The sequence below is a fragment of the Carassius carassius genome, chromosome 9 (assembly GCF_963082965.1).
Source record: "Carassius carassius chromosome 9, fCarCar2.1, whole genome shotgun sequence".
NCBI classification, from domain to species: domain Eukaryota; kingdom Metazoa; phylum Chordata; class Actinopteri; order Cypriniformes; family Cyprinidae; genus Carassius; species Carassius carassius.
In genome coordinates this window covers 13,393,562-13,465,650 of record NC_081763.1, presented here as the reverse complement: position 1 = coordinate 13,465,650, position 72,089 = coordinate 13,393,562, and the positions used below count along the sequence as shown (strand labels likewise).

Below are 72,089 nucleotides of genomic sequence, written 5' to 3'. Positions count from 1 at the left end.
CCACTAACTACAAATTCTGAACCTAAGCCTATATAAAAAAAATAGCTGTAAAGTATACATAAATTATAGAATCAAATTTACATTTGATTCTATCTTGATGTTGATTGTTTTCTTAACATCAGGCATTTTATTTAATGATTTTTGTGAGAGATAAAGTATTGTTCTTTTATGTATATTTTGCAAGTATTTTTTTTTTTTTAATATGTTGAGGTTCAGCATTTGTAGTTAATGGTTGTTTTCACTTTTATGTTTATTGCCTTTATCTGATTGCCATTCGGTTTGGGGGGCGGGGGGTCATGTGGGTGATCATGTCACTCTAGTTTGATGTATGTGATCATTGTCTGATGAAGAGCTTGTAGGCTTGAAATGTCACTTTTGGTGAGAATATAAATATTTTTCTACTCTTAGAGCAGTGGTGTGCCAATTTAGCTCTTCATGTTTCATAATAAAACTTTAAAACATGAAAATATTTAAAACTATTACATCAGTAACAGCCAACACAATTTTTCTACATCACTCCAAAAGTGGGGGATTGCAAAATACCACTTTCCATGTTTTCTCTGAAGAGTTCATAGCTGGGATGGATTGGTAGCCTCAAGACAATGCTGCAGGTATTTGCCTCTGGAAAAATTTTAGGGGCCTCATTCTCTTGAGGGTGTAAGAACTCCAATTTGGGTTCCACTGGGAACCCTAGCCTCGGAATAGCAGTAGATCCTGACACAAATCCAAGAATCTTGTCTAAGGTGAGGGGATATGCAGTTCCTTCTAGTAAAAATGAACAGGAAAAAAAAAAGTTAATGACCATTTTGCAGATACAGAATACCAGTAAAGTAGTTGTCACAGTTTATTGTACTTCATGTTCTTCCAAACCCATATAAGTATCCTCATCCCAGATAACAATAAAGTATAGTTGAATGTACTAAAAATACTTAAAAACAAGCAAGTACTTTTGTAGTAAATTCATTTTTTTGTGCTAAATAAGATTATATTTTATATAGACACTAATTAAAGGTGTATTTCTACTTGCACTTGAAAAAGTATATTAAGTAGCACTAATACTCAAATTCATTTTTAGTGCATTGAAATAAAGTATCCTATCACAAAAATATACAGAGGACTTTTATTTGTGTACTTCTAAAGTTTGATTTCATTACATTAAAAATTAGTTCAATCTTAGTAGATTTTTATATAGTAATCCTAAATTAAACTTTTAATAAATATAAGTACATTTTCCCAACTGTACCACATAAGTACACTTAATATAAATTGATTTTAAGTGTAGTCAGATAAAGTAAACCAAATATACAAGTGTTTTATAAGTGTATTAGTTAAAGGTGTGCTATGGTTCAGTATATATTTAAAAGTGTATGAAAGATTTGTTCAAGTGGCAACTAAATACATTTTAATACAGGGATAATATGTTAAAAGCACACATGAGCTATGGGATTTCATCAAACATATATACATTTTTATTTAATTTATCTTAAAAAAATATGATAGATAGATAGATAGACAGACAGACAGACAGACAGACAGACAGACAGACAGATAGATAGATAGATAGATAGATAGATAGATAGATAGATAGACAGACAGACAGAGAGAGAGAGAGAGAGAGAGAGAGATCCAACATAGCTTCAGTTTGATCTCATACCTTCCACTTCTATGAGCCAGTCCCTCCAGAAACAGATTGTTCTACTCTCCACTACTCTCCTGTTGCTGCCAACTGGAGAAAGTTCTGCTTTAAACAAAGCAGATATGTCTTCGGCCAAAAGTGGCTTCTCCTCATACATAAATACTTCTTTAAAGAGCTGAGGATGCTTTTGCATCAAATGTAAAAGCCCAAGACACTCCAGGCCCTCTTTAAATCTAGATAAGCAAAACATGTACCAAATGTGAAACAATGACAAAATAGTACTGGTAATTTGTCAGGTGAAAATATCTGTACATTCTTATACTCACTGTTCCAAGGAATCCCTCAACCTGTTCTCGATGAAAAACTTGGTAGCTGATTCCACTAAGTTGTCTCTGTCTTCTAGCGTCTGGATGTGCCATAGAGACCCCAGCATACTTAATTGGTCAGACGCCTCCATTATAGCACACTGTGCTTCATTTACATTCTGTGCCAACTGGATCTAAATTGACAATGAATTTAACACAAAATTAGCCATTAAATACAAGAAACAAAATACTTATATAAAACATTTAAATATTTAATGCACACACAAACCCTTAAGTAAGAGCTTTTTAAGGTTAAGGTTAACAATTTAAACATTCTAAGATATTACCACTATCGCCAAATTACAGTTACTAACAAAGCAACAGCTGGCATAAATGAAAATGTGCAATATATAAACTAACCTTGGTCATCTTTGCTCTGAAGTCATAGTCAGCAATCTCTTGAAGGTCTGGTACTGGGGGCTGAAGGTTGCACACCTGACAGAACAGTCTTTCTGAAAAAAAATTTGGCTCCACACCACCATGTATCAGGCACACAGCTATCATCCGTCCAACTATTTTGTACATTCCATTGTACAGTGCTGTAACACATGGGAAAAGCATTATTATGTCTATAAACAATGCTTAGAAAATGTGTGGTGCTTCTTAAAAAATTAATCACTTTTTTCATAGGGGACTATGTTTTAATTTTAATAATTAAAGATGATTTTTATAAAGACCTAATGACATTCAATGTGAAAGTGTGCAGAATTACAGAAAATTATAAAGGAGGCAAACTATTTTTCCAAAATGCTTAATGTAAACACACACACACACAAATTAGGCAGGAGGTTACCTTTGGAATTGCAGGCAAGTGTTTTTTTCCAGTCCTCTCCATCAAATATTTCGCATGAGTGGATTTCCCTCATCAGCAAAGTTAAAAATTCTCTCGTTGGTCCACCCTCATCAGCGGCTCCCTCACCAATCCCATCAGCATCTCTGAACACAACATCTAGTTTTGCCTCAGGGTTAAAACGTTGGCGTCGGAAGGCTCTGATGCCACTGTCTAGGATGTTGCATCGTGTTACATTGATTTGGTTGGAAATGGGTGCAGCTGTAAAATCCACTTTGTTTGACATTGTATTTAACAATGATTTCAGGTCAACACTGAAAAAAATAAATAAAAGAGAATGTTACTCCGTCTTTTGATCCAACTACAGTATAAATACATGTCTAACAACATCAATTGACTTACTCATACTCATCTTCATCTGAGATATAAATATCTGTGTCTGGACTGAGTAAAGAAAATGCCACTGAAACTTCTGGAGAGGAGGCCACGGCTGGAGCTGGAGCAGCAGAGGAGGCCACGGCTGGAGCTGAGAAGGAGGCCACGGCTGGAGATGAGAAGGAGGCCACGGCTGGAGCTGGAGCTGGAGAGGAGGCCACGGCTGGAGCTGGAGCTGGAGAGGAGGCCACGGCTGGAGCTGGAGCTGGAGAGGAGGCCACGGCTGGAGCTGGAGCTGGAGAGGAGGCCACGGCTGGAGCTGGAGCTGGAGAGGAGGCCACGGCTGGAGCTGGAGCTGAGAAGGAGGCCACGGCTGGAGCTGGAGCTGGAGAGGAGGCCACGGCTGGAGCTGGAGCTGAGAAGGAGGCCACGGCTGGAGCTGGAGCTGGAGAGGAGGCCACGGCTGGAGCTGGAGCTGAGAAGGAGGCCACGGCTGGAGCTGAGAAGGAGGCCACGGCTGGAGATGAGAAGGAGGCCACGGCTGGAGCTGGAGAGGAGTTCACTTGTGCAAGTGCATAAGTACTCTGTAAAATTGAACAACTGTGATCTTTCATTTGAATGTACTATTGCACTATTTGTAGCACTTTTGTTTATACATAATATAAAGGAAGCAATAAAATATTAGGCTGTCCAAAAAACGAAGACTGATATGAAATAGATCAAACAATAGGAACACAGTTTCTACATAATACTGCAGACACAAAGAGGCCTTTTGAATATTAGATTAGATTACCTTCTCTTGTACATAAAGTGCCGATCTTCCTAGCTGCCCACTAGCAATTATGGCTGCTGGGGTTTTTGACTCCAGACTCAAACGTGAAACCTGCCTCTGTGCATCAACCCTGCATAATTCAAACTCTCTCCCTTGAAGCTGTGGAAACGTGCTTCTGAGAATTTCTGCAAACTGTGTCTCACTCTGCTCTCTCTGTACAACAAGTCTCTGACTGGCAATGGCATCTATTGGTCAACAATGTGAAATGCTGTTAGTTTAATTTGTTTACAATCAACATGACAATTTCATGAATAGCATTATAAGCAAAGGACTTACCTCTCAAAGAAGATAACCGATCAATACCAGTGCGGAGAAGAGTTACTTTAAATGTACATGTCACATTTCTCCTCCGCGTCCTTCTGGGACGAGCAGGACCATGCAACGGCTGTTCGTTGCGGAACATCTCAAACCTTTCAGAGAACATTTAAACATAACTCTACTACGAAATTTAAACATATTTGCTATAACCTAATTAATGATCTGAGATAAAGTAAGTTTGATACTTATTGTTTGTTATTATAATGTCATGATTTAAGTTGTCGAATTAAATCATCCAATTAATTTATAGGGCTAATAAATAGATTTTATTTAAAGATTTTACAGATAGATAGATAGATAGATAGATAGATAGATAGATAGATAGATAGATAGATAGATAGGCAGACAGACATTCCCTACCTGTCCACAAGACTTTGTTCTCCAAGCTCTGCTGGTGATGCTTCAAGTAAACTGTCAAGTTGGGCATTTATGCGATCCCTAATCCCACTGAGACGTCTTCTAAAATTATTAGGTACACCAGACATCTTTGTTGTTCTCTGATAAAGAGATTAATAATGACCTAACAATCTAAAAAACGCGCCAGACACTACATCCGGTGCTGTCTTAAAATCATAAATGAATCAGACGTTTGAACGAATCGATTTAATAAATGATTCAGTGACATGCTGCCACCTACTGGCGGTTTCAGTTTCATTTTATAAATTGAGTCATTTAAATTGTTTAATATTTCTATATTCAAAACTTCATATTTTAAACATTAATCTCATAACATCGTTATTATGCATGAAGTCTGTAAATATTCCTTAATGCAACAAAAAAAGTTAAGTGCATGGCAAAGATGAAATGTTGATGCTAAGTTAAAATCTAAATGTTTTGGCTTTAAAATATGGAATACATTTAATAAAGTTTGAAAAAGGGGATTATAAAGGTTAAAAAACTAATCTTTAAGGAGTCAAATATCGCCCTATAATGTATATATATATATATATATATATATATATATATATATATATATATATATATATATATATATATATATATATATATATATATATATATATATATATATAGTACAGACCAAAGGTTTGGACACACCTTCTCATTCAAAGAGTTTTCTTTATTTTCATGACTATGAAAATTGTAGATTCACACTGAAGGCATCAAAACTATGAATTAACACATGTGGAATTATATATAGAATTATATACATAACAAAAAAGTGTGAAACAACTGAAAATATGTCATGTTCTAGGTTCTTCAAAGTAGCCCCCTTTTGCTTTGATTACTGCTTTGCACACTCTTGGCATTCTCTTGATGAGCTTCAAGAGGTAGTCACCTGAAATGGTCTTCCACAGTCTTGAAGGAGTTCCCAGAGAGATGCTTAGCACTTGTTGGTGCTTTTGCCTTCTGTCTGCGGTCCAGCTCACCCCTAAACCATCTCGATTGGGTTCAGGTCCGGTGACTGTGGAGGACAGGTCATCTGGAGCAGCACCCCATCACTCTCCTTCTTGCTCAAATAGCCCTTGATGCCTTCAGTCTGACTCTACAGTTTACATAGTCATGAAAATAAAGAAAACTCTTTGAATATATATATATATATATATATATATATATATATATATATATATATAAAGGAATGTAAGCATAGACGCCTTAAGACCTTAATGTTACCTTTTAAAAACTAATTGCAAACGTTTACGCAAAGTGTATTAAATATAATCTACAAATCATGCAATACTGTACAACTAATTAAGAAAGGTTTTGAGAGATAGGCTAATCAGTCCAATGAGAGACAAGTACTAATCATTCTAATTGTTTATTAAATAATTCTTTCTTTTCACTAATTAATGTTTATGTTTTTATTAAACACATTAATAATGCTTATATTTTAGCATGTGCAATTTCACAAAGTATTTATAATGTGGCCAAAATTGCTTAATATTCAAGAAGGACATATAGAAATATGAAATAAATGTAATGTTATTATAGATTACAAAGAGATTTATAATGAAATACATCCAAAAGGTCATTATATATATATATATATATATATATATATATATATATATATATATATATATATATATATATATATATATATTCCAACACAGATTATAAATATATTTTGGAATATATTACAAGAAATTTATTATTTAACTGTTGTAATAATTTCCAAATTTACACTCATTTGTGTCATGTAATAACAATATTCATTATATGTATATATGTATATATATATATATATATGTGTGTGTGTGTGTGTGTGTGTATTTGTTTTTCTATTCTGGTGGGGACTTAAACCTGAATACACACAGACTCATGGGGACTCGTGTCACGGAGGGGACCTAAATTGACCTAAAAATGCAGAAAGTTTCCTGTGAGGGTTAGGTTTAGGGGTAGGGTTGGTGTAGGGCGATAGAAAATACGGTCTGTACAGTATAAAAACCATTACACCTATGGAGAGTCCCCACAAGGATAGCTGACCAGACGTGTGTGTGTGTGTGTAAGTGCTTTATTGTAAAAATTCAGGTATCTACTTTTGAGTATGATTTCAGTTTATCATATGTTATTATGTTTTAAAAAGGAAGAAAAAGTACCCTCAAAAGATATTTTATCATATAGCCAAATTGTGTTAAATGAGAAAAGCAAAGAATGAGAAAACAGAATCAAAATGTAGCTTTAAAAATGTATATTTAATTTAGGTTTACACATGCTATGCTTTGTTTCAGAAGTTGCATCTGAATCAACATATATTTACAGACTAAAACAGTTTGGTTATCAGCATTCTTCAAAATATCTTCCTATGTTCCTCAAACGCAATAAAGACATAAGGTTTGAAACAACATTGGGTTGAGTAAATGTAAATAAACAGAATTTCTATTTTTGTAAAACTATGGCCAACTATTTATTAAATTGAAATGATATCCTACTCAAAATATAATATAATAATAAAATAATAATATTACTTCCTTATTAATTTAACTGTTGAATAAAATCATTTCCACATTTTCACTTCATGAGACTTCATGAGACAAAAGCTTATTCAGGGGCATTTATCCCCTATATGTACAATTGTAAGGGCTCTTCTTGCCATCTTCGCGCTCTTGCAAACTGGATGCTCTGACTTGCCGTAGAGTCCTCGTAGCCATGAGAGGTGTGTCCATGTAGATGAGCGAATAAATTTGCATCTTAAGTGGCGTGTCGCGTTAACTTAACGTCGGTCGGCGTGTGGCGTTATTTTAACGCCTGGTGGCGTCTGGCGTTAACTTATCACGTAACGGCGCTTATTTAACGCCTGGCGGCGTTATGAAAACGGCGTTTTAAAATGAATACGGCGTTGAAAAGCACGCGTATTCTGACCCATTTGGCTTTCCATATTCGAGGCAAGTCACGCCAAACTTCCTGAGCGCAAGCAATTGTAGCTAGATTATTAATTTTATTGCAATGTTATATTGTCCTAAAATCGTTTTTTCAACGTGCACCACTTGCGTAAACACTGCATCCATAGGCAAAATTATCCGTAGAGGCTGCCATTGTTGTTTCGCAGGCTATGTGACGTCAGAGTTCGTAACTCGGAGTACATCTATCTAGTACGAGTTCACGGGTGGGAAGTCACGGGTTTGACCGCTGTTCCAGTGCACTTTCACGGGTAGAAGGTTGGAAAAACACGGGTTACGGGTTGCCTGGAATGCGGCATAAAACTGACATGATTGTACAAAATCACAGTCTGGGGACTCAGAACTCAGAACAACTGCTAACATTAAGTTTAAGGTAAAAATAACTGCCATGAAATTATAGTATCTTACTCCTATGCAATAAATTGTTCATTCACTACATCTCTTTACCTCTGTCTTTATCCTATTCTCTTCTTTTTGGCACTGTATCTATCGCAGACTATGCTCATTTATAATATGTCATGTAAATTCGGCCTTCCGTTACAATCAGGAAACTTTCACCGTGCCTAGAACTGGCGCGAGCTGCCAGGCCCGTTTCTACGAGCGGTGTGTTAACAAAAGCAGTGCTGTCTACATTGGATGCGGCGTTGGGCACGCTACACAACAAATTACCAACAACTGATCGTGCGCGCGCTCTGTTTCTGACGCACTTCAAGCACTCGATGGGCGGGGGAAGATTGAAGAGCCAGACTTTTTTTTTTTTTTTGCTTTATTTGGTAGTATTTCGAATTAATGGTTTTTAAATAGTAGCCTATTATAAAAAAAAAATATATATAAAAAAAAAAAAAAAAATCACTCGTTCACTCATTCTGGCGCCCCTATGGATGAGTGGCGCCCTTAGCATTTGCCTATACCGCCTATGCCGCGGGCCGGCCCTGCATTTCACCGTAGGGTTGCCATTCGTTCCGTATAATACAGAATCGTATTGAAAGCTAACGTTATACGGAACGCAGTTTGTCCCGTATTTAATACATATGCCATATGACCACCTAGACCATACCATTGTAGACCATTGCAAATTGACAATTAATGATTGTTTTTTGACAAGTATTTGATTTGTAAATATATCCGTTCGATGGAGGCTTTACCTGAGGAAAGACTTGATCAAAGTCGTCTTTCTTTAATTACCTAGATAAAACAATTTACATTTAAGTAACTTTCAGCGTCAGTGATATTACATTCTAGTCATTTTTAAATGTCAGTGAGTATAGGCAGTTTGAATTTAATCGTCAAATTACTTGTCTTATTAATTTAATTCTGACAAGTCAATTCATCTTAAAAATATAGCAAACTGAAGCACACTCTACAACATACTTATTTAAACAATGGCCCTGCTTATAACACATACAAAATAATGCAGGAAATCCAAAACAATACATGATGGGGCAAAGACATCAAGAGAATATAGCTATGATATGAAACTTGGACCAAACATTTGCTCCATCACTGCCTGTGTAAAAGAAAGAAAGAAAGAAAGAAAGAAAGAAAGAAAAGAAAAGAAAAGAAAAGAAAAGAAAAACAAGCTAAAGCTTGATTGTTGTTAAGATTGAACATGGCTCGCTTCTACCTATGACTCAGTCCATTTTCAGGTCAAGTCATTTTCACAGAATAGTGCACTGATTCACTGTGTCATTTGTCATTAAGAGCCAGGTGGGCTTCAAATGAGACACAGTGATTTGGAGCCGCATTAGACCATTATGATGATATCATACAGGACTCACGACTGACACCACCCCATAATGGTTTTGACAGACCAAGTGAAACGTTTGAGAGAGAGAAGAAGCACAGATGTGTCATATTTTGAGCTTTGTTTTTTATTCTAGCTTTCAACTATTCTCCTGCATTTATCTTATGGTAAAACATAAATGATCAGGTATGTCTAAATAATAAGAGATGATATTGCAAATATGATAAAGATGGAAGAACAAAATCTACACTCTCAGAAAAAAAAGTGCAAAAATTGAACCTTTGGGGTTGAACAGCTTGTCATTGGGCCATTAAAGGGACATCTTACTTGATTTACCCCTAAAAGGGTCATTATAGCACCATAAGCGGACATATTTGTACTGTAAAGCAGGGGTCCCAAACCTTTTTGTCAGCTGAACCCCTTAGACATAAACCATTTACTTGACCCCGTGATATTGACTGCATGTATTACACATTACTGTTTAGACTTTTATTATAAAAGTGAAGATATTACAGGTGTAAAATGCAACTGTCCAGTAAAATAAAAAATAAAAATATTTATTTATTATTATTGGTCTGATAATTATTTTTAAATTCATAAATGTAAAACATTCATTCTTTATTTTAGCCGAATACTGGTGAATTACTGTAAACTTCTATCTACAGGAATGCTGGAAATTGTGTGAATGTGTAAACAAAGTGAACCGAAAGTAAAATTGCAGCCTTTGATAGATTAGATAATCGCAATAAGCTATATCTCAGTTTTTGTTTGATTAATTGTCCAGCAACATTCATTTATTTTAATTTTACATTCAATTTAATTATTACCTTTTTATCAGTTCACGAACCCCCTGCAGATCCCTTACAAATAAATAAAAAAATAAATAAAAAAACCTTGGGAAACATTGCTCTAAGATAGTAATATGCACCTTTCAGGGTAAATGAGGTGCATACTTTTGCCTTTAAGGGTACTGCCACAGTGACTACTTGTTTAATTTTGCACATTTTTTTCCAGACAGTGTAATGTCACAAATTCAGGAACCAAAGTTGTCATTACAAGATAAACACTTTTCATCCTATATTCCATAAAATATAATATACCATAAATACTTTTAAGGAGAAGCCAGGAACAGATAATATTTCCCATTCTTCATTTATTTCCCATTGCAAAATCAGTTTTTCATCTCTAGTGGCTTATTACTTGGTTTCTCTCACCTTGAGGTACGTGGAAGTCAGATTGTCTATTGGCCTGAGCCATAATCTTTTCCTGCGTGAATGTGTGAAGATTTATGAAGGTGTGTGAGATGGGAGAAGGCAATTAGTCATCAACTCTCAGCAGTTTCCCTTCTCTCCCTTCTTCTCTCACATCCATACACTAGTCCTCATGGCTCAACAGAGCAGATAGTCTCTCATTCTCTTTCAATCTCTCCATCCAGCAGAGAAGAAGGGAAGATGATTCCAGCCAGCATCTATCTCCATTAGTGTAATGGTGTAGCCAGCAGCTTAGACAACTACACTCCTCTGCAGCCTAGCCTTCTGACAGGATCACATTTCTCTCACCACTGTTTTTCCAGGTGGAGCGAGAGAAGTAGGGAGGGAGGGATGGAGAGAACGAGAGATGATTTAGACCCTGGCAAAAAAGAGTCATCCATCCACAGCTTCCTGTCTGTGTGCCACAACCCACAGGAGAGGCCCGTCTCAAAGGCCAGCTTCACTTCGAACTGCTGAAAAAGCGTGTTTGCGTCTCCTGTCCCATTTATGTACCTCTAAACCTGCCGGTTCGTCCTCTAGAGGGGCTTCACAAATGTAGACCCGTAGGTTTCCCACCACCAGGAACCCCTTTAGTATCAGAGGTGGGTAGAGTACCCAAAAACTGTACTCAAGTAAAAGTAAAAATTACTTCTAGAAATATTTACTCAAGTAAAAGTAAAAGTACTAGTCTTGAATAGTTACTTGAGTAAGAGTAAAAGAGTATCGGATAAAAAATCTACTCAAGTAGTTAGTTACTAGTTACTTTGGGTCATATATACTGTACTGAGCCTATTTTTATTTAGATATATAGATAAAATGTATGTAATGTATGTGTGCGTGTATAAATGTATATATTTCATCAGCCTTTACTCCAATTTATGTAATTTATTATAAAACCCTGTCTGTTTACTTGAGTAACAGATACAGGTGTCATGCCATAACATATTTTTAATACGACTGACTTTATATTAAATGTGAATTTAACATTGAAAGTTAATGTGATATAAATATTGCTACTAATCTTTCATTGTTCAGAAAGAGAGCAAATAACATTTACATTATTAAAGATAATTTTCACTGACAGTCTAGATTTCAATCACTCTCAGAGACTCCCATTAAAATCACTGAAACTGTTAACACTGTGAAATCAATATCTTAATTAAAGATTCGTACACACATCTGCACTTTGTTGTTTCTGACGAGAGAATTCGCCAGAAAGAGGTATTCAGTCAGTGAGTGAGTGAAGGAAGACAGGCATTTTAGCGATGACTCATCGGAACACCTCTGATTGGCCAATGCTTTAATAAGCTCAAAAGAATCATGTGTGATTTGTTATAATGCGCAGCGCTGTATAAACGCATCTATCTCTGGCTAAGCGCCAGCAAGCAATCACAGATCTGAATTTAGCAGCTGATAATATGACTCGCTGAACGTACTTGCACCAGTGTGATTGTATTAAAATTAATAAAATCTTAATCGGCTATTTTTTTGTCTTTTGGAAGCTGCATTCAACTTGACTCCCCTCTGTTATAAGCCACACACGTACAACAAACTAATGTCACAGTGGTATCGTGTACTGTAATCGAATGTAGCCCAAGTTATTACCTGTTAAACAGTAGACAGCACACCCGGTGTTCATCTAATAAGGATCTCCATCGCTAGCAAATAATAACCTTTGCAGATTTCAATTCAGTGCAGTTCCAGCCACGTTTTCAACGCTCTTTCTGTTCTTAAACGTTACAACTCTGAGTGAACCGCTTCAGATGCTCAGCGCGTGCGGCAGGGAACTGAACGACTCATTCAAACTGATTCATGAACCAATTCACTCGTTTGCCAATTGGTTTGATCAAGCCTTTGAACAGAATTGACTCAAAAGAATGAACCATTCGCGAATGGGCATCGCTCATTGCCCAGAGAAAAGTAGACGGCGCGTTTGGAATAAACTGAAGCATTATAACATTTATTGCATTAAGATAAAGTAACGAGAGGAGCGTCGCCCACAGTAACGAAGTAAAAGTACAGATTTTTCCCCAAAAATTCACTCAAGTAAGAGTATAAAGTACCCATCTTTAAATATACTCCGAAAAGTATTTGTTACCCCAAAAAAATACTCAAGTAAATGTAACGAAGTAAATGTAACTCGTTACTATCCACCTCTGTTTAGTATGCACATAAGCCACCTGCAGCCTGAATTTTCCCAGCATGCTTTCCGACTCCCATATGTCTCATACTGCTAAACCAACTATGGGACCTGTTTTGTCTGCTTCTCAGGGGTCCCCTTTCCTGATCCCCAACTGGGCAACCCTTGGGAACCATAAAGGGATGTGACATGTCAAAGTCAAGCTATCAGGGCAAAAGTGAGGAAGCAATTATGGACGGTTAGAGGTGATGGGATGGCAGAGACTAGACCAGCTTGAAGGCTGGATCACTGTTAAAGCCTCCATAATCCCATCAGCAGTGTTTCAGTAAAGCCTCAGCACTTTGTGCTCGGTCAGTGATTTATAAATCAGAAAAAAAATCAGAGTTTGTTCAATTATATGTTACATTGGTGATTCAGAAGGGCAAATGTCAAATTTAAATAATGCCAGTATGCATTTATTGTTCCCATGTGAATTGAATGACAACAGTATTAAAGAAGCACTTTTTTTCTCTCATTTTGATCTGATAATTGTGCTCTTTATTTATCGTCTCTTGGGGAAACTGTTAATGTCCTTCTCATTACAATATGTCCTGTTTTGAACATATAATCATATGAAAATGATTATAAAAAAAAGTTCAGATTAAATAAAAACAGGCCAGCATGTGTGTATTTAAAATGACAGGGCAGCATAAAAACTCAGTTCTGTGAGTTGATAATAACTGTAACCAGACATCATACAGGAATAATGTGGAAAACTCTTTGAACTCAGTAAACTGACAATCATATACTTTAACAGAGACAAAGCATCTAGAAGAATCAATGTATTTTTGTCACACACCTTTTAAATGTGAAGTCTGTCACTTATGCGCCACTTGCAGCACAAAAAAGCAAAAATACTAGTTTCAATTATTCCTATGTCTTCTACTGTATGGACACACAGGTACTCACACCATTGGCTGAGCCAGCATTTTTATATCTGATCCAGTCGGGCCACTCAAACAAATAGCTATCACTGGCTGCTTTGTTTACAACACAATCCTCCTTATCCTGTGTGTTAAGATCATTTTCTTTATTGATGGCTGTTGTATACCTGAAGCACAGAGGAAAGATATGATGTTCAGTATGTGTATATACACTACATTTCAAATGTTTGGTCAGTAAGATGTTTTTGAAAGAAACATCCTATACTCATGGGGTGCAAGACTGCATTTATTTTATTAGACAAAATGTAATGTATTCCTGTGATTGCTCCAGTCTTCAGTGTCACATTATCCTTCAGAAATCAATGTAATATGCTGATTTGATGCTCAAAAAAACATTTATTATCATTGATGCCAAAAACAGAGGCAGCACTTTCAGACAACCAGCTCTTCACTCAGAAACTTCTGAAACATCCACAGATTGTAATCTATTGATCTCATGGCTCTCTACAGTATGCTATTCAGCTCATTTGCCTGGATGATGCATGCAGAATGCAGATAATCAGTGGTGTGCATGGGGCTGGGGGGTGATTGCCCTTTTAATCGCCAATGCTAAAGTAGTGCCCTTTCGGCCCTATCTAGGTTTGGGACCCCCCTCCCCGCTCTTGCATAGTGACAACAGTTTGTATTATATATTGTTAAATAACTTCATGCTTCATGAATATATGCATTAAAAGAAGTTGAACTAGAGAATTGAACTAACTGGTCTGTTGACGGTAGACAGTCCATTAACATTTGTTTGACTAATGGTTTGATTACAGACATGAATTCTCCAGAGAATTTCTGTCTGGAGTAATTCATCTAGAAGAGGCAGCCCTATCAAATCACCTGATACCAGCTTCTCCAAGCTACAATGTTCACTCTTTGTTAGAATGCAAAGAGGAGGATGCATGGACAAGGATGAACAGACTGATGAGATCCAGTGTTATGGGGAAAGGAAGGAAGAAGAGTGTCAGATAAACTCTGATAGATATTTAATATGTTACACTTGTGACCACCACTTTAGCCCTGATACTGCATGCTCTCTGTGGCCTCCAAATGAACACAACATCAGTATCTTCAAAACCTGAGAGAAATAAGCAGCCTTCTGTTCTCTTCAACTTCCTCAATGAGAAATCAGAAAAAAATTATATATGTAGTCAATCATTGGGACACATATGGTCCTGTCTGTTTAGATGGAGCCCTGAACCTCATTATATCGCACATGGTTTTATTGTGTCATGCTATGGAATAAACTGCTGTAGTCATGTGTCTGATTGTGTGTGGTGTCTAATGGTGTTTGTAACTTTGGCAGAAAGGATACGTGTTCTGTTCCACCAGCAGGGGGTACGGAGACCACAGGCTGAGACCACACACACACACGCACGCACAGACAAACAAACACACATGCACATGATCTAAGACACATAATCAATGAAAAGTCAGTCACATTTTTACAATAAATAAATAAATAAAATTACACAATAGAAAAAGAGGTTCACAACTAAACCTGAAGTGGAAATAAATAACGAAAAAGAGCAAATGATTTAAAAGAATGATATACAGCAGATATCAGCTGTTCAAACATGATGAGCGTCTCCTTTGACCCTCACAACTTCTCACCTCATCTCCCACTACGCCTTACACCTGACCTTTCACGTTTCATATTATGTGAGTCGCAGGGGTCATGAGGTTTAGTAAGATACATTTCCCTTTGACTCTCACACATAAACACAAGCATACAGTAGCCCATTCGTTGCAGTAGTGCTTTAGAAACTGATTTGATATTAATAAACATTCACTGACAGTATACTGGACCACAGTGCCATTCAGTTTTTTGTTTTTCTGTGTGAATGTGTGTGAAATACCAGATTCAAACATCTCATTCCTTTCCTGTGCAAAACACAGTCAGATGCACACACATTCCACAGATGGTAAATAAAATCCCATACTATATATTATCCTGACATATTTGCCTTATAGGTTCACTGTGCTGATTCTCCTTAAGACCAATCATAAATAATGCAGTCGAAAAGTTTATGCTCCATCGTAAAGTGGTCAGCGTGTTTGATGTTGTATCTCAATATATGTCTGACTGCAAACAAAATTAATGACCTGGAGGTACTGCAAAATATATCCAGTGTTGGGGAGTAACTAGTTACATGTAACGGCGTTACGTAATTTAATTACAAAATTATAGTAACTGTAATTAGTTACAGTTACTAAGAAAAAATGAGTAATTAAATTACAGTTACTTATGAATTTTTTTACGATTACAAAGGGGATTACATTTGAATATTTACACACATCCACATACAGATTTAACTGATTTCTTTCCCAAATTGCACTGACTATTCTGAGACATACCGCCCTGATAATTTCCGGGATGCGGAAATACAGTCTGGTTCGTAGAATCCAGTCATAAAAACGGAATGCCTAACGCGGACGGAATATGCCACATTTTGGATGACTAAATCAAAAGTAGGTCAGTACACTTGAATCAAAACATGACATGGACTAGTGTCTGTGAATATAAAGCCCCAAAAATGCAATATATGACTTGCACATTCCGCGTGTCTGTGGAAATCAGGCTCGGACTGGACACCGGGAGAAACGGGACAATTCCCGGTGGCCTGGCAGCCGATTTTGCCCCACTATTTAATATCATTATTGTATAATTGCCTGCCGAATGTACTAAAGCGATCATTTGCGAATCCGCCATTTGATAATTAAATCTCTAAAAAGTCATGAAGTGTTAGTCATGACTCGCGCGCTCTCCGCGCCTCCGGCAAACGGTTTGGATCAGACTCCGAGTAATCAATGCGAGAGAGGGTGGACTGTGGAAGCGCACAGCTGGAGCAGAGAAGCAGAACTACTGTTCAGGGTTTCAGGTCAGTTTCATCTGTAAAGATGCTTTTTTGTCTTTGTTTTTTTTTTATTTATTTAATCAAGCAGCAGCACGTTGCTCATCAGTCATCACTCAAAATACTATATAAAGGACATCATTATTATCAGTTGTAATGTTACAGTAGGAATTTATCTGAAAAAAAAAATCCGATTTTTTTTATAGGTTTAGGGGGAGCTACGACAGACAACACCACAACCCTTACGAAAATTTACATTTTAATATTTAACTATAAATCCAGAGAAAATGGTTACTATTGTTTAACTGTGATCACCAAAAATTTAAAATTATTTTACAAATGTATTTATTTAAAAATAAATACAAATCCATTTGCAAAAAAAAAACAAAAAAACAAAAAAAAAAACAAGGTTATTTAAATTTTATATAGGCTAATAAAAGCATGGTAATTTTTTGTAAGGGAAAAAACATGACCCGTGTACAGTATTATGATTTTTCTATAAAGATATTGTAGTATTGTATTGTAAAGTATAGTTTTGTTCAATCTTGAGTATTAAAGTCATGAGAGAGATGGATAACAGGGCAAAATAAAGAGACTGAAGAGAAAAATGGAAGTGAAGGTGCAGTTCAGGAGAGAACTTTTAATTATTTTGCATGTCCCCAAATTAAAGATTTAAACCTTTTTTATGTCAGGTCCATACAAAAAATAGTTTTGTCCATGAATTTGTTTGTATGAGTTTGAATTTTCCAGTCTGATTTTTTTTCCCAGTCCGCCCCTCCTGTAAATTAATGCCAAAGACATGGTTTCATTTACTACATATATATAGGCCTACTGAAGCTCGCAGTGTTTTCAACCTCTGCTGCCTCAATATAGGAGTACACGAGCACATAAACATAATTTCTAAAACTGCTCTGTCACTTCATGTGCATTTTACTTATTTTGAGAAAACTATCATCATATACAAAGACAGCAGTTTCAAAAAACACCAATGTTTCAGGAGTTTATTACACAGAATACGTCACATGCTTATTAGATAACTGTATTTAAGCTGATGTATATGCTTTTATTTATTATTCTTTAATTTTCACAAATTTAGAAAAGTAATCAAAAAGTACTCAAAAGTAATTAGTTACATTACTTTAATAAAGTAATTGAAAAAGTTACACTACTATTACATTTTAAACAGGGTAACTTGTAATCTGTAACCTATTACATTTCCAAAGTAACCTTCCCAACACTGAATATATCTTACATATGGGAGTGAGTGTGTGGATATATATGTGTCTCCTTTTGGCTCAAATTGGGTTTAAATGCTCCGGAACACAATAGAAACGATCGATTCAAAGAATCGCTGCATGTCATGATTGAACTTTCAGTCATGGAATAAGATATCATGAGCTCTGTAATAAAACCTTTATCCAGTCTTCAAACAGAGGTCAAATAATTAGTCATACACAATAGAAGAGAAGTTTAAGATAATAGATTGTAGCAATATGCTGAACCGATTTAACCCCTGAAGAGGAAGTTTAATTGTTTGCCTGATTGAGACTCAAAATCCGATGAACATCATACTGTAAATGGGCATTATGCCGTGATCAGCCAATCACAGCCTTTGCCTATATCTTGCATTACTCTCCTCACACCATGTTTTAGGATGAGAACACAGTGGATCTGAACTGAGGTGGCCAAAAATGAAACTTCATCAGCCCAAAAAATAACAAACAACATGTAGCTAAAAATGCGACCCCGCACTGATTTCCGTTATTGTACCATCTGTGTAAACCACTTTATTTGCATTGCAAAGCAAAAGAGACCTAATTTCATCAGACTGCATGTAATCAATAACAGTGACTGGACGAACATGTGTTTGTGTGTGAGAGAGAGAAAGAGAAAGAGAGAGAGAAAGTTCAAAGCAAACCCAGAGAGAGGAAAGTTATAAAGACATAGAAGCACAGAAGAGAACATAAAGCAATGATGTGACTTTGATGGGTTCATCACTCACCAAATTCCTCCTTCTATTATGTTTTTCAGATAAGGTATAAAGGGGCCTAGAAAATGACAGCATGATAAACAGTTAGAATGAGAACTCTTTTAAGATATTCCCCCACTCTCCTACAGCTTGGCTTGACTCCACACAGACACATACACACACACATGTCCGCTTTACTATCCTTGTGGGGACTCCCCATAGGTGTAATGGATTTGAAACTGTACAAACTGTATTTTCTATTACCCTATACCTAAACCTACCCCTCACAGGAAACTTTGTGCAATCTTTTACAGTCTCAAAAAAACTAATTCTGTATGATTTATAAGCTTCTGTACCCATGGGGTCCTCAATTTAGGTGCCCACGGTGACACAGGTTCCCTTGAGTTGGTGTGCATTCAGGTTTAAGTCCCCACCAGTATAGAAAAACCTGTACACACACAGAATTTGTGAAAGAAGGCATATTAACCAAGTTTAATTTCTTCCCAGTAACCAATCACAGGTGATGTTCTCTCTCATGTGGTGGATATAAATGTTCACATGCACATTTTTCTTTCTCTCCAACTAAAAGCAACACTCGTCTGCACACAGAAGTATATTTACCTGCAAATATATAATCGAACTACAGAGTGTTCTTCCATATTCAGATATGATCCTTCACATTGTGTGGCTTGTTGAAGAAAGATTAATAGACCCTTTTCGCATTTCAGTGGTTCTCGGGGTTCTCAGAAGCAGAAGTTGTCATAGGTAAATAGGTTGTCATGGGTAAATATCTATAGTCAAGAATGGAAACTACAACAAATATATTTTTTGTATTCCCATTTGCCCCAATATCAAATCAATTTCCAGAAATGGGGGTGGGGGGGGGGGGGGGGGGGGGGGGCTTAAAATTTGATTGCATTGGTCAAAAGATAAAGATGCTAAATTGGCCATCACTCCCATATGTCAAGGAGATAAAGAAAAATGTTTTAGTGTCATATAAAAAAGAAAAAAAAAATACATTTAAGTGTTATATATGTAAAAAAATTATTAATAAATCTCTCTCTCTCTCTCTCTCTCTCTAATAATAATAATAATAAATATATAGATAAAATAAAACAAGCATAGCTAAACTTCATACAAATGAGTAATGAGCACTGGTGTAGGTGGCAACTCTATTAATAATAATGAAGGCCATGGTCAGCCCTTTAAACCATTGGATAGTCCAGTGGAGTATGAACGTATATGAGCAACCAAAAGCACAAGCTCCAATTATTAATTTTTTTTCACTGTCTGTGAATGCACTATGAGCCACAATGCAGAAATGCACAACCCTTTTCTGTTGCAGGTTTGCAATAACTGGCAAAGCAAATGTCATCATGGAGTCAGCATGCTTTAGATCCGTCTGTCATAGGGATGGAATCAAAGAGGCATAGCTTTCCAGGTGGGACAACTCCACATCTGTAGTGTGGATTATTTGTAACAGGCAGCAGTTGGAAGCAGTTTTGGAGAGTATTCATCTTCAGCTCTTTTTACTGTGTGTGCTGGGAGTGTTAAACATTCTGGAAAAGATTCTGTTGAACATATGGCAATAACAGTCTTAATGTTGCTTATAGACATTGTCAGGTGATTGTTTAATATAACCTGCTCTTTCCCCCATCCAAATATAGCAACACTAGTGAACACTTAGCAGATTCATTACGCTAAACCTTCGGGAATCATACGCTGCCTTTTATGAGCTGATGATGAACAAGAATGTACAATCAGATGACGCCACAAGTTCTCTTGCAACCCAGAAGTTTGTGTGAGCTGCATGCATCCAGGATAACACTGGCAATGCTCCCATATCCACAGCTTTTTAAATAGGTTTGTGCATGATCCATTTCTGTCATGAGAACAGACTGTCAGCTTGAAAAGACCTGCGTGCAACCATTTATAAAATCAATATGTGTATAGCAACAATGAAAAATGTCTTCTTATATTTACAAGACAGTCCATCAAGTAATTCCCAATCTGTTATAACACGCCCTCAAGAGTTCCCTTCCACAACGCCAATTAAAATCTTGTTTTATTGCTTCTGCTGTCAATTAACTCAATGACAATGGACTGTGATGACATTAAAGCAATGCATGAATATATGAACACTATGGTTGAAGATCAACTAGTGAACTAAAGAATCCTATTTTTTCATGCTAGATTGAACATAATGTGATGTTTGCTAAATGGGTGGTGAATGTTGCTTTTTTTTGCTGATTAATGATAAAGCAGGTCAGTTGATACTGGAGCAATGATAGATGGCTGACTCGTATATCCATACTTATAGCATATAGTCGTGTAGCCGTTTATCTATATTTACTGACAGAGATCAAATGTAACGGCTATGTACTATTTTCAGTCTAGGCATGCGGTGCATGTAATCTGCCATAAAGAGAGTCATATGTCTCCATCTGGACATACTTGTCCTTTCTCAGGGGAAAGGGTTTTGAAGAGACAAGACAGCAATGATAATAGCTACATCATTAAATATAAAGCAGGATAATACTATAAAACACATACTGTCTATTCTAATTGCACTAAGACATCGGTGATAATACCAGACCCATTTAATGTGTTATTGTGAAAACAGAATAGATAAAAGAGACAGATGATACAAAGACAATTATGATCAATAAAAAAACTGTGCATTATGAGTATTGCATTGTTCATTTATGTCTCTAACACTAAGGAACATCAATATATCTTGACAGATTTAATTTGATCCTGACTGGATTCATTATCCAGACTGAATTAATTGCACTGGCAGAAAAAAGAGGCTGATCTTGCTGTCTTTCCTGACTGCTTGCTTGTTATCCATTGATCACAAAACTCTTTCTGTGATGTCTTAATTTCAGAGAGTGAGTTAATTGTGTGTGTGTGTGTGTGTGTGTTTGAGAAAAGGAGTAGTAGTGGTCGACTTTGACAATGAAGGATGTGGATTATTGACAAATTAACAGATCGATGAAGAACTGCTTCTGAATGGCTACATGTACCCAGCGATAGCAGATCTATTGTAACTTACACTTTAGACTTCAAAACACCTATCCAGATTGTAAAAGTGATGGTGATCCAAATTGGAATTGTGATTGGAATCCAAATTGTTAAGCTAAAGATTCATTGTCAAATGCATTTATCATTTGAATCCCCTCACTGGTTGTAACTGAGAGGTGTCCATCGTAGTTGAGTAACCACCAGAAGTGACTGTATTAACTAATTACTAACTAAGCAATTAGAATGCTTTTGAACTCATTATCAGTTCAAATTCATGTCATGCCCTACAGTTCAGTTAATGAAGCATCAGGCTGTCTAAATGAACGCAAACTCTAAAATAACCATTTGACTGTTCATCACTGCGTCATTGTTTATGTAAATGATGATGTTATCTAGAGGTAGTATAAAAGGATGTATTCAAATGTTTATAAATGATGTCACCCTAGCTGAGATCCTCACTGTTTTTGTGCCATATAAGCATTGCTCTGACAGTTAAAAAGCAGTTTTTCCATCACTGTTAAATTTGGAATCTAATTCACAATTGTAAAATAGATGGTCAGTTTCTGAAGCCCCATCCCAGTGTCATTGGATCTTAAGATGTGTTGATGCTAGTCAGCAGTCTCTGTAAATCGGACTATTTGAAGACCACTTTAAGAAAGGTCTTGCTCTGCTGTAATGGACTGGTAAGCTGATGTTACAGTTCTATGTTACCTTTAAAGCTTATATCAGCACAAAGGATCATCACTCTTCACTCTTCACTTGCTATGAATATGTATAAACTATTAATCAGGTGACAGAGGGCATGCACAAGATTGTGTACAACACATTTACAGTAAAGTTTTGATTACATTAATAATTTAGAGGCCTCAGAAATCTGTGTCTCAAATATGATAAAACAGGCTTTATATGTTAAAAAAACAAAACAACAACAACAAAAAACAATATGATAAGAAAATGCACTAAATTCAAGATATAAAAAAAGTCTTATTATTACACAGTTTTACTCCTCCAGGAAAAAAAAAATAGATAATTGAGAAAATTATATTTGCAGTGCACCAACCTGCTTCTATAAAAGCACTCACTTACACACTGAAATTTCAGAGCCATATTTACAACACATGTGTTTCGTAAACACTGAACAGGTGGAACAAATATCAGGAGAATGGAGGTGAAAAGGAAAAAATCGTAAAAACCTCTGATCCCTGACATCTTATCACGCCTCATATCTCACATCGGTGACTCATTGGCTGCAGTCGCCCTCCTGTGGCGTCTGTTTGATTACACCCGTACCGTGACGTCACACCCATTACACTCATTCACTCCAGTTATTTTTTTTATTGATTTACATTCTACATTTCAATTTTAAAGGACTTGGTTTGCAAATACATTTGATTACTGTTTCAAAAAACGCGTTTTATTCTATAATTAAAATACAGACCGTGTGGAACGGAGTCAGTGTACAGAGATGTCTAGCAATTCATGCTTATTTGGATAAGATATATAAAAGCACTCAATATTCACATAGATATATATGCATATGAGTCTAAATGCGATCAGAGCAAACCTTCTCATTCAGTCTTTTGCATTATGCGTTTCTCTTAGAGATAAAGTGAGAGAGATACTAGAAAGAGAGAGAGGTGCTGATGGGGGGAGTTGGCAAGCACTCGTGCCCCCCTCATCTCTTCGTGCACGACTATCTCCTCCGCAGTGCACTGCTGGACAGCGCTGAGTGCGGAGTACTGGACAGTGCAGGACAGTTAGCGCGCATCAGCGAGGGCACGCGCTACCGTACAGTCCTAAAGTCCCAATCGCCAGCCGCGCACGAGAGCAGCACCTACATGGAGCTAATATGAACTATCTGAGGGCTGATCTTCACTTCACGACTCACACTTACAGATTTACAGTTTGAGAGGAAAGGGACATATCAGACATGGACACCTTGGTGTGGATCTGGATTTGTGGAGCGGTAAGTGTTTGCATTAGTTTAACGCAAGTTCGCACAGCGATAATCAGCTGGAATGGGGTGAATATATAGGTTAATTGAGATCAGGTGAAGCCCTTCGGCTCGCGTGATGCTCCGGTTATGATGATGCGGATCTGAGGAGCGCCGGTGGATTCGGCTGAACTTGTTTTCGGTCTGTGGTAGTGATGACTAATCTCGGCTGCTCGGTGTCTGGAGAACAGGTGTCAGACTTCCGTGCTCTTTTAGTCTTTTAAAATGAACCTACACGTTCAGTGTGTTTATTATCCCAGAAAATAGGCTAGAGTCAGTGCACAGAAATGTGCGCCCAGCTGTAACCAAACTTTCACGTCAAGTTTCCGCAGTTAAATATGAGTTTGTCGAATTATTCGACCGGTTTCAATCGTTGCCACATAGGACTAATAGCTTATTTTAGCAGCCCATTTTACTATCTGTGTTTTTACAGTGCACATATTATAATGACTTACAGGGGAATCACAATTTTGAAAACGAATTTCTGTAGGTAATTTTAAGTGCATCTTCAACAACCCAAAATTGTCTTTGGCACATGCAGTCAAACGCCTTAATGTGTTTTGTAAACACTAACGTTTTTTTTTGTGATATATTTGCGATATTTAGATCTACAATTAAATCATACGCAATTACATTATTTATGTTTTGTAAATGTTCGGTATCATAATGATCGGAAATTGCTTCTGTTGGCATTATGGTTACATCCTCGAGCAAACGATTTATGTTCGCGAGCGCCAGGTGAAAATGCATGCCCTGAGTAACTTTTGTTGATACTCATATTTACCACACACACACACACACACACACACACACACACACACACACACACACACACACACACACAAACGCACACACACACATATATAAATGTGTGTGTGTGTGTGTGTGTGTGTGTAAAATTAAAAGTAGGCTACAAATGTTATGTTGTAAGATCCTTCACCTCCAGGGAAACACATAATTCGTACCCTGTGCAGGTATTTAGACCGACAGGATGGACAATAATGTGCAGAATTCATCACAATAAGTATAATAAGAATTACCAATATAATCATAGTTTTCACCAATTAGTATAATTATTCTTGCTGCTGAAAATCATAAAAATATGATGCATTTAGATATTTGTACTTGAAATGATCTTTTGGCAGTGTAGCCTACTCTACCTTTTACAGTTAATCACTCTAAATGGTCCATAAACTCCTTCATATTTTGCCGCATGTGGAGACTACAGGATCTCAACGTAAGAAGTTTTCAAAATCTTGTCTTTTAATTTTTAATTAATTTATTTTTTTTGATGATTACAGTGGTGCCACATTGGAGACAACTATCTGTGGTATTTTTGGTGTGAACTTATCATGGTACAAGTTTTGTAAGGGATACGTCTGATGCTCAGGGTAAGAAACATGTGACCCTGAGGGTCCCCTACTGAGCGCCCTATGTGACCCTCACCACCTCCAGTCTCGTGTGACGCGGGCCAAATCAATTTAAGCATGCACATGCTCTTGACTAAACACAATTACATCGTGACCTCTTTTCAGATCTGATTTGCAAAATGGCGAATGGAGCCAGCAGTTAATTTTGATCCAGGTGAAGAATCTCCGCTGACACATGAGCCAGGAGCGCTCCGTCTGGATGTGATCTTACAGCTGTGTGAAGGTGCTATGCTCCTGGTGCACTTTACAAGATATCTGGCAGGGACAGAAACAGCCTAATTGGTGTTGAAAAAAGTAATAACATGTTGGGCCTGGATGTTTGACGGTATTAAAGTTCAGTAGCATTTCCTGGCAGTGCTGTACGGACAGGTGCAGATCACTGAAAAGCACAGTAATGATAGGGGCTAAATAGCCTACAGTATGTAAATGAGGACAAACCAAATAACCCATTATTTTATTTTCCAATTGAGTACATTACTTGACTTGACCAAAGGGAAATATTGTCAGATTTGACACATAAATTTAGTTCCCAAACTACAGCTAAGTAAATCCACAGACACTCGTACACACATACTCTTTGTTTAGATGTATTGAGCATCGGCCATGCTCCATACTGGGGAGTCCATTAAAGCATGCCAAGTTAACTCATCGGCACGCTTACTCAAGCGAATGCAAATTGAGAGAAAAAAGAAAGGAAGACAGCCAGGGTTTGACAAAACGGGAGAGAGAGAGAGTGAGAGAGTAAATGAGGGGGTGAGTTGGCTGCTGTACTGGTGCATCTGTTTCTGAATGAGAACGAGAAAGGATGTGGATGAGAGGGGAGAAAGAGGAGGAGGAACGCAGAAAGAGGAGTCTTAAAGGGCAAGAGAGTGAATGAGAGAGAGACTAGGAAGGTGGATAAGATTAGGAACAAGAGATGATGTTTTAGGGAAAATGTGTAGGAAATGAGAGTTTGCTTTGACTGTGGGGAGTCTAGATGGTGATAACCTGACCAGATTTTATGTAATTGTTACAACTTGTAACATGCTATGGTTTCTATTAAAGCATGTTTGTGTGAGCGAGAGAGAAAGAGGATATGCTTATTCATAATGAATGCAACAAGAAAAATGTGCCTTGGGTTTAATTACCCTGTGTGTGTGTGTGTGTGTGCACGTATGCTTGTTTGTCATTGTGTCTTTGAAATGCTCTGGAATCCACAGGTTAATGAATGAATCTGTTCTTCTTTTCACAGCTATATTAAAGTGAAATGCATCTACAAGGCCCACTTAGTCCTCAACAGTAGAGTTCCAGAAGTAAAAATGCCATTCATTTACACCACAGAGGAATAGATTTGAATGATATTGCATAAACCTTTCAAAACAAACATACCCTGAGCTCAGAGATTAAGATACGATAAATGTTGCTACAGCAGTCACACGTCAGAGTCATTTCAAGTTCATTTTTATTTTTGATTGAACTTCTGCACACAATTCACAGCACTTAATTGGATTAGTTCTTTAAAAAATAAGTTAGGCTATTTTCACACTTTTTTTTTAAATCAAGTTTTGTCATGTTATATATCTCTGTTGGCTTTGATTCATGTCTTAGGACACTTTAATGTAGAAACTGAAGAATTCCTATGGAGGAAATGAATGAGAAAAAATTATTCCGCTGTGGATGGTCACTGCTATACGCATAAAACACATCACATATTAGCACTAAGCATGATAGAATGACCAGACTGAAGTTATAGAGAGAGTAGTAGTAAATTATTAATATTAAACTAGTACATTAAATCAAAGCGAAGTCTGTGTCCTCATTAATGTGTTACAGAATACCACGGGAGGCTGAGAAATAACAGAAAGACAGTTTATTAAGGCACAAGCAAAGGAGCAGGTAGTGCTGGGTAGAGTGATGAATGGCAGTGATGAATGGATCCGTAGTAGCAGGGTGGAGACGTCAGAGGAGGGAGGTGTACCACACACACGCACGGGGGAGGCTTGGAGCTTCGGGGAATCGCTGGAGAGAGGTAAGTAGAGGTAGAGTTAGTCCATAGAGTTAGCATGCAGGTAAGACCTTGTCGCGAACGAGACCGGACGTTGACTGAGTGCGTGTGTGTGGTATTTATAGTGCCGATGTGATTGGATGGTGTAGAGGGTCAGGTGGAAGTGCTTAGTAATCAGGTGAGGGCGTGCGTTGTGAATGAGTGGAGGTGGAATCTGGCATGTTTGTAACAGTACTCCCCTCCCCACGGCCTGCTCCTGAGGGCCGAGGACCCCGGCGACGTGGTGGACGTCCTCTTCCTCTCGGAGCTGGTCAGTTAGGATGATTGGAGTGGAAGGTGTTTAGTAAGTTCGGATCCAGGATGTCGTTGCGTGGGACCCATGAACGTTCCTCTGTACCATATCCTTCCCAGTCCACTAGGTATTCAGGTTGTCCACCACGCTGCCGGGAGTCCAGGAAGTCTCTTACTTCATAGGCAGCACCGTCTTCTAGGAGGAGTGGAGGGGGGGGGCTTCGTCTCGCCAGGTTCTGTGGAGGGAGAGACAGAGGGATTGTGAGGTTTCAGGAGAGACACATGGAAAGTGGGGTGAATCCGGTACTCAGGAGGTAATTGCAGTTTGTAAGTGACCGGATTGATCTGCTGAAGGATGGTGAATGGGCCAATGAATCTGGGACTTAGCTTGCGGGAGGGCAGGCGCAGGCGGATGTCCCGGGTGGACAGCCAGACCTTCTGACCGGGTTGGTAAGTTGGGGCCTCGGATCGGCAAAGGTCGGCTGTCGTTCTGTGCCTGCGTAGGGCCCGCTGGAGTTGGTGGTGGGCCGCGTCCCAGACCCTCTCGCTCTCCCGGAACCAGTAGTCGATGGCGGGGACATCCGAGGGTCCACCTGACCAGGGGAAGAGTGGAGGTTGGTAGCCGAGTACGCACTGGAATGGAGTGAGTCCGGTGGTAGGTTGTCGCAGGGAGTTCTGTGCGTACTCGGCCCACCCTAGGAACTGGTTCCAGGAGTTCTGGTGGCCGTGAAAGAAGGTACGGAGGAAGCATCCAATCTCCTGGACCTTCCTCTCTGTCTGCCCGTTCGACTGGGGATGGTATCCGGAGGACAGACTGATGGCCACACCTAAGAGTGAATGGAAAACCTTCCATACCCGGGAGATGAACTGAGGACCTCTGTCTGAGACGATGTCTTCTGGGATGCCGAAGTACCTGAAGACATGGTTAAATAATAACTCGGCCATTTCCATGGCCGTGGGCAGACCTTTCAGGGGGAGAAGACGACATGACTTAGAAAATCTATCCACTATGACAAGAATGCAGGTATTATTATCTGAAGGAGGAAGATCAGTAATAAGATCCACCCCTAGGTGTGACCACGGCGATTAGGGATGGGCAGAGGATGGAGCTTGCCTGATGGTAGATGGCGTGGGCTCTTGGAGATGGCGCAGTCTGTACATCCATTCACGTACCTTCTGACATCCGAGGCCATGTTGGGCCACCAGAAGCGTTCCCTAAGCAACGAGAGGGTTTCATTGACCCCCGGGTGACCAGTGCCAAGAGATGTGTGAGCGGAGTGAATGAGTGGAGTGCGCTGTGTCCTGGGGATGTATTGGTGTCCAGGTGGGCAACCCGGCGGGGTGTTGGTAGCAGGATCGGTTGGAGGAAGGGTCTCGGCAGACCAGGTAATGGGGCTGATGATGACCTTTTCTGGGAGAATGGTTTTGGGTTCCTCGAGATTTTCTTCGGGGGCGTGACACTGGGACAGGGCGTCAGCCTTCACGTTCTTTATCCCTGGGCGATATGAGATGGTAAAGTGGAAGCGGGTGAAGAATAGTGCCCAGCGGGCTTGTCTCGGATTTAACCTCTTGGCAACTCGAAGATACTCCAGATTTTTGTGATCCGTGAGAACCAGAAAGGGGTGTTTGGCTCCCTCCAGCCAATGCCTCCATTCTTCCAGGGCCAACTTGATGGCCAGCAGCTCACGGTTGCCGATGTCATAATTTACCTCCGCCGGGTTGAGCTTCCGGGAGAAGAAGGCGCATGGGGGGAAGCAACTGGGATTCCCCTGCTGCTGAGATAAGACCGCTCCTACTCCGGTAGTAGAGGCGTCGACTTCAACGACAAAGGGTCGGTCGGGGTCAGGATGGACCAGGAGTGGAGCGGTCGTAAATGCCTCTTTGAGGGCGTTGAAGGCCTCTGTGGTGGCTGGAGTCCAAGAGAGTGATTTCGATTTATTTCGGAGGAGACTAGTGAGAGGGCTGGTGATGGTAGTGTAGTTCTGGATAAATTGTCTGTAGAAATTGGCAAAGCCAAGGAATCGTTAGAGTTCTTTGATGGTGGTAGGAGTCGGACAATTTCTTACAGCATTCACCTTCCCCTCGTCCATCCGGATGCCACTGCTGTTGATGTTCTAACCAAGGAACTGCACTGAGGGCTGATGGAAGGAGCATTTCTCGGCCTTGAGGTAGAGCTGAAAGGCCCTCAGGCATTGCAGGACCTCCGCAACGAGGTGACGATGTTCCGCTAGGCTCCGGGAGTATATGAGGATATCATCAATGTAGACGAGGACGAACTTATGAAGGAACTCCCGGAGCACCTCATGACTAAAGTCCTGGAAGACGGAGGGGGGCATTAACAAGTCCATATGGCATCACACAGTACTCATAGTGGCCAGTAGGGGTTATGAAGGCAGTTTTCCACTCGTCCCCCTCTCGTATCCGGATGAGGTTGTAGGCGCTGCGGAGGTCCAACTTGGTGAAGACAGTGGCACCACGAAGATGTTCCAAGGCAGCTGGGATGAGGGGAAGTGGGTATAGGAATTTGATGGTTATGTTGTTGAGAGCCCGATAATCGATACAGGGTCGTAAGCCTCCGTCCTTCTTTTCAACAAAGAAGAAGCTCGAAGCAGCAGGGGATGTAGATGGACGAATGTAACCCTGGGCCAGCGCCTCCTTGATGTATTCCTCCACGGCCTTCTCCTCCGGAATGGAAAGGGGGTAGATCCTTCCTTTAGGCACTGGTTCACCCGGCAGCAGATCGATGGCACAGTCCCACGGCCGGTGTGGAGGCAGCTTGGAAGCCCTTTTGGGGCAGAAGACGTCACTGAAGGGGGCGTAGCATGTAGGGATGGAAATGGATTGGTTTTCCACTGGGCTCTCAATAGAGGTAGAATAAACTGGAAGAGGTGCAGGGGAAGGTTTGGCTGGGACAGGACAACCAGTGATGCAGCTCTGAAACAGGAATCGCACCACTTCAGGACTTCGCCTGTTTTCCAGGAGATGACAGGGCTGTGCTGCTCCAACCATGGGCGCCCTAGAATTACGTCAGTGGTGGATTCCTCCAGAAACAGCAGATGGATCTCCTCGTGGTGGAGTAGTCCGGTTTGGAGGGAAATGGGACCCACACTATTACTTACACATCTTCTACTCACTGCCAGTTATTGTGTGGTCCTGCTAGGTTGACGGCGTTGCCGTGGTAGCGAGTTTGAGTTGAAGGCAGAGGGCGCCAGAGATGAAGTTGCCGGCTGACCCAGAATCGAGGAGGGCGGAAACTGGAAGAAAGAGGTCAGCGGCAGTAAGTGTCACAACAGTGGTGAGTGGTTTCATATGGTACTTCGAAGGGAGAATGGCACTCACCATGGGACGAGGAGGACGGACGGGGCATACAGTGATGATATGCCCAGGGGATGCACAGTAGAGGCATAGATTCTGGGCCAGCCATCTTTGTCTTTCAGCCATCGAGAGTCGATATGAGTCCACTAGCATGGGTTCGTTGGCTGGTTCTGGGGAGCTGACGGCCTCTGGTCGGCAGACTAGCGAGGTGGAATACGCCTGGCCCTGGTGCTCTTCTAAGCTGGATGAACCTTTCAAGTCCGATGGTGTCCTCGTATGCAGCGAGATGCAACCGCACTCGAGGTTCCAATCCCTGACGGTAGGTAGTCAGCAAGGCCTGTTCGTTCCATCCACTGGAGGCCGCTAGAGTCCTAAACTGAAGAGCATATTCATTGACAGACATTTTTTCCTGTTTGAGGTTATACAGCTTCTCACCAATTGAAGAGTCCCAAGCTGGTCTGCCAAAAACTTCTCGGAAATGGTCGATGAAGCTGGAATAAGACTGGATAACTGGGTTATTCTGAGTCCATATTGAATCTGCCCACAGAAGTGCTTTACCTTGCAGTTGAGAAATTACGAATGCTACCTTGGATCTCTCGGTGGGGTATAAGTGCGGTTGCATCTCCAGGACCAGCGAACATTGAAGGAGGAAACCGGTGCACTCCTCCACCGAACCAGAGTAGGGCGCCGGCCTGGCCATGGGACTGGCGTGTACAGAAGGTGAGGAAGTGCTGGGATCGTTGGCGGAAGTGCTCGCTGGTGTTGGGGATGCGGGTTGAGTAGCGAGTGTCCTACGTAGTGCATCAACCAGGTCTTGAAAGGGGTCCGTGAGGCTCATGCTTGTGCCAAGCGGTGTTGGTCCGGTCTTCTGTTGCAGAATACCACGGGAGGCTGAGGAATAACAGAAAGACAGTTTATTAAGGCACAAGCAGAGGAACGGGTAGTGCTGGGTAGAGTGATGAATGGCAGTAATGAATGGAGCCGTAGTAGCAGGGCGGAGACGTCAGAGGAGGGAGGTGTACCACACACACGCACGGAGGAGGCTTGGAGCTTTGGGGAATCGCTGGAGAGAGGTAAGTAGAGGTAGAGTTAGTCCTTAGAGTTAGCATACAGGTAAGACTTTGTCGCGAACGAGACATCTTAAACACACAACACACACACACACAGACACACACACACACACACACACACACAATAAATGAATGAAAATGTATTAAAAAAAGACAAAAAAATATAGTTTTTATTTTATATATATATATATATATATATATATATATATATATATATATATATGTATATTTCATGTAGTTTATTTTGTTGTGTATAAACTAAAATTTATTCAAATTAGAAAGTTTATCTAAAATGGAAATGTAAATTTAGCATTTAACACTACTGGCTCCAAGATTTTTTTTTTTTTTTTTTTTTTAAGAAACAATAAATCCTAAAGCTTAAGATTTTTTTGGGTTGTACCATTCATCAGTGTTTGAATCATTATCAATAATCAGTATTGTTCATTCAGTATTGTTCAATTTAGTGTTATACATATGTTATCATATTCAAACATTCATAATCTCTCCAAGTTTACTGGGTTTTACACGATTTGATTCTTTTGTGTGGGTTTACTTAGTGAACTCTCACATTTTCACATGTGTCCTCCAAAATGACGCACAACCTTATCAGTTTATATGTGAGGAGATCCATTTATTCATGAACCTCTCACAAAACGATTGTTTGACAAACTACTCAGCAAACTACTTTCTTTCACTGCTGCTTTCTGATGGTTTGGAGAACAATTACGCCGAGTCACCTCTGTCATTTCAGAATTATACAGAGGCGAGCAAGTGCAAAAAGTATCAAGCAAATGTAAAAAAAAAAACTGCATCCATTTAGGGAGTAGTGAACAGTCAGCAGGTTCACGGTGTAGAGGCAGGCAAAAGTAAGAACAATTTCACCACTTGCCACATGTTTTTGACCCCTTGGGTTATTGACAATATTCAACAAACAGATCAGGAGCTGTTAAAGATGAAGTGCATAGTGGAAAGGTAGGGCTAATAGATGTCTTGAGTAAAGAGGGTCTGTGGACTCTGATCTGTGAGACCTCGATGTGTAACTTTTGTGAATTTGTACCTGTGACAATACAAGAGAAACAGCTGGACATGCAGTAGACATATGTATAACTGTCTGTCTCATCTTGCTCTACACACCCCAGCATTTGGACACACCAGTGAAATGCAATCAGCATAATATACTGTGATGCAGCTGTTACCAAACTGTAGTCTCCATATGCGCCAAATATGAAGGAGTTTATGGACCATGACAGGGATTAACTGGAAAAAGTTGAGTACACTGCCAAAAGATCTTTTCCAGGACAAAGAAATAAATGCATAATATTTTTTTATGGTTTTTAGCAGTAAGAATAATTATACTAATTGGTGTAAACTATGATTATATTGTCCATTATTGCCCATAGTCCTGTCGGTCTATGATTAAAAAGTTTTGAGTAAACTTAAGTTCAGAATCAGTTTTCATGAATCTTAGCATGTCCTGTCCTCTGTCTGCTGTCACAAATTAAATATGCAATATTTTTTTTATGTTTATATATATATATATAAAACACTTTAATTAACGTATTAACATTAAAATATCTCAGGGGATTTATGGGTAATTGGAGAACCTGTGGACCCTTAGAGAGATGGAATAATAATGTCTATCTGTTCTTTCTGTAGCTTGGATTGGTGTTCGGCTCTAAGCTTGAGCAGGCCATAGACGAGGAGTGTGAGTCGGGCAATTTCACTCGAGGTGGAGAATGCTGTTTGCAGTGTCCTCCAGGAGAGGGAGTGGCCAAGGAGTGTGGGGCCACCCAGACCGAATGCGGTCAATGCTTAGACAGTGAGTACAATTTCTCATATACACAAACAGTACTCACATGCAAACACACTTAAACGCATGTAGGTCATGTAACACATAGAAGTGTGCATGCACAAGCATACTTCATGTTCTCATAATCGTCCATGCATATGCACACACAAATTCCCACCATCACAATCACTTACTTTCACACAAATACATATATTTACACATATTTAGTCTCTCACACATATACACGTATACTTATTAACACATAATTATGTTCTCTTGCTCCCTCACACATGAACACATATATAACTCAAAGAACAGGCAGAAAGCTGAGAGTAATTGTACGATTAGCTGGTTACGATATATATGAGCTGCTGTGTGTGTGTGTGTGTGTGTGTGTGTGTGATGCATTAATTTAGGCCAAATATTCAGCTCTACAGCCTATGAGGAAAACTAGAAAGAGAGGAACAGAGGAAAACAGGATGCGATAGATGGATACAAATGGAAAGACACACAATGTTGCCATTTTTAAACAATATAAATTATATAGTTAAAAAATGTGGGGTCTGTAAGATTTTATAAATAAGTCTCTTATGATCAACAAGGCTGCCTTTTTGATTGAAAATACAGTAAAAACTAATATTAATATAACTGTTTTTTATTTCAATTTGTTTTATGTAATTTATTCCTGTGATTTTTTTCCATCATTACTCCAGTCTTCAGTGTCACATGATCCTTCAGAAATCATTCTAATATGATTATTTGCTACTCAAGAAACATTTCTTCTTCTTATTATTATTATCAATGTTGAGTTGTACTGATCAATATTTTTGTGAAGAAAATGACTTTTTTTCAGAATTCTTTGAAGAATAGAAATTAAAAAAATATAGTATATTCTTTCCATTCACCAACATATTTAAAAACTGCACTGGCACATTTGGAAATGACAAGACACATTTTGTTCACCTGTTTTACAGCAGGTCTTATTCTTTTGTTGTGTTTCCTAAAGGAGCTCTATCCTACTTTCTGTTCTCAGTAAGATAAACGCTCACAGAGAGAAGCACTTAGGAAGACAAGCCTGAAATAGAGAAGGTCTTATTTCTTGTTTCAGGACAGGACAATTTACATCAATATCCAAACTGGGTGATTTTTGTTTTTTCAAGCTGTGTGGGATATAAATAAAGATGGTGGTCGGTGCCGATAGCCTCCTGGTTAGTACGTCGACATATTGAGCAACTGTGCTCACTGCGACTCAAGCTCGAATCCTGCCATAAATATAACTTAAAGAAAAAATAAATAAATTTGGTGAATGCTATATTAGAAAAGGCCTTTGGTCTTTTACCCAGTGTTGGCAAAGACACACACACACACACACACACACACACACACACACACGCTCGCATGCTTCTTTCATGCATCCTCGCCCCCTTTTCCCCTACTCAGTCTAGACACATGCATACATCAGCAACTATTGAAATATTTAGTTGTCCATTTTTCTGTTCCCCCTTCCCTCACACACACAAACTCATGGCAATGTGTGTGTGTTCAAAATCCGAGTCACACAAACCTCTCACCATCGAAGCTACTGTCTCATTCGCCATTTCTACACATATCAGACCAATGTCTTTGAATCACACACACATGCTAGCTGACAGCTTTCCATTGATTACTTTGGTTCATTAATAAAGCCTGAGAGCTTGAAAATGATCTTGTAGCTCCACTGGTAGAGTTTGATAGTTACTGTAGGAGACATGCTGAACTGGAATCAGTCAGTGTGTTATTTTAGAAAGAGCTGACTAATAACTGATGGGGATTTTTGAAATAACTACATTAGATAATGATGCTTAAGCACAGACAACATCAGATGCCCTAACCTAACCAGACTGAGACTAATACAGCCCTTATTCATCTGAAAGAAAGAAAGAAAGAAAGAAAGAAAGAAAGAAAGAAAGAAAAAAAGAAAGAAAGAAAGAAAGAAAGAAAGAAAGAATATATATATATAGAAAGAGCTCAATGCTACTGAACATTTAGGCAGAACTCAGGACTGGAGCCTTTACTGTTTTTATTGGCCTATATGCAGCCGCTCTACCGTTCCATGCAACTTTGATTTATTACTTTAACAGTATTATAACCGAAACAGTCATACTAATAAGGAACAACTGAATTGAGAAAACAGATCAAGACATTGTAGTTTGTTCTGATAAACTGATATGGTTGTGATTATAGATCAGAATACAGTGCATTACGCAATGGACGTTTTTCCTCGGCCCATTCAGTATTAAGTTACTTTTATGAAATCTTTCTAAATGTGCCAGCAAAATATTGGCAAACAGCCCTAGTTACAGTTCACCTCCAGCAAATGACAGTCAAGCAGAAAAGCAGCTCTGAACGAAAAGCGTAAAAAGATCTCCTGCACCTGGCTGATTTGTCTGTAATTGTAAAAGGATAAAATCACAGAGACTTGGGCTGATGACGTCACAGGAAGACACACCGCATGAGGCAGTATGAGGCTTTTTCCGTTTGCCCTCCTGACAGAAACGGTTGTGTGTGATGAAGTTATTTATTATGTGTGTAAACAGTCATCAGCAGAGCATGTGTGTGGGTGGGTGGGCGCTCTGTTGTTTTTGTTAGTGTTGTGATATGTGTTTATAATTGGTGCAGGGACGGCTGCCTTCAGGTGTATCCCTACAAACACCCGACTGGTGCTCTGTTCATCTGTTCACAGTTGAATGCACATGCTCCATACAAATGCCAAAAAAGTCTTTACTCACTATGAAGATGAAATGTTTAAAGGAAACGCAAACAAGAAGGTAAACATTCAAGTCAAACTATAGAAGTAATGAAAGTAAGATGGAGATCAGACAGCAAAGGGCCAGGTGTTCCTGTCTCAATGTCAGGTATATAACAGTAAACACAAAGCACACAAACATCGTCAAACACTGCATATATCTGTGTGTGTGTGTGTGTGTGTGTGTGTGTGTGTGTGTATGTATATGTATATGTATATATATATATATATATATATATATATATATATATATATATATATATATATTTTAAGGAGACACTGCCTCCTTGGAGGGAACACCTCTGATATATATATATATATATATATACACAGTACAGACCAAAAGTTTGGACACACCTTCTCATTCAAAGAGTTTTATTTATTTTCATGACTATGAAAATTGTAGATTCGCACTGAAGGCATCAAAACTATGTATTAACACATGTGGAATTATATATGGAATTATATACATAACAAAAAAGTGTGAAACAACTGATAATATCTCATATTCTTGGTTCTTCAAAGTAGCCACCTTTTGCTTTGATTACTGCTTTGCACACTCTTGGCATTCTCTTGATGAGCTTCAAGAGGTAGTCACCTGAAATAGTCTTCCAACAGTCTTGAAGGAGTTCCCCGAGAGATGCTTAGCACTTGTTGGCCCTTTTGCCTTCTGTCTGCTGTCCAGCTCACCCCTAAACCATCTCGATTGGGTTCAGGTCCGGTGACTGTGGAGGCCAGGTCATCTGGCGCAGCACCCCATCACTCTCCTTCTTGGTCAAATAGCCCTTGATGCCTTCAGTGTGACTCTACAATTTTCATAGTCATGAAAATAAAAAAAAACTCTTTGAATGAGAAGGTGTGTCCAAACTTTTGGTCTGTACTGTATATATATATAACAGACTGCCTAAAGCATATGGTGTGTTTGGTGGGGGGGTAATTGAGAATAAATGAGGAAAGTCACGTGAGAGGAGGCAATGCCTCCATTGAGATATGATTGGATATGACTGGTTATGTTCGGCTGTGATTGGTTCATGTGATAAAGCACGCCTCTTGTGTTTGTGTGAATCAGTCTGAATGAAGAATATAATGGCGTTAATGGAACTAATAAAAAAAAAGGAAATAAACCACTCACTTGTAATAAATTCTTACATCAAAATAAGATTTAAAATGGCCTGAAAACATGATATGAGTGAGTTTTTAGAAAGTAATCATTTTAAAGTAAATCTCTGTGTCTGTGACCAATATTTACCGAGCTTTGATGACTGATAAACTGAAAAAAAAAGTTACCTATAAAAAGAATAGCTGAACATGTTCACAAATAAAATATATTTTACATTGTTTCTGCCTTGAGTTATTATTTTGAAATAAATGTAAAGTGCTTAAAAACACTTACTTGATGAGGTTCATACTTGGCTTTAATAAATTCAAACCTGATTCCAAAAAAAAGTTGGGACACTGTTCAAATTGTGAGTAAAAAAGGAATGGAATAATTTACAAATTTCATAAACTTATATTTTATTCACAATAGAGTATAGATAACATATAAAATGTTGAAAGTGAGACATTTTGAAATGTCATGCCAAATATTGACTCATTTTGGATTTCATGAGAGCTAACAAAGTTGGGACAGGTAGCAATAAGAGGCCGGAAAAGTTAAATGTACATATAAGGAACAGCTGGGGGACCAATTTGCAACTTATTAGGTCAATTGGCAACATGACTGGGTATAAAAAGAGCCTCTCAGAGTGGCATTGTCTCTCAGAAGTCAAGATGGGCAGAGGATCACCAATTCCCCCAATGCTGCGGAGAAAAATAGTGGAGCAATATCAGAAAGGAGTTTCTCAGAGAAACATAGCAAAGAGTTTGAAGTTATCATCATCTACTGTGCATAATATCATCCAAAGATTCAGAGAATCTGCAACAATCTCTGTGCGTAAGGGTCAAGGCCGGAAAACCATACTGGATGCCCGTGATCTTCGGGCCCTTCGGGACGACACTGCATCACATACAGGAATGCTACTGTAAGGGAAATCACAACATGGGCTCAGGAATACTTCCAGAAAACATTGTCGGTGAACACAATCCACCGTGCCATTCGCTGTTACGGATAAAACTCTATAGGTCAAAAAAGAAGCCATATCTAAACATGATCCAGAAGCGCAGGCGTTTTCTCTGGGCCAAGGCTAATTTAAAATGGATTGTAGCAAAGTGGAAAACTGTTCTGTGGTCAGTGCATGTGGCATGGGCAGCTTACACATCTGGAAAGGCACCATCAATGCTGAAAGGTATATCCAAGTTCTAGAACAACATATGCTCCCATCCAGACGTCGTCTCTTTCAGGGAAGACCTTGCCTTTACCAACATGACAATGCCAGACCACATACTGCATCAATTACAACATCATGGTTGTGTAGAAGAAGGATCCGGTTACTGAAATGGCCAGCCTGCAGTCCGGATCTTTCACCCATAGAAAACATTTGGCGCATCATAAAGAGGAAGGTGCGACAAAGAAGACCTAAGACAGTTGAGCAACTAGAAGCCTGTATTAGACAAGAACTTGTCTGCTCAGTCCCCAGACGTTTGCAGACTGTTATAAAAAGAAGAGGGGATGCCACACAGTGGTAAACATGGCCCAACTTTTTTGAGATGTGTTGATGCCATGAAATTTAAAATCAACTTATTCTTCCCTTAAAATGATACATTTTCTCAGTTTAAACATTTGATATGTCATCTTTGTTGTATTCTGAATAAAATATTGATATTTGAAACTTCCACATCATTGCATTCTGTTTTTATTCACAATTTGTACAGTGTCCCAACTTTTTTGGAATCGTGTTTGTAGAATACTGATTACGTTGTTAATGTAAAAATATAAAATAGATTAAATTTTTTTCTGATAGTGTAAGTAAAGTTTATTGACGGGGACAAAAATTGACATTTGATAAAAAAAAAAGATATCTATCTATATTTACACATACATACCAGGGGTGTTTCCTCTGAGTAGGCAAGGGAGGCAGTGTCTTTCCAAAATATTGGAAGAGAAAAAAAATTTTGTAGTATAAAAATAAAAAAAACAGCAATATTGCAAAATATTACAGACAAACAGACAGACAGACAGACAGACAGACAGATAGATAGATAGATAGATAGATAGATAGATAGATAGATAGATAGATATTGAGAAGAATATATTATTTAGCTATATTGCTAGGCCAGCCTTATTTGGGCGACAAATGGACTGATCTTTAAACTCTCCACTGCAGAACAAGGTCATATCCATCCATTAATAAATAATGAAGGAGAAAGCGAGTGAACAAACAGATGGGCTGAAAGGGTTGTTCGGCTGAATTGACGCTTTCACAGTTCACCGTGGCCTGCAACACAAGACCCATATGTTTACCCATCATCCCCTCTCCTCTCGTTGAGCACTGGAGACCAGTCTGCTCTTTGCTCTTACAAAGAACATCATTTATTGAGTGTCTGTGTGTGTGTGTGTGTGTGTGTGTGTTTGTGTGTGCAAATGAAGGTGGTACACAGTGGAATGGTGAATAGGTACATAATGTGTAGGCACTTCAGAGCATTTTATTTTAATTTGTATAGATTAATTTTTCAACCTTTAATATGGGAATGAATATAAGTGGTTTTGTTTGAATTAAGCATAATTTAAAAACAACATTATTGCTGCATCAGCAATCTCATGTTTGTCAGCACGTTTAGGCAGTTGTTTTTGCATGTCTCAGATGCCTTAATTAAGGTAACCAAGTCATTAACCTTAACATCACCTGCATAACAAGAGCAAACATGACAAAAACGTTAAGTGTTTCAAGGTTTGTTTCTGTCCAAAGTATGGAGAGAGGTGAACTCCTCACCCTCAGGCCAACCTTAGGAGTGAACACATCGGCCTACCCAGTGTCAAATCCTTCCAGCTTCAAACAGACCTGGGCTGCATTTCACAAAAGCTTTGTAAACCTAAGGAGATCATAGATCCATTGCCACCAATGGTCTCTACGATCGACTTATTTCATTATACTTTTGAGAAACACAGCCCTGATCTGTTGGTAAAAGAAGCATAAAGTCTGCAGTGATGAAGATCGCTCTTCTGCCTTATTCAGATCCTACATATTGGTGAAATGCTAATTGTTTAGGAAGGAAATCCTAAATATGATCTCATTAATATTAATATATAAATATAATCCCAGTGATTTCACATTTTCAACTATTGTGTATGTGCAATTATAGCTAAGAGATTTTAGTATGAAGTTAAATTATCTTGGCTATGCTGGCTATGCTTAGTTAACACTAAAAGCAATAATTATCACATTCATGCCATTCCATGCTCATATGTGACCAAATCAATCTGGAGTTGAACCTTAGAATAGCATCCGTCTGATTCCACTGAAAAGAACTGACTCAAAAGACTGATTTGTTCAAGTTCAACAGCTGTAAAAAATGATTTAGTTTTTCAGTAAACAAAGATTACTCTACTACAATTTACAAGAAGAATACTATTTCAGTTTTTCAACTATGGATGAGCAATCTCTGAACGATAAAATATTGCTCTGGATCAGTCTGGAAAGCAGCTGTTTTTGTCTCATGTTTGTGGTGTTCGATGAAAAGCTGTCCTGTGTTCCAGGAATACAAGAACATTTCCAACAGAGATCTCTCTGTATGTTTTTCTGCCTCTCTCTCTTTGATTGTTTGTTTATTTATAACCATGAGAATAAAGGAACAGGGACACACATGAGAGACACATGCAGGAGAGATTAGAAACCCACTTGTGCTTGAATGTCATGTGACTAATAACTCAGCTAAAAAAAATTATACTGTGACAACACTGATTGATTGAAGACACAAGAGGAGCGCATACAGTCCCTTCACTAGAGCTGCGACTGTCATCTATCAATGTCAATGTCACAATGTTAATATCTGTTGAAACACGTCATCACCATCTGTGAAAAGGGTCCATTTAGAAATACGCTCCTTGCAGTGTGTATTTATGACATCTGCCAGCAGGGGCTAATGGGACGACGCTACAGGTGTGGACAAACCTTTGTCTCAACTTTGGACTGTACGGCTATTTTGAAATCTGAAGTTTCATGTTGGGTCTGTGAGCAACTAAATTCAGATGCATTACATATACAGAAATGCCAAGTTGACTTGTGTTTTGACTGTAGAAATCATTGCCATATTGAAATGAAAACATGCAGATCTCTATAACACAGTCTAGCACAGCATTCCTTTCCTTAATTACTAATTGTCCCACTTTGTTTTTGTTTTTTTCACAAGTCTCCAGATTTTCCATGCCTCTAGTGTCTTATTATCACTATCATGACTGATTAACTATAATTCAAGGACTAATAATAATTATAATTCAAGAATTAATTATAATTCTAATGTTGCAATAATTTAACCTGAGGGGTCATTTTTAACAGCAGATGGGCATATTTGAATTATCTTGTCATTCTGATGATTTTTCTCTGTATCTTTTTCTCCAGGTGAGACATTCTCTGAGACGTTCAGTCACACAGAGAAGTGTCATACTTGCAGAGAATGCACGGGTCTCATGCGCATGCAGACCCCCTGCACCGACTCGAACGACGCTGTGTGTGTGTGCAACTATGGCTACTTCATGAGTGAGCTGACGGGCCAGTGTGAGCCGTGCACTGTGTGTCTGCGTGGTCACGGTGTGCTGATGCGCTGCGACCACTCTCACGACACGATCTGTGAGGAGTGTCTGGACGACACCTACTCTGATCAGGATAATACACTGGACCCCTGCCTGCCCTGCACCATCTGCGAGGAGGAAATAGAGATTCTCATGAGGAATTGCACACCCTATGAAGATGCATGGTGTCATGGTGAGAGATCAATACTCTCAAGAATATCACGTGTAACCACAATAAAAATTAAAATCAGATAATAGAAAAAGAAAAAAGAGTAAATAATAGGTATATGATTTAAAAAAATATATTTAAATATATTTTCCTGTGTTTGTTATATACTATATTTCTGGTTCAGTTTACTTGCAGTTTTTCTTCCCTGCATATTTAGGTTGCAAACATTGTGCATGTGTATTTGTAGTCTTTGTAGCCTGTGGTCAATCACTACGGGCAACTGCACGAACATCACAAGCAATTTGTTTGGCTGTATATGACGTGATCGAGCCTGATCTCTCTCACACTGTTTCTAACAGCCCATTTCTTTCCTCCATTTGTTGGAGGATCAGTCCCGGTCATTTCCGTATGTGTCTGCTGTTGGCCTTGCAGTGAAAGGGTCAAAGTGTGGATATTCTGTGCAAAGCCTTGTACAACCCGAATTCCGGAAAAGTTGGGACGTTTTTTAAATTTTAATAAAATGAAAACTAAAGGAATTTCAAATCACATGAGCCAATATTTTATTCACAATAGAACATAGATAACGTAGCAAATGTTTAAACTGAGAAATTTTACACTTTTATCCACTTAATTAGCTCATTTAAAATTTAATGCCTGCTACAGGTCTCAAAAAAGTTGGCACGGGGGCAACAAATGGCTAAAAAAGCAAGCAGTTTTGAAAAGATTCAGCTGGTAGAACATCTAGTGATTAATTAAGTTAATTGATATCAGGTCTGTAACATGATTAGCTATAAAAGCTTTGTCTTAGAGAAGCAGAGTCTCTCAGAAGTAAAGATGGGCAGAGGCTCTCCAATCTGTGAAAAACTGCGTAAAAAAATTGTGGAAAACTTTAAAAACAATGTTCCTCAACGTCAAATTGCAAAGGCTTTGCAAATCTCATCATCTACAGTGCATAACATCATCAAAAGATTCAGAGAAACTGGAGAAATCTCTGTGCGTAAGGGACAAGGCCGGAGACCTTTATTGGATGCCCGTGGTCTTCGGGCTCTCAGACGACACTGCATCACTCATCGGCATGATTGTGTCAATAACATTACTAAATGGGCCCAGGAATACTTTCAGAAACCACTGTCGGTAAACACAATCCGCCGTGCCATCAGCAGATGCCAACTAAAGCTCTATCATGCAAAAAGGAAGCCATATGTGAACATGGTCCAGAAGCGCCGTCATGTCCTGTGGGCCAAGGCTCATTTAAAATGGACTATTTCAAAGTGGAATAGTGTTTTATGGTCAGACGAGTCCAAATTTGACATTCTTGTTGGAAATCACGGACGCTGTGTCCTCCGGGCTAAAGAGGAGGGAGACCTTCCAGCATGTTATCAGCGTTCAGTTCAAAAGCCAGCATCTCTGATGGTATGGGGGTGCATAAGTGCATACGGTATGGGCAGCTTGCATGTTTTGGAAGGCTCTGTGAATGCTGAAAGGTATATAAAGGTTTTAGAGCAACATATGCTTCCCTCGAAACAACGTCTATTTCAGGGAAGGCCTTGTTTATTTCAGCAGGACAATGCAAAACCACATACTGCAGCTATAACAACAGCATGGCTTCGTCGTAGAAGAGTCCGGGTGCTAACCTGGCCTGCCTGCAGTCCAGATCTTTTACATATAGAGAACATTTGACGCATCATTAAACGAAAAATACGTCAAAGACGACCACGAACTCTTCAGCAGCTGGAAATCTATATAAGGCAAGAATGGGACCAAATTCCAACAGCAAAACTCCAGCAACTCATAGCCTCAATGCCCAGACGTCTTCAAACTGTTTTGAAAAGAAAAGGAGATGCTACACCATGGTAAACATGCCCCGTCCCAACTATTTTGAGACCTGTAGCAGAAATCAAAATTGAAATGAGCTCATTTTGTGCATAAAATTGTAAACTTTGTCAGTTTAAACATTTGCTATGTTATCTATGTTCTATTGTGAATAAAATATTGGCTCATGTGATTTGAAAGTCTTTTAGTTTTCATTTTATTAAAATTTAAAAAACGTCCCAACTTTTCCGGAATTCGGGTTGTAGTTATAGAGGTCGCAACAGTCCAAAAGGTCAAATCCAGTGACACATGCAAACACACACACGTACACATATAGACCTTGGGGATTCCAATTCCACCTTTTATAAAAAGACAAACAAACAAACAAAAAACCTTCCAAAAATAAAACTGTTGCAGTTCCATGTTGTGTCACTAGTTGTGCTAAAATTGCAGATTTCTTTTCCCTTTTTTATTATTGAAAACATTATTATCAGAATAAACAATTCTATAATATAACATAATATAATATATGATTGGATTTTTTTCTATAGACATTATAAAATTTGCTATACATACATTAACAATAGCAAAAATGCAAAAAATTACAAAATAAAACAAATTACACAAACACAAAAATAAGCTTGATATACTATAAAAAAATTGCACTTATACAGGCACAACTAAATTTTTATACTTTAAGATGGAATAATACAGTGTGGAATAATATACTTATATATTAAAATATAAAATGATCAAATTACTTTATTGTTCTTCTCAAAGTCCTTAGTATTTCACAAACTAAGGAAACACAACCAGGTGAATGTTTGTTTCAGTTAGGACTGTGCTTACCTAAGAGACACTCTGACTGTAGCAAATGAAGTGACGGCCCTTTTTCTACCTCTTTAACACTCACGCTCAACTAAACACACAGAGAAAGCTCTGTTTTCATGGCTGGAGAGGGCATGTAATGCGGCGTGTCATTGCATTAGTGTGCTAGTGCTTGGGTGGTGGGACTGTCTGATGTCTGAAGCCTGGGGCTGTATGTGTGTGAGGGTCATCATGGCTTCTGCTGTTGACAAGGATTGGGCTGGATTTGTCAGTTTGGGGTTTACTGTCAGCCGTGGCTCATTGGTTTATGTGTGTGTCACACCCGGATTAACATCTTTCTCAGGTGATCTGATCACAAATGGACAATCCTAACTGTGTAAACGAGGGTCCAAACCACTTTGTTACTGGATCACTCAAACCACATTTAGAGATAGCTAAAAATGCATGTGGTCACATGGAATTTATAGTGTCAACACTAATGTGTAATAATGCATCCTGGGCAACAACAAAAAAGGTAAAGTGGGACCTGATTGAACTTCTTCAAAAGTCTAATGGCAACAAAATTTTTTTTGCATAAAATAGATTGCTTCCAAACAGGTTTCCTGAATGTTTTCCACACAGACAAACAGAGAGTGTTCACGCAAAGAATGTTCAAGCAAAGAAAGAAGACATGGTTTCAGTAACCGCAGTTAGTGTTGAAGCAGTCATGTCAGGGAGATGCTGTGTGTATCTAGGCGAAAGCAAAAACACTTTATTTGGCATTCCGAAAGTAGATGTATTTAGGAATCTTTAAGATTACTAACAAAAGAACAGCAACACATTTCATTGACGACCGTTTGGTGAACCTAGAAGAGAAGGTAATTCTGACTTTGCTATGACAATCTGGCACTCTGAATCAGCTACTGTAAGTATGTTTTGTTATTAGTTTAAGTATTTGCTATTGACTGTTCAAATGCAAAGTTTTGCCCATCGCATGTGTGTGTGTGTGTGTCTGTGTGTGCATGCACAGGCGCGTGTGTGTGTGTGTGTGTGTGTGAGACAAGTGTCTTAACCGTCCGTGGCTTGTGTACTGCAAAGACACATGAGCTTCATCACTGTGTCTGTCATGCGACTCTGTTCCCCTTTTGGGCTTAAACTGATGGTAAAACAAAGGACATCATTAACTACATTTATTTTGAAAGATGAAGCTTTTGATTATGGTAAGGGGCGTTACATTTCCAACAAGTGCTTGCAAATTCGGCCAATCAAAATTCACTGGGTCAGTTGGCCAATCAGAGCAGACTTTGCTTGTCGGAAGGAGGGACTTATAGAAAATGATGCATTTGAGAGAGGCGGGGCATAGAGGACCTACAATAATGTACAGTATTTGAAAAATTATGTGATTTTGAACATTTAAGCATGTCAGAATTAGGGATGTGCTAGTACTAGTATCGGTACCGAACGGTTCCCGGGCAAATTCCAAATGGAAGTGATCATCCCTATCCCCTTGGAGTGGGGACTTTGGAGTTAGCAGGGCATCTTCAGCTGGGATGTTCCTGTGACAACGCAGCACGTGTCCATCAGCAGATTCGCTAATGGACACTGACATACAAATAATATACATTTTATATTTTTAAGTTTTATATATATTAGTTTTTATATATATATTATATAGCATCTTATGACCTCTTTAATATCAAAGTAAGAATTAATATCAACGAAATACACACTTTTGTTTGCTAAAACAGTGTTTCAGGTTTGTGACTTGAAGTGCTCTGCTGTGTGTGTGTGTGCTGTATTGTAGCATAAAGTGTGCAGCATAAGGAGATGAGAGATATCCCTGCAGATGGAATCTGTAAATCATAAAACATCTGCAAGTGCTGTCAGTTAAACACACACACACACACACACACACACACACACACACACACACACACACACACACACACACACACACACACACACACACAAACACACACATGATCAGCTTCACTGGCAGCAGTTCCTGCTCTTTTGTGACTCTCATCAGCCTCTTTCCTGTGAGGAAAGGAAGAAGATAGAAGAGACACAAACAGAAAAAATTGGCAAAGTGCTGAAATGTGACAGCTAGTTTTGTGTTTCCGTTAGCAGCATTGGAGAGTAACTTATCAAAACATGGTGTTTGCGAAAAGTTTATTTTATTCACTGTAATGTTCAAGTCCTACTTTCCACAAAAAATAAACAGCACAACTGTTTTTAACTCTTATAATGCTGTGGCGAGTGGGGCGGGGCCGAGGGACGTGGGAACAAGGAGTGAGGTCGGCAATGATTGGGCAAATCAGGGACACCTGCGACCCACCGCCGGTCTCGAGTCCCACGTAGGAGATGGAAGGATATAAAACTGGAGCGACGACAGTGAAGGACGAGAGAGGACCAGGCCTGGGCTTTTAGTTGTGTTTTGGTTTTTATTTTGTGCGCGTCAGTTGCCGTGAGGGGCTGACGTGCTGTTTTGTCTTTAATTTGTATTATTAAAATGTCCTTTGATTGTCCGCCGGTTCCCGCCTCCTTCTTCCGGATGATTACGAAGGTTCTTATTCATTACAGTGGTGCCGAAACCCGGGAGAAGGAGGGACGCACTGCTGAAGATCCCTCGCAGCTGTGGTGAATCCGCGGTGCCACAGAGCAGGCGAGGAGGATGCCGCCATGGACGCTCGAGGCGGTGGACTGGAGCGAGTTGCCGGGGACGGGCGAGCTCGCTGCCGACCACCCACAATATGGAGGGGCAGCTGCCGTCCGTGAGGGAGCGGAGGAGTCGGCGCCGTTCGCCAGGGGGCCGGAGCCTGCTGCCTCCGTGAAGGTATCCGGATGAGCAGGGAACGGGGGACTCCTGCCGGCTGCCCAAAACCGGAGGAGCCGTCGCCGTCCACTGGGCGGCGGAGGAGTGTCGTGCCGTCCGCCGAGGGCTGTCCAGTGCCACCGCCAGGCACCGTGGAGGAGATCGCCCAGCCGGTGGAGGGCCGAGCAGCAGTGCGTCTGGGAACCGGAATTTTTTTTTTTTTTCTCACTCCCCTCTCTCGTCTCTGTCACTCCTCCTTCCATCTCCTTTTCTCTCGCCTCGTCTGTCCTACCCCCAGGTTCCCGCAGGTCCCCGTGAGCGGTCCCCCCCGGAGGGAGGGGGGGGGAGTAGAGCGCAGTCTCGAGGGTACCCCCCGGCCTGCGAGGGGCGATGGAGGTATATGGCGAGTGGGGCGGGGCCGAGGGACATGGGAACAAGGAGGGAGGCCGGCAATGATTGGGGCAAATCAGTGACACCTGCGACCCACCGCCGGTCTCGAGTCCCACGTAGGAGATGGAAGGATATAAAACTAGAACGATGACAGTGAAGGACGAGAGAGGACCAGGCCTGGGCTTTTAGTTGTGTTTTGGTTTTTATTTTGTGTTTTGTCTTTAATTTGTATTATTAAAATGTCCTTTGATTGTCTGCCGGTTCCCGCCTCCTTCTTCCTGATGAATAGGAAGTTTATCATTACAGTGGTGCCGAAACCCGGGAGAAGGAGGGAAGCACTGCTGAGGATCCCTCGCCGCTGTGGTGAATCCGCGGTGCCACAGAGCAGGCGAGGAGGATGCCGCCATGGACGCTCGAGGCAGTGGACTGGAGCGAGTTGCCGGGAACGGGCGAGCTCGCTGCCGACCGCCCGCGATGTGGAGGGACGGCTGCCGTCCGTGAGGGAGTGGAGGAGTCGGCGCCGTTCGCCAGGGGGCCGGAGCATGCTGCCTCCGTGAAGGTATCCGGAGGAGCAGGGAATGGGGGACTCCTGCCGGCTGCCCAAAACCGGAGGGGGGGGGGGGGTAGAGCGCAGTCTCGTGGGTACCCCCCGGCCTGCGAGGGGCGATGGGGGTATGTGGCGAGTGGGGCGGGACCGAGGGACATGGGAACAAGGAGTGAGGCCGGCAATGATTGGGCAAATCAGGGACACCTGCGACCCACCGCCGGTCTCGAGTCCCACGTAGGAGATGGAAGGATATAAAACTGGAGCGACGACAGTGAAGGACGAGAGAGGACCAGGCCTGGGCTTTTAGTTGTGTTTTGGTTTTTATTTGAGTGCACCAGTCGTCCGTGAGGGGCTGGTGCGCTGTTTTGTGTTTATTTTTGTAATTAAAATGTTGTTTGATTGTCCGCCGGTTCCCGCCTCCTTCTTCCGGATGAATATGAAGGTTTAACTCATTACAAATGCTAAAAAATAAATATTTTGTAAGCACCGAATCAGTATATTAGAATGATTTCTGAAGGAAAAATCAGGTTTGCCATAACCTTTTTCATTCAACCTTTTTGAATGCTATTGTGTATATTTTAAACATAACTACATTTAAAGTTGCAAACTACTTTTATCATTAACTTGTAGTGTAGAAAACTAAGCTACTTATTCATTTGACTGTAATTCAGTACTTTATTATTAGCTTATATAATTAGAAGCTACAGTTTCAAAATATCTCCCTCGACACTGTTCTGAAGATAATGTGATCAGCACAGAGCAGCCTTGTTCTGCCCTGTCACACACACACAGTCATATAGATCCCTGTGTATTTCTGTACAGATGACCACCCTCTGCGAGCACCACATTTTCATCCTTAAAATGACCTTAAACGTGACCTTTACTGCTTCTCTCTATTCATCTCACTCTCTGTCTGTGTATATTTGACCCTTTCATGTCTATCTCTCTGGTGGTCATTAATTTATGTGCCCTTTGATGAGGAGTGGCACATTAAAAACAAGCTCTTTCATGAGAATGACCACAGTAGGACTCAAAGGCACACATGCCTGAATGACCATCTCTCTCTACGCTGGTGGTCTATGATGCATGGTGATTCACTTCCTGCAGCTCATATGGACTAAAGTGGCATGTGTCTGAGTGTGTGACAGAAAAAGAGAGATGTGCTGAGCTCTTTCCTTTGTTGGATCAATAAGGCCGCTGGAGTTTCTTACTCTCGGGTTTCAATCTGTGACCTCTATTGCAGCTACTACATCACACACACTCTAATACACACACATGCAGAAAAATATCTGAGGTTTGTAGTCATTCTGCTCCAGTTCCACTCCGGGTTTCATTTCCCACTCTTTAAAGGGGTCATATGATGCTTTTTAAAAAGCACTCAAGCACTTGTCAGAAATGTAACGCCCCTTTCCATAATCGCGTAATCACTTAATAATGTCCTTAGTTTTACCATCAGCTCAAGCCCAAAAGGGAAACAGAGTCGCGTGACAGACAGTGATGACGCTCGTATGTTTTTGCAGTACACAAGCCACGGATGGTTAAGACAGCTGACTCCACTGTTATGTGAACTTATCTCTATCTCTCTCTCTCTCTCTCTCTCTCTCTCTCTCTCTCACACACACACACACATGCACACGCGACACACACACACACACACACAACATGCAAAACTCCGCATTTGACAAGTCAATAGAAAAAACTTCAACTAATAACAAAACAGACATACAGTAGCTGATTCAGAAGTGCCAGATTGTCGTAACAAATTCAGAATGATCTCCTCTCCTAGGTTCGAAACAGTCCATAAAATGCATTGCTGTTCTGTTGTGAGTAATCTTAATGATTCCTTAATGCATCTACTAGAAGGCCAAATGAAGTGCTTTTGCTTTTGCTTTCGCCTAGATACACACAACACTCAGGGGCACCTCCAGGTATTTTGGGCCCCATGACAAAAAAATCGAATTGGGCCCCCTCTGCGCAGCTGTTGTCCCCACATCTCTAGGACCCAACTGTCCCATCAAAAGCTTTACATAACTCTAATCAAAGGCTTGCAACTATCTTGATTCTTGTATTTCAATACTAGTACTAGCACAATATTTACTGCTGGTGATTTGTAAATGCAAGTCTGCATACAGTATGCAGTTCACTATTTGATGCAAGATTAAAAGCCACAATAAACATGTCCTTAAAGCAACGCTATGTAAAGTTTTTTACCTTAAAATAATGTTTCCAAAATCATTTCAGTGGTTCATCAAGTCTGCCTTGTTGTACAATAAGTAGTCTGGGAATGGTTTTCCCTCAGAATCCTGTGGCAGTAGCACAACATCATCATCTCTGGTAGACAGTGCCCTCACAAAAGCCTCCCTGTCAGTCAAATCTGCTGGCCACAAACCTGGGTCAACATCATGCCTATGACTTCTGCCTTCTTCCACCCTGCATCTCTCATTCTCATCATCACTGTAACTTTCTTTTCCTTCTACCTTTCTTTCCACACTTCTTCCCTATTTCATTTTCTTTTCTGTTATGGTAAAAAAAAAAGCAAGAGAGACAGAAAACCCCACACTCCCTGGAATGATGGCAAGTCATTAACACAGTGCTGCTTGCTCACCTTCTTCACTGGGACAGGGAGGGGTGCAGTTATGGGGAGACTGGGGTGCTGCTGACTCATCTGTTGTTAAGTCTGCTAAAAGGGGCACGGGCAATTATTTAATATGAATATCTTGCTAAACGTTTCCCTGCACTGATTAAATGTTGATTAAATGTAGGCTAACACTAGCCTGCAGCTAGCTAACTTATCTCACTATGGACATTAGGTTAATACCACTCACAGACTAAAGGCTAACGTTACCCACCTTTCTTGATGAAAAACTGGGATATATAACTTTCTTTTTTCTTTCCTCTCTTTCCTTTTCTGAAAACCAGATTTTATTTTACTACTCAACATTATGGTCTCTGTATTTCTAGCGCGCCGTGCATTAATTGACTGTCTGCAATTAACTAAACTCCATCACTAATGAGTGCGCTAAGACAGGACCAAACCATTTCATGCATATACAGGGGGGTGGTCGGTCAATATGGATGTTTTATTTTTTGGTCAATGGTGATATTTAACTTTTATTGCCAAAATAAGTAAAATCAAAGACATCATTCATTTTATTATTATTTGAAATATATTCAATGATGATGGTTTATAGTGTATAATATAATAAACATTTTTAAATTAGCTTTTACCTGTTTGTTGGGGCCCCTGTCAGTCAGGGGCCCTTGGAATTGTCCTAACTTTTCCCCCCTATACGGCGCCATGTCAACATTAACTGCGGTTACTGAAACCACACCTTCTTTCTTTGCTTGAACATTTGGGTGGCATTATGCACATTTTTTCCCATAGTGACATAGACATGTGGGGGCGTGTTTAACCAAGGTGTTTTAGGGGGACCTGGCATGAGTCTTAACTTTGATAAAGAATATCTCTTTGGTTTTGAGACTTTAGTCTTTGCAACTTCAGGGATCTTATCTATGCACAATCAGCTTGTAACACTCCAAAGAGAAAGGAAAACTTGAAATCACATCATACCTGTAAGTGTTCTAGTTTTGTCACTTCATCAATTGTTTGCTCCGATAGATCCGATAGGCAAAGAACACACTTTAATTATTGTTTATCTTTCATAAGATTCAATATGCACCAGTGTTATTTTAGTATAATTTGTATAATAATGTATTAATATTTTGAATGAGCTTCTTTTTTTCAAATTTTTTTTTACATTTTCAGTTTTCTGTTTAATTTTAGTTCACATTTTAGTTGTTTTAGAAATGTTATGTTTTTTTGTCATTTCAGTAGTTTTAAAAATATTTGTAGTAAATCTAAGGGAGTAAGGTTTTCATCTAATATTGATATTTTCTTTTAGCATTATTTCAATTACTGAAATAATTTTAGTTAGTTTAATAGTTTTAGCTTGAGTTAGCAATAACTTCATTGATATGCAAAGTTACAATTTATAAACACACCTTTTCTATCCAGAATGTAAATTTTTTGCTGCATAAAAACTGAAACTATACTAAAATACAGTTTCAAAAGGGTTACCAGATAAGCAATACAATCCCTTCCAAACAGCACTGTGAGAGGAGTAGAATAAAGATGCCCAGCTTAGGGTTAACAAGCACTTCACACTTGGCAGTTCATCATGAAAATGCCCAGTTAAGAAGCTAAATTAAAATTAAAAGAGGGAAGAATTTGAAATTGTTAACCTTTGACTTTGTTTTTCAGCCTCAGTCCAAAAAAGCAACAACACATTTCATTCAGGTTTCAAGCGAAGTCAGGCAGAAAATACGTACACATATCGCAATTTCATGTACTCTGTTTTCAATCAGACAGAAGCAGAAAAAGAAAGCATTTTCAGAAATCATTTTACTTTGAGTGCATACACAATCAGAAAACAAATAAATGTTTTCATTAAGAAAGAGGGAGGAGATGGGCTGGGAGAGGTCTTGAGAAGACTGACAGATACTGAGGGAGAGACAGTAAGTGAAAGAGACAGATAAAAAAAAGAAAGAGGACTGCGACACATGCCTTCAGATGTGCACGTTTGAAAGGTGTGCCAAAGACTGTGTGTATGTGTGCAAACCAATCTAGAAAACAATGTTCTTTAAGTAATCTAATCTTTAAACAGCTCATGACCAAGTCACTTTCATTATGACTTTACAATTCAAACATGACTCATATTTGACAGACACTTCATATACTATAAAATGAAGTAAATTCAATAAGCTAGGAGCTGTGGAACTGAGTAGCTGGTTTCTGATAACTATAATAATAATAATAACAATTAACTTTTAATAATAGACCTAGACCTCAATCAGGTGAGACATCATACTGAATTTAATGCAGATTAAAACAAGGCTGTGAGGGATAGACTTACAGTCTTTGCACTGTATTAAAGGCCTTAGATCATGTCATTTTCACAACTTATATCTTTTAAAAATGTTTTTTTTTTTTTTTGAGTTTTTTTTTAAATTTTTTTTAAATTTTTTTTTTTTTTGTGTCCTGAAAGTTACTGGAAAGATGTTTTGTGAGCTAAATTGTCGGTATGTTGTTAAACAACAGTACAATCCATTGAACGCACTGTAGTTCTATTTATTCCTGTGGAAATATGGTGCTACAAGGAAGTCCACATCACACCTACAACAATATCACTGGAATCCGTTTCAGAAAGATTTTTGGCTTTTAGAACATGGTGGCTGGTCAATAGCCAGCGTAAGCTGAATTTTCAGACTATGGTGAAATCAACAGCAGTTTCCAAATTCTAAATGGTTCATCCATGTAAATCAAGAGTGATGTTTCTTGTTTTTATAAATTGCTCCTTTCTCCTTTAGCTGAAGCTTCTTCTAAATCAAACCAAAGTTCTTGCAAAAAGGTTCTCTGTTTCAGCAATGGTTAATCAGTCACACATATGGCTGCTCTTGACTAGTTCAGATGAGAATGAGAATGTTTTAGACAGTCATGGAATCGTGAAGATCTCCTGTTGAGCCAGATTGAACCCTGTCGCCACTAATTTTACAGCCATGAATGACATGAACCATAACAATCTCCAGCTGATTCTAGAGTCTTTTCTTGAGAAAGAGTGAAGAGTTCAACAGTAAAACAAAAGCAAATTGTGTGTGTGTGTATAAGTGCAACAATTGGTTTCTATAAGTAAAAGCCATTTATTTCCTACACAGAGATATTTGTTTTGCTTTCTATAAAATTTAAAACTTTAATTAGCTTTCATTAGCTTTAAATTGCACCATACTTTGCTAAGCTTCACTGGATGAGTAATTTATTATTAATAGTTATAAGTAATTTTTAATACTGATTTAAACTGAAATTTTGTAATGTGATTGTAATGTGAATCTCGGAGCTGGTTCATTTATTTATTTTTTTAATGACTATGGAGACAATAAATGGGAAAAATACTCCTGGCACAAAGGCCTTTGAAAAAGTGGACGGCCACTGTTGTGCTCTGTTTATGGGGGGTTGCCTTTGTATAAATTATGCATCAAATCAATAGATAGAGGAAGAAAGACAGAAAGACAAATAGCGCCTTTAGTGGGTGAAAAAGGCCATATATCATATAACACCATCCAGACAGCCGTTGGTCAATTTCACAGCTTCTACTAATGGTCTCATTAGATTCAGATCAATATCCAATAAGCATTTTAAATTACATAAATAGTGTGAATTTTATTTAGATACAATAGCAGACTGCAGAAATTTTCAACCTAAGTTTGTGTCCAGTCATTCGCAGCTAATATATGTGTGACTGTCTTTCTCTCTGTTCTAGATCCGTTGAGTCCTACCTATCCCACTTTCGCTAGTGATTCCAGTACGTCTGTCACTGATCCAAATGGTTTGTGGAGCCCCAACCCCGGAGGGGATGCCACAACACCCAAACCTAGCTCCCCTCACTTCATTGGCAGAGGGCTAAATGAGAACCTGATTCCCATCTACTGCCCCATCCTTGCAGCGGTTGTAGTCGGCCTTCTGGCTTACATCATCTTTAAGAGGTGAGCAAAAGAGTGGAAAAATCTTAAAATAAAGACATATTAACAGATTATTATGATTGAGGACAGTGATAGGAGATAAATAATTCAGGCCTTGTCTTAATTTGGATTTATCAGATTGTTGTGTTCCAGTCATTTTGCCCTGGAGAGGATATTCTTTTTCCTGAAAATGCCAGTTTATGTAATCATATTGTGCTGAAATTGAGTGAATTTGCTCACACAGTGTGTGACAATCGAAATGTGACAATTTTCATACTTTTGGGGGGATTTTCCCCCCAGCCTTATTGCACTTCTGGTGTTCCCAGTCTAAAATAACCAGCCTACAAAAAATTGCTTAAAAAAATCATTAATTTTGCCATAATATCACCAAATCTTGGAATAATTATATATTTTTGAGTGAATATTGATCCACAAATAAAGATTTTTTTCAATAAAAATGGAGTTGTATAAGCTCAGACCATTGTTCCTAAAAGAAATACAAAAGTTTTTTGACAGAAAACACAAAAATCAGGAAAAGGATTTTCAGCATATCACAAAGGTTAAAGGGATAGTTCACCCAAAATGAAAATTACATTTACATTTATTCATTTAGCAGAAAAAGCACAAAAAGATTAGAAAGGTAGTTAGATTATTTTTTAAGAATAGAATTAGAATAGTGAGTGTTAGAAATTAAAATTAGCCAATTATTTACTCCCCCTCGAGGCATCCTAGGTATATATGTCTTTTTTCTTTCAGACGAATCCAATAGGAGTTAAATTAATAAGTTCTCTTTCAGTCAGTCACTGCTGACGTCATGTCAATGACCCGACAAATTGGGAATCTCGCCAGAGAGACCAATGTACTTATGCCGCATTTCCACCGAAATTACCCGGAACAATTGTACCAGGAACTCTTTTCCCCAGTAACTATTTTCCCCCCTGACCTGTTGCTTTCTGTGTTTCCACCGCGGTCTAAAGTACCGGGAAGATTGGGTAAATAGTCTGGTGACGTACTGAAAAGGAGCAGCATATGTGGCTCTTTGGTAGGGATTCCCAATTCATAGGTCATCGACATGACGTCGAAAGTGGCCGACTGAAAGGAAACGTCTAGGTTACATATGTAACCTTAATTACCTGAAGGAGGGAGATGTCATGTCCTGTTGCCACAGTTGCTGTACCACTGCTGAGCGGCCGGGTCACTGGCTCGGCTCCTAAGCAAAAACCTGAGTATGCGTTGCACCTGCTGCCTATTTATACTTGCACTGCGTTCAGTGGTAGCTGGATGCAATCATTGCATGCCAATGTACACTGGCTCGTTTAGTTTATACTCAAGTAGATTGGTCTCTCTGGCGAGATTTGCAATTCATTGGTCATCAACATGATGTCTCCGTTCCCTTCTTCAGGGAATGAGGGTTACATACATAACTGAGACTTTTCTGTTCAACGGTCCAAAAGAAGTACAATAAACTGCATTTATCCATAAAAAAAGTGCCTTGCACTGCTCAGGGGGTGAATAAAGGCCTCCTGTAGCGAGTCAATTTGTTCTTTTAAGAAAACATATTTAAAATGTTATAACCACTTTTCTGTAGCTTGCGCTAACTGTCATACGCGGAAACCGTTCTGGATGGATGACATAGGATGCATTTGTTGAGAAAACCAGCATTTTTTTTTATTGGAGCAAAGGAAGCAAAGTTTTCTTACTTTAGCAAAGGAAAACTGGTCTCCTCTTGGGTTTTATCGAAATCCTCTGGCATTTTTCTTTACAAATCCTCATTTTGTACTTCTAATTCATGACCGGTGTTTTGTTTTGTTCTCTCTTCTTCCACATTCCTTACTTCTCACCGCATGCATCCTGCGTCATCCGACTGCAATGGCTTCCGCGTACGACAGTTAGTGCAAGCTACAGAAAATTGGTTATAATGTTTTAAATACGGATATGTTTCTTAAAAAACATATTTACCCCCAGAGTCGTGTGAGACACTTTTTATTATGGATGTGTTTTATTGGACTCCTTTTGGACTGTTGAACAGAAACACCCACTGCCATTATAAAGCTTGGAATGGCCAGAATTTTTTTTATATAACTCAGATTGGATTCATCTAAAGGAGAAAATCATATACACCTTGGATGGCTTGAGGGTGAGTAAATCATGGGCTAATTTTCATTTTTGGTTGAACTATTCCTTTAAACTAAATCATTTTTAGATGACTGTTTAAGCTAATTACAATTACCCACTAACCTATGCACTTTAAATTATTACATTGCTGTATGTATGTTATTTAACTTAATTACTAACTTTAAATTTAATTTAACTTACATTATAAAAAGAAATCTAATTAAATTAAATTGAGAAAAATAGTCATAAAGACTACATTTCGAACATATTTTGGCATATTAAATAAAAAGCACCATTATGTGAACATGTTTGTTGTTGAAATTGAAAGCTTCTTATGCTCTACTCTCACTCATTACATTCATTTGTACTGTATATGTGCATCTGTGCCTTCCAGGTGGAACAGCTGCAAGCAGAATAAACAGGCAGCTAATAATCGAGCAGCCACAGCCAATCAGACACCATCTCCAGAGGGAGAGAAGCTGCACAGTGACAGTGGCATCTCGGTGGACAGCCAGAGTCTGCAGGAGCAGCAAGCGCAGACACAGACACAGGCGCAGGCCCACACACAGCTGCATGTAGCAGAGCAGATTGGTAAGATCACCAGTCTAAATATTCAAAAGTTAGATTCAAACACATTGCCCCCTAATGCAAGCTATTGGTTGAGTCAGTATCGCTTTGTATGGTGTATTTTGTAAATATACTTTCATACCTCTCATTTCTGTAATGTGTATCTTTAGTATCTCTCTCTCTCCCTGTCCCATTTCCCTATTCTCTCTCATAGTTTCATATCTTATACACTTGGCATTTCCATGTAAGGCTGGGTGTGGATGACACCATCACATCATTCAGATCTTAAAAGGAACACACAAGTTGAGAACTGCATAGATATACACGTACAAACCCTGAAAACAAACCAAAGCGGTGCTTTCATACATTCCAGGGAAATCTCTAAATCACTTGTGTGCTGTTCAATAATATTTAAAAAACCACGAGATGGTGGTGATTACATTTCACTAGTTCCCTCACATAGGACTGATGCCATGGGGACGAGACAGGGAGGTATTACAGCTCAACAATAAAGTGGGCATGTTGATTCAACCTTCTGCAAAGTGCAGAGATGGATGTCAAACATCTTCACTGAGGACAAATGGTCTCAGTTGGAAGAACATTAAATATATGCATATCACTGGATGAAATTGATTCAGCACAAAAATGCATTTAAAAGTCCAGTGTAACTTTCACACCACTCGGGGATTGTTGCAAAAGAGATTTCAAAAAATCCGTCTTGCCTTGTTTGGAGAGAGAGAGAGAGAGAGAGAGAGAGAGAGAGAGAGAAAGAAAGAATAAAATACTGTCTTCAACTAAACAGTCAAAACAAAATCATCAAATGGTGCTTTTGAGGTAGAACTAATCACAGTTTTTTTCTTTGTAACTAAGGCCTGGAAATATCACAGAACAGAGACATGAAAGACCATAATAATGGCATCAGCATAGTCTATTTACAAAGAAAGGTTAGTACATAGAACAGTTTATTAAATATTAAAATGTCAAATATCTAATGTTACGCACAACTGTGTACGTGAGAGAGAGAAAGAGAGAAAAAATAAATGAATGAATAAATAAATTGCAGCATTTTCATTTGTATTTATTGAAAACAGTTCTATGAGCAAAGGGCATTGTGTTAACCTCACTGTCATACATCAGTCCAGTTTGAAAGAAAGAAAGAATGAAAGTAAAAGCAATTCACAATATAATGGTAAATGCAGTAAAGAGTAAAACATACATAAAAAAAATATTTATATATATACTTAAATCAGCATAATTAAAACTCAGTACAACAAATACCAGATGTAAATTGTACCAAATGTAACTTTTTTAATACTTTCAATGGAATGGGGAAAGTCATGAAAATGGGATGTTTTTCTGTCATCATTTACATATCACAGTTATATGCTCTACATTTGTATGACTTTCTTCTGTGGAAGAAAATATTTCTCAGAGTATTTTGAGGTATGTCCCAGTGGTTTTCTATTTATTTTCATATAATGAAAGTCAGTGGTGACCAAAACTGTTTGGCATGAAACAAGGGTGAATAAAAGGATTACATTTTTTGGGTGAACTATCCCTTTAATGTGTAAAATGGCATTTCTTTTGATTTTGGAATGAAATATGATCTGGACATGTTCTTGATGAGTTTTCTGAATCTCATCCACGTGTCTTTTAGTTCATTTCTATGCAGTCTATCAACATTTGCTTGCTCTCCACTAGCGTCCCACAATCACAGTGGCAGATGCTCTCAGTCTAAACACACACACACACACACACACACACACACACAGACACACACACACACACACACGCACGCACGCACGCACGCACGCACGCACGCACACACACACACACACACACACACACACACACACACACACACACACACACACAAAATGCAACAGTGTCAGACAGAACAGGTGTGATTGTTCCATCAGGTCTTTCTGGCAATCCTTCCTTTATTTCTCAAATGTGGCTACTGTAAACACACAGGCACCAGTTGTAAACAAATTAGTGCCAAGGGTCTCTCCGTCCATAGCTTCAGTCCTCAGTGCCCACACTTAGTGATACATGTTTTGTGCTTGGATCTTCCATTACTCCATCTGTCTCCTAATACAGTGCATCATAATCATTTATTTTTTATTTGATTATTGTATATAATGTTTAGAAGTCTTTTTTAATAGATGTATCAGTGCACTTTTTATTTTATAAAATTAACTTATGGAGTTAAAAAACCACTGCCACTTCAGCTAATGAAAACATCAATGTCAGTTTCTTCTTGCATAGCCAGACCTTTATCAAATTGCATCAAGTCCCCATTGCATCTTATTTTGGCCAAGAACCGCCTACTTAAATGCAAAGGATCTGTCTGAATGACAAGTAAATACATCTCATTTTAGTTATGTTGTTTAGGGACAGGTTTACCTAAAATATTCAAACAAGTTGAAAATTCAATAGAATCAGACTGAAACGGCAGATTTTTGGATAGAACCTTGTGGTTTTGTGTGCAAAAGACTTTAGATGGTTAGTGAACATGGGCAGCCTGTTTAAGGCAAAGAGAAATATGCACTGGCCAGACAAGTCTGGCTTATTAGTAGCTGTTGTATGACAAATCACAGGATGACTTTAGACCTACTGGCATGTCAACGCCTGCATTTTTTTGATCTACCAACAAACTGCTAATAATCATTAGCTACATATGTTTGCTGCTGCTTCAATGGAATCATTAAATCATATAATATTTTAATGTGTCCTAATATTGTGTCGGCATGATGTAAACACACTAACTAGCAGGTCAGAGTGTTCGTATTTCGTGGGCAGGCGGGGATTATGCAAATGTGTTACCTTGTGATGTATATAGCAGGTAACAGGGAGAAGATTTGAAAATATGATGACTCATTAAGGCGGTTCAGAGTCGACTCTCTCTTTTGCGAGACAATATCTTTGTTTAACATGCACTTTTTTGATAAAAAAACTTTGCAGACTGTTTACATTGAAGGATAGCTACATTACAAACTGCAAAAAATATATTTTTCAAAAATACCCATATGATCTGCTCTTTAGAACATTCAGATGAACACACCCACATAGTGTGTTCAGATATGTGTTCAGATGTTTTTTTTTTTTTATCTAATAGGGCAATCTTGTTAAAGCACCCAAGAGGCCAGTGAATGTGCTGCAGAATCAGCAGTTTCTGTCTGCAAACGTCTCTTCATTTTACTCTAAATTAGAATCACTGGTTTCTGTTGTCTATTGCTGTCAATTAGGAGTGACAAATAACTTGATTAACTATTCTGAACGTGCTGTGTTAGTAGTTTAGGAGGAGTTACTAACAAACAGTCAGCAGTTAATGCTAGTATACCAGTGATTTATTTCTCCGTTCCTCTCTGTCATTCTCTAGCAGCTTTTACTATCCAAAGTTTTCACTAGACTCTAGAAAATGAACGAATGGATGACTGGATATCAGAGGAGATAGATGAAGGTGAAAGGGTAATTAATTTTTTAAGGAATTCAGTCTTCTTCAGTTTGGGCACTTGTGACTGCATGAATCCACACTTTGCTCAACATGAAGAATAGTCAAGCCAACTGCCAAGGTCTGAGCGGCTAATCCGGAGAGTCGGGAAAATTCCCGTCGGGCTGTGCATCATTTGATCTGTTCAAAGGCTGGACATGCCGTCCATAGCAAATTTCAGGCGTTCTGCTATCTTTCTTATATCACTCTGTGCTTTGGTTTCTTTCTATGTATTCCTTTCAGATTCATTCTCATGCATTCACATGCCTTTTCCCTTTTATTAGTGCACGTATCTTTAACTTTTTTTTCTTCGTTATTCCAAACCTGTGTGACTTACTTACTTCTGTGAAATACTAAACATAAAAAAAAAAAAAAAAACATAATTTTTTAATTTGTTTAACAGAAAAAAGTCAGTCACACAGATTTGGAATAAAACAAAGGTGAGTAAATCATGTCAATTTTCATTTTCATGAGTGAACTATCCTTTTAAAGGTACATGTCCCTCACCTCACTAACTATTCAAATTTGCAATAGTTTAAGAATTTTCTTTGCGTGTTTTTTTTTTTTTTTGTAAGTGAGTCAGAAACACAGACAGTCCTCTGTATATGTGCCTTTGCATATAGTTTGCATAATATGGCTGTACTATATTTAACTATGACAGAAGCTGCTACATTGAAATATTACAAAAGACAAAAGACTAGAATTTCCAAGTTTGACAGAAAGATTGCACAGAATATGATAAACATTCTCCAGTTTGATAGACATATGCTTTTTGGGGTTATCCCCTAAAATTGTAAATTTGCCATTATTGAGCGGTAACTATAATAACTTTTTAATATATATATATATATATATATATATATATATATATACAGGTCCTTCTCAAAAAATAAGCATATTGTGATATTAAGAAGTTAATTATTTTCCATAATGTAATGATAAAAATTTAACTTTCATATATTTCAGATTCATTGCACACCAACTGAAATATTTCAGGTCTTTTATTGTTTTAATACTGATGATTTTGGCATACAGCTCATGAAAACCCAAAATTCCCATCTCAAAAAATTAGCATATCATGAAAAGGTTCTCTAAACGAGCTATTAACCTAATCATCTGAATCAACTAATTAACTCTAAACACCTGCAAAAGATTCCTGAGGCTTTTAAAAACTCCCAGCCTGGTTCATTACTCAAAACCGCAATCATGGGTAAGACTGCTGACCTGACTGCTGTCCAGAAGGCCATCAAGTGAGAGGGTAAGACACAGAAAGAAATTTCTGAACGAATAGGCTGTTCCCAGAGTGCTGTATCAAGGCACCTCAGTGGGAAGTCTGTGGGAAGGAAAAAGTGTGGCAAAAAACGCTGCACGAGAAGAGGTGACCGGACCCTGAGGAAGATTGTGGAGAAGGACCAATTCCAGACCTTGGGGGACCTGCGGAAGCAGAGGACTGAGTCTGGAGTAGAAACATCAAGAGCCACCGTGCACAGGCGTGTGCAGGAAATGGGCAGAGAAGCAGCACTGGACTGTTGCTCAGTGGTCCAAAGTACTTTTTTCGGATGAAAGCAAATTTTGCACGTCATTCGGAAATCAAGGTGCCAGAGTCTGGAGGAAGACTGGGGAGAAGGAAATGCCAAAATACCTGAAGTCCAGTGTCAAGTACCCACAGTCAGTGATGGTCTGGGGTGCCATGTTAGCTGCTGGTGTTGGTCCACTGTGTTTTATCAAGGGCAGGGTCAATGAAGCTAGTTATCAGGAGATTTTGGAGCACTTCATGCTTCCATCTGCTGAAAAGCTGTATGGAGATGAAGATTTTGTTTTTCAGCACGACCTGGCACCTGCTCACAGTGCCAAAACCACTGGTAAATGGTTTACTGACCATGGTATTACTGTGCTCAATTGGCCTGCCAACTCTCCTGACCTGAACCCCATAGAGAATCTGTGGGATATTGTGAAGAGAAAGTTGAGAGACGCAAGACCCAACACTCTGGATGAGCTTAAGGCCGCTATCGAAGCATCCTGGGCCTCCATAACACCTCAGCAGTGCCACAGGCTGATTGCCTCCATGCCACGCCGCACTGAAGCAGTCATTTCTGCAAAAGGATTCCCGATGAAGTATTGAGTGCATAACTGAACATAATTATTTGAAGGTTGACTTTTTTTGTATTAAAAACACTTTTCTTTTATTGGTCGGATGAAATATGCTAATTTTTTGAGATAGGAATTTTGGGTTTTCATGAGCTGTATGCCAAAATCATCAGTATTAAAACAATAAAAGACCTGAAATATTTCAGTTGGTGTGCAATGAATCTAAAATATATGAAAGTTACATTTTTATCATTACATTATGGAAAATAATGAACTTTATCACAATATGCTAATTTTATATATATGTATATATATACTGCTTGTGTATAGTGTACATATGCACAGTTTACTTCCTATGGATTGAGTCCTTGATTTTATATTGATTGGTCTTGGCACTTCTTACCTCTACAAACAAATTGTATATAATTTTTTTATTTTATTTTTTGTCTATTTACAAAGTAGACTTTTGTTTCTACAATGGGTGGGTATAACTTCAGTTTTTTCCTTAGTAGACTGCTATGATGTCATAGACTGCTATGGGAAAAATATGTTTTTTGGGGGGAATTACACAAATGGCACAGTTTTGAATTGCTCCAGACACAAAACGGTACCTCAGAACTAAAAGCCTACTTGCAGCATTCCGGAACTGTTTCCATGGCATCCCACAATTGACAACAGATTGAAGGGTTAGTGGGAAAATGAGGCATTTGTGTCTCAGGCTGAATGTAGTAGTGATTGCAGTTAAATGGTTAGGGCAGGCAGAGGGGAACGGGATGCTCAGAGCTCCAGGGGGACTGCTCGCTGCTCGCCTCAAACCGGCTAAAAATGGAACCTGCATGTCATTTGGTGAGAAAAACTTTTCTTTTTTTAACCCTCTGGGTATTGTTCATTTGGGAGTGACATTTGTGGTGTTCATGGTCAAAAGTGACCGGACACCTGAAATAAAAATGTTTGGTACTATTAAATTATTTACAAAATAATTATGATAAAATTTTACCCGTGAAAATAATAACTAATACAAACATAATCTGTTATGTCTTACATGAACATTTAGTTAATGGTTGGGGAAAAAAAATCATATGTCTAACATTATATTAGATCCATGCATTACAATAAGTCTCAATATTGATCTGTCTCTATGTTAATCAAATATTAAAATACGTAATCATTCGCTACTCTTGATTCAACTACAGTTTTTTTGCATCTTGGTATGTTATTTTTAATAACAAAGATTTGTTTGGTAACTCTCAGAGACTAACAGCATTATAGCATTATAGTGCATAACAATACAGTGCAGAGAGACAAACATTAAACAGTAGAAAGTGTTCAGTGCACTGGAAGCAGGAAGGCAGTTTAGGTTTTGTTGCAGTCTTCAGTTTCCCGCAACTGTGTCTGTGCACGTAAAGGAAAGAGGTGTGATATGGGCTATGGCTCTTGGAAAAAAACTGTTCCTTAGTCTGTTTGTGTTTGTTCTGATTGTCCTGTATCTTTTTCCCGATGGAAGGAGCTCAAACAGTTTGTGGCCTGGACGAGTTGAATCCTTGATGTTGTATGAGGCATTACTGTATTAAACACAGAACTAAAGTCCACAAATAACATCCTAACATATGTGTCAGGATGCTCCAGATGGGACAGGCTTGTCTGAAGTGTTATTGCGTCCTCCGTTGATCTGTTACTACAGTAGGCAAATGATGGCCATCCAGATCAGTGGTGATATTGGCTTTGATATGAGATAAGACTAGCCTTTCAAAGCACTTCATAATAATTGGTGTCAGGGCAATGGGGCGATAATCATTGAGATATCTGACTGCTAAAATGAATGAATGAATGAATGAATAAATAACCGACCTCAAACTTACAAAAAATGATTGGTGTGCAGTATTACTCCTGTATAGAGACGTTTTTATGCAGTCAATTAAGTATAATTTGGGACAAATCAGCACTATTTAAATAAAATGCAGTTTCAGGAACAAGTGTTTAAAATGAATCCTTTGAATGAACTAGCTCGCTAAAATCAAAATTGTCAAAGCCAGGGAATAAAATGACTTAAATTAGTACATAACAAAACCGTAAACAATAAATTAGTATAGTTGCTAAGTCCCAAAATTTACTGCTTGAAGAATTTAATCGTGAACCACTTACATTTTCTTTCTCTTTATTCTTCTAGTGGTGAGAGTGGATGGAGGGGCTCAGCCTGACTCCCCTCCACCTCAGGCCTAACCAGTGAGGAAGAGAATGCTACGTTATCAACCGAAAGAGAGAATGAGAGGTTGGAGTGAAGGAAAGAAGGAGGCAGAAAGAGAAGAATGGAGGAGTGAATCCATGATGGCCATCCAGTAAGGGACACAGAGACAAGAACTCCGATCCTTTTGAATCCAGCATGGACGATTCATTGATGAGCTGGGATCAACAGTAACAGTGGATCCACCTCAGCGATAAGAATCACTGACTTAAAATAGCTACTTCTAAATAAACATAAGCCTATTACCCAGAAGAAAGTTCACCATAATGTATACTGAAATCCACCACAAACTCTGATGAATGTTTAACATATACTGGGTTTCTCAGATGTATCAATACACCCTTGTGACACATAGTCTGGATGTCCCGGGCTTCACAAGACGACGTAAAGAGACACTATCACAGTCTTCGTGGATATTGTGCAATTTAGCAGCCACACCATGGTTCCTTGATCTGGAGCCTTCTGCCTGATCTAATAAGGATTTTGTTTTTGCCTTATCTTTGAAGTATTAATAGATTTTGTCTATAACATCAAGGCCCTTTATTTAATCAGAATTGTACACATTTTCATTCAGCCGTTTCCAGGTATGTGTTAAAACTTTGTTGGGTTATATGCATAACTACCAGTCGCCATTTAGTTTCAAAGTAGCTGATCTCAGATCAGCGTTTATTGGCAACAACTCACGACTGTGACATTTGCTGACCTTTAATAATGTAATGACTCAGATCTATATTTAGTTTGCCTTCCTTTTTCTCTCCTTCACAACTTTTTCTCCCTAAAACCCATTCATGGCGTATCATATTCCCTGCCTTCTTCTAGTTACTGCAGTTTAGGTTTCATTGCCAAGATCTTCTCGCCTTACCTCTTGAGAAATTTGAGTCACAATGCAAACAGAAACCAGAACTGAAAGAGCTACAGAACTATTTTCATGCCATCATGCACTCCTAGCAGTAACCACCATGTTTATGTCCTGCCATTAATCATTCATATCATTTTTCAGGTTTGATAGAGATTTGGTGGGAATTCATCTTAGCAGCACAGGTTTGATAACGATTCCAGTAATGATTCCTGTAGTACTTTTGAGGGAACTTTATCAACCTCCTTAATAATTTAAGTATGTTCATTGACAATTAATTTTCAATCATCATATGTGCAGCCAATACTAGGATTTCCCACAGCATATTTTCAAGCATGTTTTCTTTCTTAGATGGCTTTTACACTGGGCTCGTTTGCTGTGGTCCGAGCCTGAGCTTGATTGTTCCCGGCGCCGCGTTGGTCTGCTTTCACACTCAATAGTTGTATCGAACCCAAGTGCATTTGCAGTCACCTTACACCATCGCAAACGCACACAGAAAAGGCATGGAGAACACAACACGACTGAGCATAGTTGTAATTTTTTTGTGAGTCTTATATAACTGCTCCTGTATGTTCTCTTCTCTCCAAATTTGAGTGAGGCACCTCACCTCTTCAGTGTCCCACAATGTTCCCCTGCCACTCATTCTCGTGTGTTGAGGAAACAATGATATCGACAGTGTTATGCATGCACAGGATACTTTACTTCCTGAACAAGTGCGCACCCGAGTCCATGTTGCTTGCACATTCATGCTTCTCCAGGTAGTCTCGGGTTCGGTACCCCAGTGCGCACCAGGGTCCGATGACAGCGTTCACATTAGCGATATTTCATGAGAACCGTGCCCCGTTCCGCACTAAACTGCCAGTGTGAAAGCCCCCTTAGACTCTACAATCACTGACTCTTACTGTAGCTCTTGATGAGTCATCTGTCTAGGTTTTCATCAGCTTTTGTCACTTCTTGCCACTTCCCGCCGAAACGGGTGTGGCCCAACCTATAAAAGGAACTCGAAAAGGCTGACTCACCTGATTTTTTATCTCTTCAGCGAAGCTCACGCATCGCTGGATCACGAGGAAGCAAGCGCCGTCTGGAAGAGCATATCAGCAGGACGAGCCATCCTGAAGCCGCTGGCATCGCCGCCTTCCCTTTTGTCATTTGTTCTTTCTTTCTTAATCTCCATCTTGGCTACATGATTCATTCCATGAATGCTGATGCAGATTCAGATGCTATAATGTGGTATAAATTACTCAGCCATCTCAGTAATGTGCTGGAAGCTGTCATGGTCACTGCGAAAAAGTCTTAGGATGCATCACTGACCTGGACTAAGCGGCAATAAGAAGTACTTTAACATTATTATTTAAGTGTTAAAGTCAATGGGAATCGTCTAACCAAACAAACAATTTCACACACAACAAAATAAATATAATGGCTAAAAATAGTCCTTTGCTTCCTGTTTTCTATCCATCCAATGGATATTGCACTTGTAAATAGATGTTAGGGACCTAATGGATATTCCATATCTTATCCACACACAGTATCTAATGTCTTTTGTTGCATTTCTAATGTGCTCATTGTCAGGCTCTGGAATAAACATGTGAGGCATTAGTGAGACATTCCTGTCAGGCAGGTAGTAATTACCCCTGAAGCCTTCCGTTTCTCTTCCCTACAGTCAGTTCACTCTCCTGGGGCTCTGCTCTGCTCAGCTTCTCTTCCCTTGAGCTCTGCCTCTTCATTCTGGGACTCACCATCTAACTTTTTTTGCTCTCAGCTCCACTTATATTCCTACACTGTCAAAAATAAAAAGTTGTTTTCACAGCGATGTAATAGAATAACTATTTCGGGTTTCTCGAACCTTTTAGCCATCACCTCTTTTTTTTTCCCCTAGTGTTAAGAACATTTTAATTACCTAAAGAACCTTTTTTCACTAAAAAGGGTCTTTTGTGCAATGGAATGGTTCGATGGATGTTACAGTTTCTTAATAGAACCATAAAGAACCTTTATTTTTAAGAGTATACATCAATGATTATTCTACAGGAAATCACATTTTGATACAACAAGAGCATGCATTTAACATCCCCAAAATCCATCTTAAGCAGTTAGCTGTATTTTGCAATATTTCAGATGATTTAAGCTGGTCTTTAGCTGGTTGACCTGCCACCTTTGTTCACAAGCCAACTTGACCACCTTATACTGGTATGTAAAAAAAAGAAAGAAAAAAAAAATACTACCAGTTTAAGCAGGTTTTTTCAGCAAGGCTATTATTCCTGTACTCAATGCAAGTTACTGACTGGTTTAAACTATTATACTCTAATTCAGTTCCTACTTGCAGTCATGCATTACCTTAAAGTTTGATATATGAGTCGGATGGAACATCTCTGCCTCCTGCTTTTTTGGAAGGCAGGTTTTCAGCTCCATCAGCTTTTAAACAGCTTTAGTTGCGGGTATCTCCCCTGGTGCTGTGCTTTCCATTAATCAGCAAAGCATATCATTGGCTTCTAGAGTTGCTCGCATGCTAGTGTTTAATGCACATGATGGGTTGAACGTTCACTCGTGGGACACTTCGCTGATGTTTGTTCTGATATTAACCTACTTGAGAGAACCATATGAGATCAAGATAAGATCTCTCAGTCTGTCTGCAGGAATACAAGAGAAGTCTGAGTGACTGATGCTTCTCAGGGGGTGGTCATGTGAATATATAGAAAATATGGCTATATTTTCATAGTATGCTAAACTGATTGGTTGTTGTGTCCTGAGAATGTAAGTATGAGAGAGAGCCATTTACCATGTGTTTCACATATAACCCAGACGACTTGTGCTTGGCATCTAAAAGGCATCTATGCATCAGTAAGCATCAATCAGTAAGCATCTAAAACAACTGAATGTAACTGGTAGATGGAGTCTTGAATCAGTTCCCTGGAATGTGCCAAAGTTGCCATAAATAAAACAGCCAGAAAGTGTATCCGATGAAAACAAAACGTGTTTGCAATATATTCACATGCTAAAAAACTCCATCCTTGTCTCTCCATCTTTCTTCACTTCTACTTCAGTACAGTAATTCTTTATTTTTTATAAACATTTTTTTTTTTTTTTACATTTCAAATAGATGTATTCTTTGAGAGCAGTATTTTATAGAGACAGTTTACTGTCGTAGCACTTAAAACTGATTGAATTTGAACCAGAAAGTGCCTGTGGACTTTGTCAGGTGTCTTTGAGCAGTGTTCAACAAGTTTGATTTCATGTGTTTATGTATCTATTTTGCCTGTGTGTTCTGTGTTAATTATATGTGATAGTTTTTTGCCTTTTTTTTATCTTGTTAATCTTTAGTTAGAAAATGTTGATGAGGATTTCAAAACAATTTGTCATTATCCAGGTAAAATACATTCAGGTGAATTTCATCTATTATTCTGTTTCTGAGAAATGCCTACACTGATAAAAATGATTTTTGTTTAGTATTTGTATGTTATTCAGTTAAAAATTCTAAAGACATTTTCAGAGAATTTATGTTGAATTAAGTTACTTTACCCCATAACCCCAACCAAGACAAAAAAAACTGCTTAAGAATAAAGTAATTCATTTTCCCTTCTTTTTTTTTTTTGCAGTGTAAAAAGACAAATACTGTATGTGTTACATCCATCCCATTGAATAGGTGATGCACCCCCCCCCCCCCCCCAAAAAAAACCTGAAAGTATCATAGAAATGTCATTGTCTGTTAATTCACATCAGACCACTTTATGCACTCACCTCTCAAACCTTGAGCTCTTCACTCATAAGCCTAAAAATTGGCAACATTTGATACATTTTGTGTTTTGCAGATATGTTGATATAAAAAGGGATTGTACATTACCTATTATTTCAAATAGAGACTATATAACATTTAAGAGACTCGACTTAGGAAGAACCTCCACATGATGCTTTAGAAAATCAATTCCCCTGTTCAACCTATCCCTCCAACAGAGCTGAATGTTCTCTGTACGTAATCCATGATGTACACTACATTGTGTAAATTGTTTCCTGAAGTTCTTATGACATTACACTTATGTAAACAAGAAATGAAAGCATTAGAATTATATGAAATAAAACCCAAATATGACTGCTATAACACAGTCTGTTTCCATCATTAGCTGTGATTTAAAAAAAAAAATATTCTTCACTTGGTTCCACAAGATTTTATGCCAGTATCATGAACAATGGTTTAAATAAAGCCTCAAACACAATAAACATCTAAATGCTAATGGCTTCAGTGGGGTTATACTAGTGAGTGAGTCAGAACCTTATAATTGTTCTGACCAAAGTCTGATGTTGTCTGAAGGAAAAATATCCATAATTAAATTTTTAGACACCTTGTTTTGATTTGTCATGTGAACACCCTGGGAAACATGAATCAGGCACCAAACTCATGACCCATGGTTGACGTTATTCAGTGGTAAAACCTCTATTTGGAACTTAGAGGCTTCACAACTAATATTAGCCCCAAATCCACACCTCGCCAATATACAGTCGTGGCCAAAAGTTTTGAGATTTACATAAATATTCGTTTTCAAAAAGTTTGCTGCTAAACTGCTTTTAGATCTTTGTTTCAGTTGTTTTCTGTGATGTACTGAAATATAATTACAAGCACTTCATATGTTTCAAAGGCTTTTATCGACAATTACATGACATTTATGCAAAGAGTCAGTATTTGCAGTGTTGGCCCTTCTTTTTCAGGACCTCTGCAATTCGACTGGGCATGCTCTCAATCAACCTCTGGGCCAAATCCTGACTGATAGCAACCCATTCTTTCATAATCACTTCTTGGAGTTTGTCAGAATTAGTGGGTTTTTGTTTGTCCACCCGCCTCTTGAGGATTGACCACAAGTTCTTAATGGGATTAAGATCTGGGGAGTTTCCAGGCCATGGACCCAAAATTTCAACATTCTGGTCCCCGAGCCACTTAGTTATCACTTTTGCCTTATGGCACGGTGCTCCATCGTGCTGGAAAATGCATTGTTCTTCACCAAACTGTTGTTGGATTGTTGGAAGAAGTTGCTGTTGGAGGGTGTTTTCCCTTGGATGAGAAGCACCCCCACACATGAATGGTGTCAGGATGCTTTACTGTTGGCATGACACAGGACTGATGGTAGCGCTCACCTTTTCTTCTCCGGACAAGCCTTTTTCCAGATGCCCCAAACAATTGGAAAGGGGCTTCATCTGAGAATATGACTTTGCCCCAGTCCTCAGCAGTCCATTCACTATACTTTCTGCAGAAGATCAATCTGTCCCTGATGTTTTTTTGGAGAGAAGTGGCTTCTTTGCTGCCCTTCTTGACACCAGGCCATCTTCCAAAAGTCTTGGCCTCACTGTGCGTGCAGATGCGCTCACACCTGCCTGCTGCCATTCCTGAGCAAGCTCTGCACTGGTGGCACTCCGATCCCGCAGCTGAATCCTTTTTAGGAGACCTGGCGTTTGCTGGACTTTCTTGGACGCCCTGAAGCCTTCTTTACAAGAATTGAACCTCTTTCCTTGAAGTTCTTGATGATCCTATAAATTGTTGATTTAGGTTCAATCTTAGTAGCCACAATATCCTTGACTGTGAAGCCATTTTTATGCAATGCAATGATGGCTGCACGCGTTTCTTTGCAGGTCACCATGGTTAACAATGGAAGAACAATGATTTCAAGCATCACCCTCCTTTTAACATGTCAAGTCTGCCATTCTAATCAGCCTGACATAATGATCTCCAGCCTTGTGCTCGTCA

The 72,089-nt window shown here is 39.0% G+C and overlaps 2 protein-coding genes across 3 annotated transcripts in view; one reads left to right on the top strand and one right to left on the bottom strand.

The window, feature by feature from the left end:
• LOC132148977 (uncharacterized) overlaps nt 1-5,114 on the bottom strand; it is a 5,607-nt gene extending 493 nt beyond the window's left edge. Inside the window, exons 1-8 of one of the 2 annotated variants that reach the window (XM_059557823.1) lie at nt 4,275-5,114; nt 3,960-4,183; nt 3,194-3,750; nt 2,795-3,105; nt 2,362-2,540; nt 1,963-2,135; nt 1,655-1,869; nt 1-765 (exon numbers count right to left, since the gene is read on the bottom strand). The exon at nt 1-765 is cut by the window's left edge and continues 493 nt beyond it. In XM_059557823.1, coding sequence (XP_059413806.1) covers nt 509-765; nt 1,655-1,869; nt 1,963-2,135; nt 2,362-2,540; nt 2,795-3,105; nt 3,194-3,750; nt 3,960-4,183; nt 4,275-4,422 — 2,064 coding nt within the window. In that variant the 5' untranslated portion in view covers nt 4,423-5,114 and the 3' untranslated portion in view covers nt 1-508. The remainder of the gene's footprint in view (nt 766-1,654; nt 1,870-1,962; nt 2,136-2,361; nt 2,541-2,794; nt 3,106-3,193; nt 3,751-3,959; nt 4,184-4,274) is intronic. The other variant, XM_059557824.1, reaches the window with a different exon arrangement.
• Nucleotides 5,115-23,289: 18,175 nt separating this feature from the next.
• Nucleotides 23,290-66,725, top strand: LOC132148566 (tumor necrosis factor receptor superfamily member 16-like). Its single transcript, XM_059557257.1, has 6 exons — nt 23,290-23,591; nt 33,365-33,527; nt 41,778-42,140; nt 54,802-55,024; nt 57,510-57,706; nt 65,431-66,725. Exons 1-6 carry the CDS (start codon nt 23,556-23,558, stop codon nt 65,481-65,483), a joined length of 1,035 nt encoding a protein of 344 aa, XP_059413240.1. The 5' UTR covers nt 23,290-23,555; the 3' UTR covers nt 65,484-66,725.
• Nucleotides 66,726-72,089: the final 5,364 nt, after the last annotated feature.

What these genes read in the sequence shown, in the direction of transcription:
- LOC132148566 (XM_059557257.1), top strand. Translation starts at nt 23,556, where the DNA reads ATGGACACCTTGGTGTGGATCTGGATTTGTGGAGCG. An exon ending in ATGCGGTCAATGCTTAGACA is followed by an intron (nt 33,528 to 41,777) that starts GTGAGTACAATT and finishes CTTTTTCTCCAG; the next exon opens with GTGAGACATTCTCTGAGACG. An exon ending in TGAAGATGCATGGTGTCATG is followed by an intron (nt 42,141 to 54,801) that starts GTGAGAGATCAA and finishes TCTCTGTTCTAG; the next exon opens with ATCCGTTGAGTCCTACCTAT.